The sequence below is a fragment of the Panicum virgatum genome, chromosome 7N, assembly GCF_016808335.1.
Source record: "Panicum virgatum strain AP13 chromosome 7N, P.virgatum_v5, whole genome shotgun sequence".
Classification (NCBI taxonomy): domain Eukaryota; kingdom Viridiplantae; phylum Streptophyta; class Magnoliopsida; order Poales; family Poaceae; genus Panicum; species Panicum virgatum.
The window spans coordinates 24,756,116-24,828,204 of record NC_053151.1 but is presented as its reverse complement, the minus strand read 5'-3'; the positions used below and the strand labels follow the sequence as shown (position 1 = coordinate 24,828,204).

The following is a 72,089-nucleotide window of genomic DNA, read 5'->3' as shown; positions in this document are numbered from 1 at the left end:
TTAATTTATAGTACCTAACGGTCTAAGTTTATTCGAAGAGTTCATTGAATATGATTAATATATACTTTAACTTGAACATAAAAAATAAAAAGTAATATTCTACATGATTTTAACCGGCTTCTCCTCCCTCCAGGAGCTCAAATGTACTTTCAGAATTCACATAATATTATTAGGAAGCTGCATTGCCAAATATTTATCGGATGGTGTCGACATCTCAAAAACATCTGATGTAGTCCACATTGAAGCATCCACTAGGATATGCTCTGTTCAGCACATCTAGGTAGCACCAACCTTTTCCACTTGGCTGGAATTTTTCTTTGTCACAAAGGCAATGGGCCTTCAAGTCCTCGTTCTCAGTCTAGTCGCTATTCTACGCCGAGTCCATGAATCTGTTAGCAAGTCATAGAGGCTCCCAGGGTGAAGCTAAGTTATAGCTCGCGGGTGCTGATGCACCCACAGAGAAAATGCAAAAACAGTGACAAAATCTGTTTTTTTACATATATGTGTTATTCACAGCTCAACTCGATGCACCCGCAAGATAAGTGCACTCCATTCGATTTACTCTAACTTCGTCACTGGAGGCTCCAATGCGTGGTACCGGACTGCTAGCCATACTAACATTACAAAGATGCATATAAAGAATTGGAATCTCGTTTTCTGATAAATACCTAGCCGGCCTCTGGTAAACTGATCATCCGTGATCGCCCCCCTCTTGCGCCATCAGCCATTGAATTGGAAGAGCATCTAGCCGAGGAATTAAGAACCGTATGAATCCAAGCTCGAAGCTTCCTTTCCGCGCCGCGGCGACGCCAAGTCGCCATCGCCCCCCATCCGAATGCACGCAAGGACACGAGAGCCCACCCAGGCACTGCGCGGGGTTCCTGAATGCTGATCGAGTAGGCAGGTCTCGCTCTTTCCTCGGCAGTTGCCGGCCGGCACACGTTAGCGTCGGCCCCCAATGCGAAGGGGATCCGATCGGTTTCGGGGCGCATCGGCTGGGGACGACGATGCGCTAGCAGTCGATGATGGCGGTTGTGTGTGGGTAGGGATTCCTTCGAAGAACCATGACAAGGTGGAAATCTCGACATCGATCGTCGCCGGCAAAGATCTTGGCATGGCACGAGCAAGCAAGCGAATTGGAGAGCTGAGACATGAGGCTATCTCCAACCATTCCCCCCATCCAACTCCCCCCAAACGTACTATTTACTATATTTTACTACATCCCTCCAAAAGATTCCTCCCCCTATAACTCCTTCTCTCCAACCATTCCCCTCATATCTATTCCCCCTATATACTATCACTCATTAACTAACTATTTATTTAACGTTTTTGAATTTAAAAAAAATCATACAATATTTGTACTGTCATAATACGCATTATCATCGTGTTACGGGGCTCAAACAGAATTAATATCGTGAAGAAATGATGTAATTAGAGATATAGGGGGAGTTAAAACTCACCCTATACATGGGGGGAGTTTCAACTCCCCCCGTATATAGGGGGAGCTGTGGGGGGAGCCGTTGGAGGGCTCGCTCCCCCCAAAGCCCCCCTACGTAGCGTGGGGGAGGGATACGGGGTGCCCTTGGAGCTAGCCTGAGAGGCGAGATGGTTGGAATCAATCTTGGTATGCAAATATATATATTGATCAAATCGATAAATCTACTGTACTACAAACTATGTATACTCCGTATGTTACAAAATTTTTCTTCAAATTTTTTCCAAGAAACAAGCCGACGTCGTGGTTCCTCTGTCTGCCCCGGCAGGTCGCCGCAGAGTACAGAGCCTTCATCCACGATCCGGGAGCCCGGGTCGAGGAGAGGCCAGGAGGCGCGGACGCGTCGCCGTCTCGTCTCATCGGGCAGCCCTGGCGGTCGGGGCCGCGCGCGCGGAGGTGGCGACCCGCACGGGCGCGCGCCGCCCGTTCCCGGACCCGCCGCAGCTCCGGCAGGGCGCCCGCCGCGTCCCCGCGCACGCGCCGCACCCGGACCGGCGGCTCCCCCTGGCCCCGGCGTCGGACCAGCGCTCGCACAGGCGGCACTCCTCCTTGCCGGACCCGCCGCACGCCTCGCACCGCGGCGCGCCGCCGCCGCCGCCCCACCGCAGCGCGGCCGGGCCGGGCGCCCACGGCGCGGCGCCCTGCGAGGACGAGGGCGCCCGGCTGGCCATCGCGACGCCCGCCAGCATCCCCAGCCCCGCCGAGGCCACCGCGATCGCCGCCACCATCTCCGCCGCCGTCCTGCTGCTGCTGACCGGAGCGAGCCCGGGATCGAGAACGAGAAGAGGATCGAGCGCGCTCGCGTCCTTCTTGGCCTCTGGCGCTGCGGTGGAGGCGGTGGTGGTTAGGTACTTAGGTCAGGTCAGCTGGGGGGCGAGCAGGTGGGGGCAGGTTTTATAGCTGGCGCGCGGGGGCGAGGCGAGCCGCGCCGTCCCGGGCGGCCGGTCGGCCTGCCGACGACCCGTCAAGGCGAGGCTGCTGGCGGTCGCGGGCGGGTGGGTGGGTTTTGGCGATTAGCGGGGAGTGATTAGAGGGAGAGATGGTGGTGGCATGGCCCGGTGGGGGAGGTCACTGTCGGCGGCGTCGCTTTCCCAGTTGCCCGCCATGGTCGCCCACCCTCCCGTCCCCGGCGTGGTGGCGGTGGCCCCACCCGGAGGGCAAGGTCTGCTCTGGCCGACCGGCGTTTCACCGGCTTCTCCCCTCCCCTGCCCATCACCGCCGCATCACGCCGGGCAAACAAAAGCTGCTGGGACCAATTCGTGTCAAGTTACCGTTTCCGTCCGTGCAGTAGTACACCGCAGTGGAGCACGTGCGAATTGATCATGCGCTTGTGTGCTTCCGTCCAAGCGGAGTGAGCAGCTGCGTTGAGATGGATGCTCGGACTCAGACGGAAGAGCGACAGCGCCCCCAGCTGGATGCAAAGCTGCATGATCTTCCGGGGGGGCCATGTAATTAAACTTGGAGGAAGCTTCCTAGGGCTTTAAAAAAACACCGAAAATGATTAAGGCGGTTGTTTAATTAAGCCCAACTTGGCAGAACAGGGTTGGTGCAGCATGCATCCAGAAGAAATCTGGTTTTTTTTTTTTGCCCCCGACGCAAGCAAAGCAGGTTCGATCGATCACACGAGGTTAACGGATGGGAACTGAGGTTAAGACGAGTCGTGGAAATCTAGAAGGAAAGGCAGCTAGGGTTAGAATCTCGCTAGCTAGCTAGCTGGGACTCTGATGGTGCGGTCAAGCCTAGGGATGGCAATGGGTACCCGAAACCCGAGTATCCGATGGGTTTTACCCGATAAGAAGGCGGGTATGGAATGATTTTTCTACCCGTGGGTACATTATTGGACAAAATCCTATACCCATCGGGTATGGCGGGTACGGGTGCGGGTTTATACTACCCATACCCGCCTACCCGTGGGTAAGAAATACCCGCAGGAAAAACAAATGAGCCTAAGTATCTAACTCATTTTAGCCCATATGACCTATGAATTTAGCTCAAATCCAATTAAACCCTCTTAGTATATATATTGTTGAACCCTCTCTAACTCATCTTAACCCATATGAGCCATTAACTTGTTGAAATGAAGCTTGTAATGATTTATTTGTCATGTGAATGTCTAATATTTATATGTAATACTCGGGTATGATTTCGGGTGTGGGTTACCCGACGGGTAAAAATTACCCGTGCGGGTACGGGTATGGAATCATTTTCTTACCCGTATGCGGGTACGGGTAACTCGACGGGTAAAATTTAATCCTAACGGGTACGAGTATGGGTGGCCACTACCCGACGGGTATATACCCGTTGCCATTCCTAGTCAAGCCTGCTCTGGAGGAGGGTGCGGTGCGGCCTGCCGTGGCGACTCAACCACCAGGACCGGTCAGCCGCCGGAGTGAGCGAGGGAGAGTGAGCAAGGCCAGGGCACGGATAGCTGCACGGGCGCTGTGCGCACCCGCCAGTTGAAAGTTCAACGGCTGGGCTGCTTGCTGGCTTGGAAGTTGGAACCTTTCTCCGCTTTCTCCGGCAGTCCTCGGTCAGACCGGAAATCCGCATCGATCAGGTAGATCGACCGCATCATCAGATTTTATCTTATTTATTTATTTATTTATATAGTTTAATATCTACCTTTTTGACCGAGTGTTTTAATTTATTACGATGTGCTGATTCTGTCACGACGGATCCTTGCTGCCCTTCCGGTCAGCACGACGCTCCGCTCTGCGAGCGCGCGACTGAACTGAGGTGTGCCAGCCGCCAGCCGCTCCTGGTACTCCGGCAGCGGCGCTTGCTTCTCGCCGCCGGCAGATCGGGCGGCGTCGATCCATCCATTCATTCCCCCGGAAGCACGCAGGTCGGCCAAAAGCGTTGCTGGATTTGGGCACGCGCGCCGGGCGTCCACTTGACGAGCTCCCCCGGCGGCGGGCCACCGCTGGCAGCTCGCTGTCGCTGTCGGAATGAATGAATAAACCGGTCGGGCTCAGGCGCGGTGGCCGACTAGCCGCCGCGCCGGGTCCGGCAGGCACGAGGTGGCAGGTGCAGGTGGTGGCAACCGCTGCCATGGCGAGCATGCCATTGCCAGCCAGGATAGATTGTTTTACTTTTACTTGGCCATGGCGAGCTGTAGCTAGAAGGATAATAAATATATAATTATATATTGAGGTTGTCTATTTGAACTTTTCTTTACTTAATTTATAGTAAAGCCCAAAGCTGCTTTTGCGGTTAACCGCACGCAGCGCTCGTCACGGTCGACCGCACGTGGGTGGGCCGCACAGGCCTAATAATTCGCCACCTCCTTCTTCCCGCTACGCAGATTCAGTCGCTCCCGTTCTCCTGCCTTTTTTCCCTCTTATGTTTCTTCCTCCCGTTCCCGTTCTCCTTCCCATTCCTCTCTTTAGTTTTCTTCGAGTAGATCCACAACAGCAGCAGGGGGGTTTCAGACCGGCGCAGTGCAGCACATGAGAGCAAGCCAGGGTGTCGTCTCCGGTCAGGGAGTGGTGGAGCTCCGCGTGCTTCGGCTTCCACGTGGAACGGAGGCTGCTGCAGCAAATAAGCGTCTCCAGCTTCCGGCGAGCCTGGCCACATAGGCTCGATGGCGAGCGGGCGCTCCATTTTTTCTTTCCTTTTTCTTTTTCTTTTCCTTTTTTTCTTGTTTCAAGCAAACAAATCTGTAATTTTTTGTACTCATAATTTTTCTATCAATTTTGTCACACGTCGATTTTTCTACACAACTTTTTTAGTAGCTCAAATATAATTCTAGAAAGTTTGTACTATAAAAAAAATTTCACAGACATTTGTTTAGCTTTTTTCAAATTGTTGAAATTTTTTTTGCTTAACATATTGAAAAAATTACTTCATTTTTTCTATCGAAAAGTTTTCTGTGAAAATTTTCTTTTGAGGATTTTTTTTGCTGCACAAAATTTTTCGATACCTAAAGCATAATTTTGCAATATAAATTTTTTTATATAAAAGTCTTTTTAATAAATTTTTCCACCCTTACACAATAAATATATCGAATAGCGCTGGTAGCTGGTTTCTGAAAATATAATGTATGGGAACTGTGGATTAGCCAAAGTGGAAAAGCGGGGTTGTCGGAATCAACCATATGAACATAAAAAGACGGGCGACCGCAAATCAGAAAAACCCATAGTAAAGTTAGATATTTAAACGACTTTTCAAAATGGCAACGTATGGTATGCAAATCACCTTCGTATGCAAACTATGAAAACTCCAATTTGGACCATCGGATCAACATCCAAGAGGCATGGGGGTGGAATAATTTTACAATCTGGACCCACCCTTGGATTGGGAAATCACACTTTTGCAAATTCCCCCTTCTACATCCATGCGCCCCTCCCCTTGGATGTTGATCCGATGGTCCAGATTGGAGTTTTTATATTTTGCATACGAAGGTGATTTACATAGCATACATTGCCTTTCAAAATAGTCCAAAAACAGACGCGCACATATAAGCTCTAGATCTGAGCTCTGGAAGCTCGGAGTTCTTCCATTATCAGTACACCTAACATTACCTTGTATGATGCCACATCCTACGTGCATCATATCACCAAACCAAAATACTAATTGCACAGTAGTAGTTAGTAAGCCCACTAGTGTGTGTACTCAAACAAAAGAAGAAACAGAGAATGGCTGTGTGAATGCAAGCATGTTTGCCCGTCCAAGCTGGGATAGTGGGGTGAATTGACGTGACGCGGTCAAGAGGGAACCGGGCGTGTTGGGTTGGTCTCCGTCACATGGGTCCGATGGGGACCGTCCCCCTTTCCCGACGGTGGCGTCGTTCTCTCCGTTAGCGAAAGGACGAGCACCCGAGTGGAGCAGAGGCAGGCCGGGGGGAGCTAGACCAGGCAACGTTACCCGTCTCAAAAAGGAGATGAGGAGTATTTTCAAAAAAAAAAGGAGAGAAAATGGACTGCCACTGGCAGGCAGGCAGGCCGGCCGGCCGGTTGTAAATCATGCGCGAAGACCTTTTTTCTTTGCCCCTCTTCCATTCCATGGCCCATGGGACTCGTTCGATCGATCTTGCTAGCCTTGGATTTTTCTTCCTTTTTCTTTGCAGAAGAAGAAAAAGGTAGTGCTTGATCTTGCTAGTGACCTTTTCTAGAAGGATCAATACTGGAAAGTAAAGACTCTTTTGGTCCTGCCGTGGACTTTTCTTGAAGGTTCCAGCGCAGAGTTCTCTAGAAGGATCCGCCGCGTAGTGGTTGGTGGTATAGATTGGGAACAACTTCACTCCTACTTTGCCGGAGATCCAAAAGGATCGCCACTGGGTTCGTGCAGCTTTGGGATGCAGTCAGCTGGGCTCCAAATTTTAGTCTAGACAGAAATATTCCAAACTTCCAAATGCGAGGGGCATCTAAAATTTTGGATCCAAACAAGAGGTGCATTTAACAATTTTTGTTGAAACTGTCTAGAATTTTGGATCAACCAAACACTTATCGTCTAAAATTCTAGACTGGGTATCCACAGTTTTGGATCCAAAATTTTGGAACCCAGTAACCAAACAGGCCCAGAGCATAGAGGAGCGAAGCCATCTTGCGAAGAACAAACTCTTCGCATGGTTGTTGTAGCCGAGTCAGAATTTCTAGTAGTAATAGCAGGCAAATTTGTACATAGAAATTAGTAGTGTAACCCAACTTGCCCCTTCTGCGACCATGTGCCCGGAAACGGCAGCACAAATTTGCCTTCGCCGTCGTTTTAGAAATCAGAGACGGCGTGTTCGACAACCAGATTTATAGGAACATAAGAGCATCTCAAATAGTGCCTAATATTTGTACTCCAAATACTTGAGATTAGGACTTCTCCAAAAGAATTTAGGCTTAAAAAATATTTGTTTGACTGGCTGGAGCCAGCCGCCAGCACTGGCTGGAACAACTTGTTCGCAACAAGAGCAGAGGCGAGCCGAGTTAGCAGGCCACACATGCACACTATCCTGCGCTAGCGGTTGGCTCAGCCCTCCGAACAGGCTGAGTAGCCTTTTTTTTTTGCCCAAAAGCCTTATAACCTGCATATATATCATCCCAAGTGGGACCTCCTTTTTCCCTGGAAGTGCGCCGTCTTTTCTTCAAGTATGGCAGACGCAAGATCATAACACTGAATTCTGCTGGACCAGCAATCCTTTTCTTTTGCCACGTTACAGTTCTATGAGCTAGTAGTATAGCACTACTTAGTAGAAATCCTATCCACTTAAGTCAGTGAGACATCAAGTCGTGCAAATCAAAATATGATAAAGTCCAAATTACTCTTCTCAAATATGGCCAAAGTCTGGATAACCCCCTTAACTATCTCTTGATTCATTTTGACCCCTAAACTATGACTTCTAGTTTAATTTACCGTCTAATACACTTTATTTTTTTTATTTCTCTCCATACAAGTGGAATCTTAATTAAAATTTTGCAGGATTGTAGTGGGCACCATAATGCATGTCAAAAGAAATTCGTAGGCTTCAAAAGGGAGGTCACCACGGCATGGACGAAGGGAACTATGCCGCAAACTTGATACAGAGGAGGACACAAATGAGGGGAGGACACAGCGGCCTGTTTGGAGGGTAGTGCCGACGCCTAATGCATGCTGTCGGCCGCGGTGTGTAGGGGCATTTTGGCAAAACATTCATTTTGGTCCTTCAACTTTGTTTCGAGGGTCAAATTGGTCTCTCAACTTTCAAAAAGATCAATATGGTCCATCAACTTTTGTTTTTAGGTCAAATTTATCCTTATATTGATTGAATGCTCCATAATACCATGAACTAATGATAAAAAGTCATATTTACCCTTGGCTATTTTCTCTCCTTCACAATTTGCATGTTTAGCAGTGGTGCAACAAGTTAATCAAACATGTGCATGATATTCTTATATGATGTAGACTAAATTAAATACGAAAGGACATTTCAATAAATACAAGAGATATCAAACAAACGAACATAACAATAGATCTATTGTGACCTATTATTGATTAATTACAACTATACAATAATGAAAATTGAGTATGAGAAGGAGCTAAGGGTAAAAATGACTTTTCGCATCTATCTCATGGTATTATGGAGTATCACAACAGCATAGAATTTAACCTACAAACAAAAGTTGAGGGATCAAATTGGTCTTTTGAAAGTTGAGTGATCAAATTGATCCTTGGAGCAAAATTGAAGGACCAAAGTGGCTATTTTGCCATCAATTTTCAACCTTCATGGAGAAGAAATAGAGAAAAAGAAGAAATAGAGAAGAAGAAGAAAAAAAAAAAGAGTCCAAGAAGATTTTGGTGAGGATACCCACAAACATCGGGATTGGGCGTGCAGACCAAAATCTAGGACACGATGGACGAAATTGTTATGAAATGGTGTCTCTCAAGAGACACCTCTTCGACCACAAACAGATGCCTGTTCACGGAGCGATCTCATCCATCAAGTACAAGATTAGTGGATAGGATTAGACAGTTAGTTTACTCCCAAAGGGCATGTCCTTTGGGAACAGTCGTGTCCCTTCGTGACACCCCTTCACTTGTATAAATACGTTTCAGAGATCAATGAAAGCAATAGTTGTTCCAAATCACTTGTTCATTTACATTCACTTCTAACACGTTATCAGCCACTTTGCTCTGCGCTGAGTTCGGCAAGATTGGATGTGGGCAACGCAGCACTGACGGCGTAAGAACAAGCAGGCGGAACTGGGTCCTGCCGGTCACCGGCGCCACGTTCGATCCAAGAACAGAAGGCACGCAGGCCTTGATCGATCCAAGATGCATCAGGCCCTAAGGAATAGATAATTCCTAGTGGAAACTCGTGGCCAGTAAGAAATCATTTTTTTCCTTTTCATTGATGATTTTCTTACCAGTGAGGCACTCGATCTACGTGATTGTCTTCTTCCCCCGATCGGTGCCCTGCCTACAAGCCAGGATTGTGGCACGCTTGCATCCGCCATGATTCCACAGTTCGAGGGCATTGGACGCGGCACCGGTATCTGCATGCCGTCCCGGCAGCCATGACCGGCACCGGTCCCGGACTCGCTTCCTCGACTCGGACCATGTAGCAGCCCCCCTTTCCGGCAGGTACCTGGCGACTCCACGGCCGGTGGCCTCCACGCCGTGACCTCGCGTCGCGGGCTGGAGATAGTTCCCCCACGCGGCTTGGTCACTACTAGAAAACACACCAAAAGTCCTGGCCAAAAGTAACAGCTGCTTTTGCAACTGGTACTAATACGTGGCCATCGGCGATCAAAAGTATGGGATTTGGTACCGGGTCAAAGCATTACCCGGTACCAAAACCCCAGTATAGGCACCAGTTAGTGCCACCAACCGGTACCAAAAGAACAAGGAGAAATATGCTTTCGGTACCAAAAGAACAAGGAGGAATAGGTTTTTGGTACCGGTTGGTGGCACCAACCGGTGGCTAAAGGGCGGACAATGGCACCGGGTTTTGCCATGACCCGGTGCCGCCACGTGCCCACAACAAAGGCACCGGTTGGTAATTTCAACCGGTGCCTATGCCTATTGTTTGGCACCGGTTGTTGAGCACCAACCGGTGTCTTTGAGCCACGCCTATAAATACCCCAACCCCTCCCCCCTCCAAGCTGCCGTGAACTCACTGTTCATGGCAGCTGAGTGAGGGGAGGGGAGGCGAATTTTTGTTTTTTTCAAAAAAGATTAGTTATTTTTCTCCATAACTTAGTAATTGGTTTTTAGAAGCAGTTATCACTTAATTTAGTTTATACATGTGATAATTATTTTTAGTTGTAGTATTTTATTGTAGTTATATGCGTTATCAATTTATTTGATATGTCAATACTATCAAATTATTGTATTTATATGTTTTATCAATTTATTTGATAAGTGAATAGTATCTATTTATTATAGTTATATGCATTATCAATTATATATTTGAATTCAAATTTTGTATGTAAATATTATAAATTACATATGCAAGGGTGCTTTATTTAGTTCCCTTCAAAATTCCAAAACTTTACAAGATTCCACATTCGAGATGCATGCTGCACCAATTCGAGACCCGCAGCTCAGCTTGGCCAGAAGGCCACATGCGTCGTTTCTTGTACAAAAATATAAAGTTCCATATAGAAAATAAAATTTTCACACAGTCATGCAGTCATAAGGTCATATGCATCGCTATAATTTTGTAGTTCAGTTTTATTAATAGCGTATTCAATATTAGTTATAAATTGGTAGTATGAATGAACTATTTGTACACTACAATGATGTATATAAATATATTGTGGACCCAGATGAGTCGGCAATGGATGTACATGGCCGACCGGCATTCAAAGGAGTTCATTGATGGCGTGCATGAATTCATAGAAGCGGCCGAGAAACACAAGTATGACGATTTCGTTCGTTGTCCATGTAAATTCTGTAAGAATGAGAAGGATTACTCATCATCAAGAACCATCCACATTCACTTGTTCAATAGTGGTTTCATGCCGAACTACTATTTTTGGACCAAGCATGGCGAAAGATGAATTATGCTGGATAATAATGTAGAAGAAGAGGACAGGATTCCTGACTTTGCAGCCAATTATAATGCCTTTTTCAATGACACTGCAATGGGTGAGCCTGAATAAGATACAGAAGGATACGTTGTAGAAGATGATTTTGGTCAGATGCTGCGCGAAACTGAGGAAGGTTGCGAAACAGAAAAGGAATCGAGAGATCTGAAGCATATGTTGGAGGACTACAGAACATTGTTGTACCTTGATTGCAAACAAGACCAAAAGAAGTTGGGTACGACATTGGAATTGTTGCAATGGAAGGCATCAAATGTTTTGTCTGACAAGGGATTCGAGGAGTTGCTAAAACTTATAAAAAACTTACTCCCTGAGGGTAACACCTTGCCGGCGACAACATACGAGGCAAAAAAAGTTTTTTGTCCTTTAGGGTTAGAGGCACAGAAGATACATGCTTGTCCTAATGACTGCATCTTATATCAAGGTGAGTATGAAAATTTGGATTCATGCCCTGTATGCAACGCATGCCGGTATAAGATTCCTCGAGATGATCCAGGCGACATTGTGGGGATGCGTGTCAAGAAGAGGGTGCCTGCCAAGGTGATGTGGTATTTCCCTCTAATACCACGTCTGAAATGTTTATTCATGAACAAAATGAATGCGAAATTGATGCGATGACACAAAGAAAAACGTAAGCAAGACAATATGTTGAGACACCCCGCTGATGGGTCGTAGTAGAGAAAAGTGGACAGAACATTCCCAACATTTGCAAATGATGCGAGGAATATAAGGTTCGGCTTAAGTATGGATGGCATGAATCCTTTCGGTGAGCAGTGCAGTGGCCATAGTACCTGGCCTGTGACACTCTGTATATACAACCTTCCTCCCTAGTTGTGTATGAAGCGGAAATTCATTATAATGCCGGTGCTTATCCCCGGCCCAAAGCAACCCGGTAATGATATAGATGTGTATCTGAAACCACTGATTGAAGATCTTCTATTGTTGTGGAAAGAGGAGGGTGTTCGTATGTGGGATGCGCACGCAGAGGATTATTTTAACCTTCGTGCATTGCTTTTCGTAACCACCAACGATTGGCCAACACTAAGTAACCTCTCCGGACAATCCAATAAGGGTTATAGGGCATGCACCAATTGTTTAGAAGCGACAGCACGTACCTCAAGCACTGTAGGAAGATCGTGTATATGGGTCATCGTCGATTTCTTCCGATCAAGCACCCATTAGGAGGAGGCATGCTCACTACGATGGAAAGGCAGATCATCGTACCAAGCCTAGGTACCGTTGTGGGAAAATGATGTTTGAAATGGTCAAAGATATAAAAGTAGTATTTGGAAAAGGACCTGGCAGCAGATCAGTGCAGAGTGATGACGGACGTGCACCTATGTGGAAGAAGAAGAGTATTTTTTGGGAGTTACCTTATTGGAAAGTCTTAGACGTCCGCCAAACAATTGATGTGATGCACCTAACAAAAAATCTTTGTGTGAACCTTCTAGGCTTCCTTGGTGTCTACGGTAAGCCAAAGGATACATTGGAAGCGCGGCAAGATCTTCAACGTATGAAACAACGGGCCGCCCTACATCCAGAAAAAAGGGATAAAGGACGTCATTATCTAGGTCCTGCGTGCTACACTCTTAGTAAGGAAGAGAAGCAAAGTATGTTCGACTGTTTGAATAGTATCAAGGTCCCATCAGACTATTCTTCGAATATAAAGAGGCTACTGAACTTGAAAGAGAAGAAATTTGCACACGTAAAGTCCCATGACTGTCACGTGTTGATGACGCAATTGATTCTAGTTGCACTTAGAGGTATTCTACCAGCTATTGTTCGAGCAACAATTATAAAGCTATGCGCCTTTTTCAGCATAATTTCTCAGAAGGCAATCGATCCATCGAGTTTAAGCAGGCTACAAGTGGATGTTGTCCAAAATTTAGTCAGGCTTAAAATGATATTTCCTCCATCATTCTTCAATATTATGACGCATCTTATAGTTCACCAGGTCAAAGAGATTGGTATTCTCGGTCCTGTTTTCCTTCATAATATGTTCCCTTTTGAACGATACTTTGCAGTCCTAAATAAATACGTTCGTAATCGGGCTCGTCCAGAAGGAAGCATTGTGAAGGGTTACGTCACAGAGGAGGTCATTGAGTTTTGTGTTGACTATGTGGAATAACTCTGCCCAATTGGGATTCCAGTATCACGTCATGAGGGGCGGCTGATTGGAAAGGGCATACTTGGAAGAAAATTAGTAAATGCCACAGATCATGCCACGTTGAGCAAAGCACATCTCACAGTTCTGCAACAATCAGCCTTGGTGGCTCCATACATGGAGGAGCACATGCAAATTGTGCGAAGCATATACCCTTTGAAGTCTGAGACATGGATTACAAAATATCATAACGATACATTCGCCACTTGGTTGCAGAAGGAAGTCATGGCCAACGATCAAATTAATGAGCAGCTTGCTTGGCTGGCCAAGGGTCCGGCAAATTCAATCCTGATATACAAAGGATATGAAATTAATAGTTACACATTTTATACAAGAGCCCAAGATAACAAGAGCACCAATCAAAATAGTGGTGTCCGTATAGATGCCACCGACTCTAGTGGCCAAACGAACTCATATTTTGGTTACATTGAAGAGATCTGGGAACTCGACTATGGGACATTGAAGATACCTCTATTTCGTTGTCAATGGGTTAAACTCACAGGAAAAGGTGTCGATATCGACGAGTACGGAATGACAACGGTAGACCTCAAAGAGCTTGGCTATCGAGACGAACCATTCGTCCTAGCTAAAGATGTCACTCAAGTTTTCTATGTGCAGGACATGTCTAGCAAACTGAGAAAGGACAAGTCCATGAATAAATCAAGTTTTGTAGGTGCCGGAGATGAGCCAAAGCGCCATATTGTTCTGTCAGGAAAAAGGAAAATTGTGGGAGTCGACGATGTCACAGATGAAGAAGAATACAATAAGGTTGAAGATATGACTCCGTTCGCAGTGGAGGTTGACACAAGTATTCTTTTAGCCGAAGAGTAGGCTCTGTACGCACGTCATGATCATAATGAAGGGAAGATTGTAAAGCGAACCATCGTTAATATTCTCTTAGTTGAATGATTATATCTTGTAATATTTTCTGTGAACATTATCAGATTTCTTATGCAATGAATTGATTTATTAGGCAATTAAATGATTTATTATGCAATTATTTGATTTATTATGATTTATTATGCAATGAAAATGATTAGTTATGCACCTAAATGATTTATCATGTAGTAATTAGAATTATTATGCATTTAAATGATTTATTATGCAATTATTTGATTTATTATGCAATTAAAATAATTAGTTATGCACCTAAATAATTTATTATGTAGTAATTAAAATTATTGTGCATTTAAATGATTTATTATGCAATTATTTGATATATTATGATTTATTATACAATTAAAATAATTAGTTATGCACCTAAATGATTTGTTAGGCAATTATAAGAGAAAAAGAAAGACGAAAAGAAAAGAGAACCATTGGTACAGGTTGGAAAATCCAACCGGTACCTTAGCGGCCTATTTGGGTAAAAAAAGTGGGGCGTCACGCGGGAGTCGAACTGTGGCCGCGGAGCCCAAATTACATCGCGTTACCATTGAGATACTGAAGAATTCCATTAAAATCCGGTCAAAGTAGACAGAAAAGTTAACTTCAAAAGGTCTAAGGTATCGGTTCCAGAAGTCCACCCGGTACCATAGGTGATTTTCATTTCCCGCCCGTTGGGGCCTAAGGCACCGGATGTGCCCAGAACCGGTACCTTAGGCTTGCCAAGGGTACCGGTTGTGTTTTTTACCCGGTACCTTTGGCCTGGGGTATAAATCCGTCTCCTCTGCTTCTTCCTCCCAATTCTCCACTGCTCATCGCCTCCTCCAGTGGACCGCCGCCGCGCGCCCTCGCATCGTCGCCGCCGGTGCCACTCTGGCCACGCTGACCGCCCCCTCGGCTTCGCAGGAGCCTCATGCGTCGACCCGTGGAGTCCAGGAGCCCGGAGGTGTACTCCTGCAGCCCCGTCCACGAGCACCGCACCGCCCTCGCTGCCGGACATCACCGTCGACCCCTCTGCACCGCGCCATCTTCTGTGTTGAGCCTCGGTGAGCCTCGCCTCCCTCTCCTCTCCCTTTTAGGCCAGCTTTCGTAGCTTGTTGCAAGCCCCAGGGGCTGGAACACCGGACGCCGGTGCCTCACCGCCGCACCCACCGCGGATCCGCCGTGGCGGACCTCACTACAGCACAGCACAGCCACGCGCGGCCCTTGTTTTGGCCTGCGCTAACCTTTGCGCATGCTTACTGACCCGGTTACGCCCAGACCCGAGCACTGGCGTCGCCCAACCGCTTGCGTCGGCGAGATCCGCCACCGCAGCGCCGCCTCCGCTGCAGCGCACCACGCTCCGACCCCTGCAGAACCCCGCTGTTGCCCTAGGAGGGTTACGCATGTCACGTACACCACCCCTGACCAGAACTCGGGTCGAATTGGACCCCTGAGCATCGGATTTAGCCAAGTCCGGCGAAGTTCGCCCAGCGCCTCCGTGGGATAACTCGTCGGCGTCGTATCGCCGCCGCCCCACACGCCCAACCAACCCTGGCCTCTCGATCCGGGACACGCGGCCCAGATTAGATCCCGCGTACCCCTTCGCTCGGGATCGCACGATCGCGATCCAACGGCCCAGAGCCGTTTGACCCGGCCGCGTACCGATCAGCCCAGGCAGTTTTGCTAAAGAGCCCCTTTGTTTATTAGAAATCAACCCGCAGTCCAGCGTAGTTCAAAAATAATTCCAGATCAGCCCAGTTTTTATTGTTTAGGCCCCTAACCTTTTTAAAAATAGGACCCGCCATCCAGCCCCTGTCTTTTTACACATTAGACCCTTGATCTAAGGTTTAATTATGTTTTAGTCCCTGGTTTTTGCGCAGAAGCCCCTGGAACCTTAGTTTTTCTCACAGTTTAGTCCCTAGACCTAGTTTTAGCTCTAGTTTTCATGTTCTAGCTACGTTTTAGGTGTTCTTTTTGTCCACGCGATCGTTGTAACGCGTAGAATAGCTTTAGCTCAGTTTTGGTTGCCTCCTCTACTCTTTTCCTCTTGTTCACTTTGGGGATACTCTACTGCTGCTCAGTTCCCGGCGACGCGGAGGAGTTCACCCAGTGCTACCAGGAGTACGAGGACTTCTAGGCGGTCGTCTCCCAGTCGACATCCCTATGGCGCCCAGCTTCAAAGTTTCGTACATGTTTTACGCTTCCACATACTCTGTATCAGACATTTGTCATTTATGTAATAAATAACATTCGTACTCGCTTTATTATATCTTTTACGTGATATGTACTGTGATATACTGTTCATTCTGTTGTATATACGTGTGACTTGATCCTGGCATGTATATGATTGCGGCTAAGCATATAAAACTCACACATTCGCCGTCCCTCGACTCTCGACCTCGACCCTCGACCCCGACTCTCAACCCCGACCCTCGACTCTCGACCTCGACCCTCAACCCTAGACCTCGACCCTCAACCCTCAACCCCGTTCCTCGGCCCAGTTCCTCGACCCCGTTCCACGACACACACACACACACACTCCCACTATCACACACACAGACACACACATACACACACACACACACACTGTCTAATACACTCTAACACACACACACACTCACACTCTAACACAATTGTATAAAGTATCGACCCTCGACACACACACACACACACTCACACTAACACACACACTCTAACACACACACACAAACAAACCCTAACACACTCTAACACAATTATATAAAGTATCGACCCTCGACCCTTGACACACACACACACACACTCCCTCACACACACACACACACTAACTCTCTCTCTCTTTCTCTATCCCACTAACACACAGACACACACACCCACACACACACTGACTCACACACACACACACACACTAACTCTCTCTCTCTTTCTCCATCCCACTAACACACAAACACACAGACACACACACCCACACACACACTCACAACTCTCTCTCTCTCTTTCTCTACACCTCTAACATACACACACACACTCTCTCTCTCTCAAACACGCATATTCATTCAAAGAATTGAATTCTCCTACTTCATTTAAGGATGGACACATACTCTAACACATTTTTACGGTTTCAGTTAAGGATGGACCCCTTCGGTGATGACGAGGTCGCCAAGCAATACATGTTGGACGCAATAAACGAAGATACGAGGGCCAACACCACCCAGCCAATCGCTGAAGAAGATGCTCGGACAGCTGATTCATTCCTGAATATGTCTGGAGATGCCGATGAAGAAGATGATGACTTTGCGCCGCCGCCCAATCAATAGCAGCATGTTCTAGTACGAATCTTAAAACTATATGCATGGTGACTTCGGTAGATTAGTTTTGCGATTAACATATCTTTTCTGTAATTTAGACGACCTCTGCATCGACTTCGTTGAGCCAGTCAAAAGGGAGACGCCGGCCAACCAAGAAAATGGAGGGAAGACAAGTCGTCACAGAAGTGGACGCAAAGGGCTGTCCAAGTGCTCCAGAGGCTGCTAGCACAAAATTTGTCAACCAATGTGGGGTTATTGTTCGGGCAAGAATTCTGATCACCACAAGACTATGGAAAACGAGCAAACCCAAAGAACAGCAACACGCCGTGCCTGCACATCAGAAGGAAATGCTATGGGCAGAACTCAAGGATATGTTCACTCTTCCTGAAGGAGTTGACCAAGAACTTGTGAAGAAATATGCCTTGAAAAAGATGGCCCTTGCCTTTGCAACTTTCAAGAAGAAGTTGTACATCAATTACATAAAGAAGGAAGCCCATGAAAAATCTGAACAGGCCAAGGTGAATGCAGCAAATAAGAAGTATAGCCACCACCTTGGGGCTGCCGGGTACAAGAAGTCAGTTAAAAAATGGCAGAAGATGGAGCAGGACCTTATGGATAGAGGCATTAGGCCGACGACTTGGGATTGGCCGGATAGATCCAAGTGGTGGTTATTTGCTAATGGCGTGACATTAAACCAGTTGGATGGAAGTTTGGTCGTGCCCGAGCATATGCAAGAAGTGTCCCGCGATCTAGTCGCTGCAATAGATGAGACCCAACAAGGAACATTCCAGCCTCAAAGGGAGAATGATGAGCTGACAAGGGCATCAAAGAATCCGGAACACCCTAGATGAGCCCGCGGCATCGGCGTGTTCCCATGGAAAGTTGCTTGGGCCGGAGATTCCTCTTACAAGACTCACCGAAAGAGCAAAGTCGAACAGGAAGAGAAATTCCGGGCCATACAAGAAGAGATGAACAGGAAGTATGCGTCCTTGGAATCTCATATGGACACCAGGGTCAATGAGGCAGTGCAGCTAGCTCTGAGCCAAAGGGCCACTACTGGGTCACACCCGGATGTTGCGATAAGCCCGGCCTCTCAGCGACGCAGCAGCTGTGCATCCACGGCGGCACCCAACGTACAAGCGGAACAGCAACCCCAGATTGAGCCAACGGCGGTAGATGACCAGAGGTATCCAGTGGATGATGTCACCATGCCGACACCGTGCGAGCTTCATGTACGAGCAAGAAATATATCCATTCATGTCGCATACGGGTCAGCCCTGCCCCTGAATCCTTCTACTACAATTCATGGAAGGCCGATACCCCCTGGCTACACCTCCGTCACAGTCGAGCAGATAGTTGGAAACAATGAGGATCTTGACCTTGACTTCGTTGGAGGGGATGGAGAGAAGACATTGGGAGATGCACTGCACGGGGTCGTTCTGTGGCGCGAGGCCGACATCAAACTTACTGCAAGCACCAGGTGTTTAATTAGCTAAACCAGGGTCATTAGCACCAAATCATGCATCCTTAAGCAAGAAACATTGAAATAGATGTGTATGTATGTGTGTCTATGTGTATACGTGCATAGGTCAGAAACCTTAAATAATTTTTAACCCAATGTAAGTATGCATATGAAATTGAATAGGCATCTCACTAATGTCAGGACAAACCAAAGTTTAGTTGAAGTCAAAAGGAGAAAATGAATTTTTGCACATGAAATGACAAGTCTTTCAAACCACAGTTTTCAAACATTTAAACTGTCCTTCAAACTTTAAACAAATATGCTTTAAAAATAATTTCTAAAATATAGCTCAAATGAACTTTTTCCTAAAACCAAAATTGCAGGGTTTTAAATGATGAACGACGTTTGTGTTCAAAGTTTTTCAAGTTACTATACAATCATTGAAGAAAATTTGAATTCAAACTTGAATAGGGCAATAATGTACATTCCTCAAGAATTTAAATTTAACTCATTAAATAGGCTTCAAATGAGTTTGTGCCTGAAATGAAAGTTATAGGATTTTGAATTTTGAACAACTTTCGTATTCAAACGTTTTCGAGCTTCCATTGAAAAATAGGAGAAAAATCAAAGTCAACTCTCTCCCTCCTTTCTTCCTCCTCTGCTCTCCTTCCCTGCTTCCCGAGAGCAGAGCCGAGCACGCCGCGGCCAGCACGCCCAGCACGCAGCCTGCTCGCTGCCTCCGCCATGATAGCACCACCTTGCTGCGCCCCTGCCTGCACCGCTACTGAGCCTCTGCTCCTCCGCACGCCACCACCCAACGAGCGCTCGGCGAAAACGCCGTGGCGACGCCGCTGGCCATCAATGACGCTCCCAGTGCCGCGTCCCTCCCCTTCACCTGCCCTAGCCGCTGCCCGGCGCCTGCCCGAGCTGCCCGGTCTCCCTGCCCACGGCCATCCCCTCCTCCTTCCCCATGCTGCCAATAAAAGCCAAGGCAGGCCTCTGCTCGCGCGCCCGCGAGCTACAGCCGCCACCATTGCCGCCGTCGAGCGCCCCTCGACCCCCGCTCCCCCTGCAGAACCCATTCGCTCCCCATTTGCGTCACGAGGAAGCGCCCTCACCTTCCCTCTCCACTCTCCTCTCCTCGTCAAGCTCGACCGCCGCTCCCCTGCAAAGAACGCCTCTCGCCGCCCGCCATTGCCGCCGCCGTGCCCGACCTCGCAGTGGAGCCCCCATCTCCGGCATCCCTCCGCCCCAACGGAGCCCGGGAATGGGATCTCCACTCCCCACTGGTGCTCGCCGATCCCTTACCCGTCCCTCACGGCCGCCGGAGCGCCGCCACCGCTGGTCAGACCCGCCGCCGCCCGCTGTTCCTCGCCGGCGCGCCTGCTCCAGCCGCCCCAGCTCGCCCCGAGGCAACTACAAGGTCCCTCTCGGTCCGCTCTTGCTGCCCCACCCCGATCCCCTCGCCGCCGGCGATCTCCTCACCGGGATTCCGGCCGGCGCCGCCTCCTCTGTTCCTGGCTCCGGCCAGGGGCAGATTTAAAATCGCCCAAATCTTTCTAGGGGCCTAGGTGCAAGATCTCATTTTCTTTTCTTTTTCTTTTCAAAAACAGCAAACTTATAAAATTGATATAAATTCATAGAAAAATTGGAAAAATGCAAACTCAATTGTTCTGAGTTCCTTGTTACTAGATCTACAACTTTCATTACATGCACTTTTTCTTTTGCTCACTGGTTTTTGTTCTAGATTAAATACAAATTATTAGTCCTTTATTTAGATCTCAAGTTCTAGCCATGATCTGTAGGTTATTTTTGGACAGATAGTTTTATTTATCCAAGTTGTTATGATATGATTCATGGGTTCAAACTTTTACAATGCTTTTAGTTTGGTTCCCAGATTCTACACAAAAAGTTTGAGAATTTTTAGTTAAACCCAACTGGACCAAATGATTTTTGGTAAGGAGAAATACATTAAATCAAGGAAAATAGTTTCTATGCCTGGAAAAACATGATATTTTGACCATAGGTCTATTATGTTTACATAATAACTCTGTAAAAATTTGAGGCTCAGTATCTTAGTACAATGGTCTGTATAAATTAATCTTGATCTATGCCACCATACATTGCTTTATTTTTCATGCCTTGTATGTTTCTCTTGTAAAGCTGAAAAATTTATAGTAGGTTCATCATCAGATCCTCAACACTTAGTTAAAGTTTTGTTACTAGTACTCGCATGGTTTCGCCTGTACAATTTGATCTTAATTCTAGTAGTAGCAGTTTACGCTCTTTTTAGTGATTAATCTGCTTGACGAAAATGTCTGAAATTTTTGACAGTAGGTTTGTGTTTCAGTGAAGTGCTCTGCATAAAAATCTCAACATTGGAAACTATCTTTAACAACAGTTAGGAATAATTCGTGTTTGTTTATGAAAATAGCTTTTATAAAAAGGCAAAACCCTCACTTACTTAATGTGAAGTAGTTAATCTAGATAATACTCTATAAACGATTACCCAAGTAGATGTAAATGAAATATGTTACAACTTTATAGTGAAGTAAATAATAAATTGTTACAGTCAGACAACTCATGCTTGTGCATTTCATATAGATACGCCTACTCTCGCCGACGGTACGTACAAGCTGGTGCCGGAGTCCGAGAGTGAGCAGCGTGAAGCCCAAGCTAATCTAACTGAAGCCGCCGAAGACCCAAGCCAAAGTTCGGAAGAGCCCAAGGCTAACTTTGCTTAGCAAGGCAAGCCCCGGAGCATGTTCTACCTATTTTAAAATTTATGCAACTTATTATTATTCTTATCTACTTGCGCATTTAAGTTTACAGGAGTTGCTTGGAACCTTAGCTGCATGATCCTAGGTACCTATGCTTGAACACTAGAATGTGTAGGTCGCTAGTTGGTAAGGCTAATGATTCGGTAGAAGTCAAGTGATTTCCTGTCACTCGCGAGAATTATAGGAGTTGAATGTCTACTACATACTGCAACTATAAGGTTCACGGGCGGGGCTGTGGTACTTGTGATGCCCCGTCTGTTTAGTGAAAATGGATAAGGCCGCAGTGTGTGGTAGTGGTGGTTAAGCGTTTGAACGTACTAACCACATGCCGAGAAATATGGTAATCGGTAAGCTTAAGTATCTGATCGGCCCGGCGAGTGGACTTTACTTTCACCCTCTTTGAACTGGGTTCACATGCAGCCACATGCGGGTACAAGAATGCACACGCCGGGCGTGGATTCTTGTAGTTGAGGTGGGTGACCCTGATCCACAACCAGAAAGAAAGGGGAAATTTTGCACGTGTGACTCTGGGAGTAACCACGTGACATGTGGTTAGGTCTGCCTTGCAAGGTTAACAAATTCGATTCGAATCGTTCGCCTCTCACGGATATTGGGACTGCTTAACCCTTTTGCCACATAGAGTAAGAAGTGGAACAATAAGGATGATGAATATGGTTGAATGATGAAAAATAATTGTTTTCCACCATGTATGCTATTGGATAGATGCTCACTTAGAATGGTCAATTGAACTAGAATTTTTAAAGCTAAAATTTGAAATTAAGGATTTACTCTTAGTTGCTTTTCGGCGAAACAAACCCCTCCAGCCAAAAAGCCTTACATGTCTAGGTAGTGGGCTAAGTATACCCATAGTCGGGTAAGCCTTGCTGAGTATTAGTATACTCAGCCTTGCTTGTGGCTCAATTTTGTTTTCAGGTGATACGTTTGAAGATCAGATAGCTAGCTTGACTTGGCCATGTACTTACCTCCTGGTTGGTCGGTGGAGTGGGATACAACTCTGGCCAACGATGACAATGCCGAGTGATGTCATGTACGGGCTTCATCATGACATCTCATATCGTCGTTTAGAACTCGCTTTATTTCTGCTGCAGTTAAACTCTGAACTACTTTCAATTTGAATTTCAAGTACCTTTCTGAGATTTCGAACTTGGTTTGTAATAATTAAGTTAAGACTTGGTAATGTAATATATTTGTGAAATGTTTTACTCTCGGGACTCACCTTCGTGTGAGTTGCCACAGCCGCGTCCCCACAACCACCTCCTTCACCACCGTCTCCGCTGGCGCAAAGGGCCACGAGTAGTAGGAAAGAAAGAAAAAGCATCCCTCCCAGCGGCTGGACCCTCAAAGAAGAAGCAGAAAACGGTCGAAAGAAAATTAACCTACAAGAAAACCGCTAAGGAGTTGGAAGAGGAGACTGCTCGATATATAAAAGAACAATTGAAGCCTAAAGTCCCCCAGTCGAGCGAAAAGGTACCACTAGAACTAGGGAAAAAGCTTCTCGCAAACCTAGACAACCCACCAAAACCGAAAAGCTTACCCTCGGACTATGATCGTACTCTGACAAAGGCACACAAGGTGAGAAATCTGAAGAATAAATGTGGCAAGACCATTCCTCAGCTTGTCACACAACAAAAAGAACTCGAGCCCCTCCGGGTGCCAGGGTTGGCACTCCTACACCCGACGGACGTACAACTCCAGGCGGACCTACATGCCGCGATATTTCTTTCTGAAACTGGATTAATACTAGAGGAGGCAACGGGGCAAGTGGAGGCGGAAATCCCTGTCGCTCCCGTTCTTACTCCATACCAGCATGGAAAACTTTTTGTCACTGAGGAAGAGGAGAAAAGTCTAGGCACGCAGATGTTCAATTTGCATAGATGGTACCTGCGAATGTCGAATGACGAAAGGAAAATGTTTGGAGTCAATTATCGTGACCATGATTTCTTCCGCGGGGAGGACGACTTCTGGGTGTACTTCGAAAATTTATATCACATTTACCATCGACAAGCCCTCGACACCTCTATCATCACCATTTGGGTTTTGTAAGTATCACTTACCTCTACATTAATATTTTTTGTTAACAAGAACATAATTATATATATGCATTATAAAATTTCTATTGTATCGTTTAGACAGGAGACCCAAAGAAGCCGAAAACATGGATGGCACCATCAGATCGGCTTCATGTCTCCTTTACTAGTCAATCAGAAAGTGGTCAACGAAAATTACAAGAAAACGTGCCAAAACATGTACGATTCGTTGACTAGGCAAAATTACAAATCCTATATATTCATACCATACAACTTTGGGTAAGCCTTGGTCGACTCAATCCTCTGTTATATTACTAAATAAATACTAAGTCATCTAATGCATGTATGTATATATCCTATCTATATCTGCAGTTATCATTGGATTTTACTCATACTTTCCGTAGAGACCGGCAATCTTATAATCTTTGACTCAATGAGAAATCCAAAGTCCTCAATCCAACATATCCTAGACCCCTTGAACAGGTAAGTTCAGTTTGCACAATCAAATCCTTTTTCTGTTAATAACAATTACTGAATATCAAACTTAACTTTGAGCGCAGGGTTTGGAAAAAAATTGTGAAAAATAACAAATGACGTGGTCAATGGAGGCCCGAACTGAACGTTAACATGGATTATCCGGTATGTTGATTCATAAAGATTTGTCTAGTTAAGTATATAATCCCAAATTATTCTAAATTGAGTAATTTATTTGTTTCTCCTTAAGTGGGCGAGACAACAACAAGAAACTGATTGGTGCGGGTACTAAGTATGCGACTACTTGCACATCTTGACTCCATGCGGGAATGCTACTCATGAAGACATAAGAGTACGTCAAAAACCGTTCACTAGTATATTTTCATAATTATACTAACCCACATGATGTTAATCCTTTTTTCCTAAATGATAGATGTCTCAAATGGGAGATGAATGTTACTCTACTGATCGGATCAACGCCGTGTGCGAGCAGCTCGCCGGATTCATTTTGAACGAGATCTTGGATCCTAGAGGCGAGTTGTACCACGACGGTCACATCCATAGAGGACTTCCATCGACTTCATGAGGGGATCAGTAGTTGGACTACAAACAAGACTTGTACATTTGTAAATATTTCTAAACGTGATGTCTTGATGTTTGTATATTTGTAAATATATTAGTTCATCTAATTAGCTTAATTATATGCTCGCATTTCACTTTTAGTTAGTTTCAGATATTCTTTGAAAATGAACACATACGTACGACCAATGAACATATACTAGTGTAGAGCTCGAGTGCGTTTAGCAATTATAAAAGAATAAATAGTAATAAATAAAACAAACAAAGCTGGAATATAGAAAAAAAAGGTCATTGGCACCAGTTGGAAAGACCAACCGGTACCAAAGGGGCTGCCACCTTGCGTCAAGGTGGCAGCCCCTTTGGTACCGGCTAGTCTTTACAACCGGTTTCAATGGAAGCCTAAGACACCGGGTTAAACACCCGGGGTCTTAGGGAGACGCCATTGGTCTCAGTTTAGGGGAACCGGTTGGAAAACCGGTGCCGAAGGGTGTTTCCAACCGGTTCCCATGGTGTGTTTTCTAGTAGTGGGTGCTCGAGTCCAGTCTCCAGCCTGCCCCTGCGGCAGGCCCCACGCCCGCGGCTAGGGGTGGTAATGGGCCATGGCCCTAATGGCCTCTTCACAGCCCAATAAAACCCTTAAAATTTTTAGTTCAAAAATACATATGTTTAGAGCCCGGCCCTTTTAGAGCCCGATCCTTAAATTTTCTAGTTCAAAATGTTGGGCCCTTTACCACCCCTACCCGCGGCTGGCTGCTCCCGGCGACCGGAGTCCGCAGCCAGGTCTTCCCGGAGGCCACGCGGCTGCCTTCACGCCCATGGCTCGCCAGCAGCCATGCGCTCGCGATCGCCTCCGTCTACCGCTGGCTGCACTCCGGCGGCCGGTGCCTGCGGTCAGGTCCTCCTCGACGAATCTTCCGCGACCGCGACCACGCCGCAGCCGGCTGCCCACCGCTCGGTGACTGCTCCGCCCCCAATGGTCGGCCAGCCTAAGCCGGCGGCAGCAGCTCCCCTGCGGCCTCGCGCCCACAGCCTGTGCGCCGCGCCTCGCCGCAGTCGTCGCAGTGACTGGCTCGGGGCCGCGGCCCCGTGCGCCGCTCCTCGCTGCGCCCCTGCGGCGGTCGGCTGGTGCCCAGTAGTGGCTTGCGGACAAAGGCTGCAGCGGCAATGGCCTCACAGAATATTCCAGGAACCGAAGGCGGCGGTTGGCGAAAGGCCGAAAGGCCGAGTAACTTTTCCACCCGTGAGAACCATCCGTGAGTGGATGGATAATGTTGTGCTTTGCACAAATGCCCTCATTTTCTGTGAATTACACAATAGTCTAAATTGATTATTAATTATATTCCAGATTTCTGTTTTAACCCTCAGGTTTTAATGGAATTACAGTGTACTATATTTACCTCATGTAAATATTTATGAATTATAATGCAAAATATTTACCTCATGTAAATAAATATTTTTGAGACCTATGTGTCTACAAAAATTGCATCATAATATGTATTGTCATAGATGAGTTTACCACAATAAATTCATACGTTGGAGTTCCTATTTTTCTAGGAAATTTTGTTAGTGTTCAAAGAGTTGGTCCAATGACATTCCAAATAACACATACAGCCCTATTTACATTGTTCAAAGTGTTTGCCCATGGAAATTCCCAATAACTTGTGACCAAGGTGTTGAATATATTGTTCAAAGCGTTGTCCTATGACTTTTCCAATAACAATATATTCCACTCTATTTTATATGCAATTTATTTTGTATTTTTTAATTAAGACCATTAGTTTATATCCTAAGCTCAAAGTGCTTAATTCATTCACATACAAATATTTTATCTGATTATCTCATCATTTGTGTATAATGTTCTGAATTTTGCATACTGGCCAACCATAAGGTAGTATCATAGTACTATTGTGAGATCTACACTATGTCATACATAGTGATTATCTCCAAACGTGCATATCCAATATCAAATTTAAATTTTAGAGCAAATGACCTTCACCTTCACGGTGACAACTTTTGTTCATTTTTCAAAATTGGCCATACACAAGGTGTACCACAATACTCCCATGAGATTTCATCCTCAATATGCATACCCAATTTTTGAATATGAACTACAAAAGGGTCTACACCTACAGATATTTGCCATAATTCATCTTTTAGATTGGTCATACACAAGCTAGTATCCCAATACTTCTGCAGGATCTACACTATGTCCATTACATAGTGACTATCTGTATGTGCTTATCCAATCTAAATACGAAATGCATAAGGTTTACATCATCTGGATGTTTACTTTCAAAGCAATAGTCTCAAATTTTGATGTCTACACCGTGTTTCTACAAACATAGTGACTACCTCCGAGTTCAATCACCCAATAAGGTCGATGTCATGTTTGTAACATATGACCACCTTCAAAGTGTGATCAACTCATACTATTAGCATAAACACAAAGTAATGGGATGACATCTACTGCACATACATATATTTGCAGATTATGCTCCTCTACTACAAGGTCACCATTTTGGTTTGCACCTTTGTGTGTTAAATTGCTAATATCTAATTGAGACTATATCTTGGCAAATATTATTGGACACTATGATGATAGCCTCCTCTACTACAAGTAGTGATATTATTGTACACTACATGTGATTCGAGATTCATCTTGACATCACAATATTTTGCATATGCCAATTCAAGACTCATCTTGAATTTGAAGTTATTTAAGTAAACCTTTGCTTAAATAAATATCAATCTAAAGTGCATAATTTGGGGACTACTTTCTATCACATAGAGAGACTGTTTTGGTGAAGATTTTACATCATCTATTCCCACAGGAATGGATCCCAAAACACTAGCAACGACTTTTGTCGCCTGTTCTATGTAGAATAGAGAGTCTATAATCAAGCATCAGCTTGAATTCCCAAAGTTTTGCCTTTATGCTATATAATTTACTCTCCAAGTAAATTCATACATGATAAATTCATGTAGGACTTGGCTAATATTTCCAACTTGAAATATTTCCAAACTCGCATTGGATGGAATTTATTTTCCTAACATGAGCATTAAGATATCAACATATCATATTGGGGGCATATGTCATCACTGCTATTGTTGCTCAACCCCAACCAAACGCTCAATCCATTCTGGATATTGTCACACTTGTAATTATTTGCATTTTATGCAACTCCAACACTTGGATTTCTACAAATTCATGTTCGGCTACCCCTGGCCGAACCAATGAATTGTCGATATACACACCACCTCGCACTACTGCTGCGGCAGGTGGATCACGAGGATCTGGACCTAACCAACGACCGATCCCAACTTCTTCACAGACGATGACACATGGAAATCCTAATGCACATCGTCAATTTTTTGAATTTTATACTAGCCAGCACTATCAAGCCGATCTCCTTAAGTTCAAAGAGGATATGGCTAATGCGATTAAGAGTAAGCTTGGGGTGGATATGGGTACTACGCGTTTTATATAAAAAACCTTATCCCACTGAGTATAATTTTGTTTCTTTTCCTGCTGGTTGGCGTATTCCTGAATTTACTAAATTTAATGGTGATGATTCTCGTACAACTTGGGAACATGTTGTTGGGGGAATGGCTCAGCCCATGTTGTAAATGGGCCTTGAGTGGCGGCCCAAAGACCTAATTGTAAATCTTGTATTCGCCAGGAGATCGGGAGAAAATTACCACCTCCCTCCCCTCCTATATATATATATATATATATATATATATATATATAGAGAGAGAGAGAGAGAGACAGAGGTGACCCTAGGGGTCAAGGGGGCTATCTCTCCCCATGAGCATTTTCACTCTCTTGAGTTGAGCTCTAGTTCGGTGCCTTCTCCTTCTCTGCTTGGCGGAGTCTTCTCCCCAACAGTTTGGCGCGCCCACCACGTGTTTGGCACGAAAATTCCCCTCCTATATATATATAGGTGACCCTAGAGGTCAAGGGGGCTCTCTCTCTCCCCATGAGCCCTAGGGGTCAAGGGGGCTCTCTCTCCCCATGAGCATTTTCACTCTCTTGAGTTGAGCTCTAGTTCGGTGCCTTCTCCTTCTCTGCTTGGTGGAGTCTTCTCCCCCAACAGTTTGGCGCGCCCACCACGTGTTTGGCACGAAAATTCCCCTCCTATATATATAGGTGACCCTAGAGGTCAAGGGCTCTCTCTCTCTCCCATGAACATTTTCACTCTCTTGAGTTGAGCTCTAGTTCAAGGGGGCTCTCTCTCTCCCCATGAGCATTTTCACTCTCTTGAGTTGAGCTCTAGTTCGGTGCCTTCTCCTTCTCTGCTTGGCGGACTCTTCTCCCCTAGAGGTCAAGGGGGCTCTCTCTCTCCCCATGAGCATTTTCACTCTCTTGAGTTGAGCTCTAGTTCAAGGGGGCTCTCTCTCTCCCCCATGAGCATTTTCACTCTCTTGAGTTGAGCTCTAGTTCAAGGGGGCTCTCTCTCCCCATGAGCATTTTCACTCTCTTGAGTTGAGCTCTAGTTCGGTGCCTTCTCCTTCTCTACTTGGCGGAGTCTAGTTGGCGGAGTCTAGTTTGGCACGCCCACCACGTGTTTGGCACGAAAACTCCCCTCCTATATATATAGGTGACCCTAGAGGTCAAGGGGGCTCTCTCTCCCCATGAGCATTTTCAAGGGGGCTCTCTCTCTCCCCATGCTCTAGTTCGGTGCCTTCTCCTTCTCTACTTGGTGGAGTCTTCTCCCCAACAGCCCATGCTCTAGTTCGGTGCCTTCTCCTTCTCTACGCCCACCACGTGTGTACTTGGCGGGGCTCTCTCTCTCCCCATGAGTCCCCAACAGTTTGGCGCGCCCACCCCATGAGTCCCCAACAGTTTGGCGCGCCCACCACATGTGTACTTGGCGGGGCTCTCTCTCCCCCCATAAGCATTTTCACTCTCTCTCCCCATGAGCATTTTCACTCTCTCTCCCCATGAGCATTTTCACTCTCTTGAGTGGGGGCTCTCTCTCCCCATGAGCATTTTCACTCTCTCTTGAGTTGAGCTCTAGTTCAGTGCCTTCTCCGGGCCCTCTCCCCATGAGCATTTTCACTCTCTTGAGTTGAGCTCTAGTTCAGTGCCTTCTCCTCTCTCTCTCCCCATGAGCATTTTCACTCTCTTGAGTGGGGGCTCTCTCTCCCCATGAGCATTTTCACTCTCTCTTGAGTTGAGCTCTAGTTCAGTGAGTTGAGCTCTAGTTCAGTGCCTTCTCCGGGCCCTCTCCCATGAGCATTTTCACTCTCTTGAGTTGAGTTCTAGTTCAGTGCCTTCTCCTTCTCTACTTCTCTCCCCATGAGCATTTTCACTCTCTTGAGTTGAGCTCTACTTCTCTCCCCATGAGCATTTTCACTATCTTGAGTTGAGCTCTAGTTCAGTGCCTTCTCCTTCTCTACTTAGCGGAGTGCGCCCACCACGTGTGTACTTGGCGTCCTTCTCTACTTGGCGGAGTTTCACTCTCTTGAGTTGAGCTCTAGTTCAGTGCCTTCTCCGGACTATCTCCCCATGAGTCTTCTCCCCAACAGTTTGGCGCGGCCACCACGTGTGTACTTGGCGTCCTTCTCTACTTAGCCTTCTCTACTTGGCGGAGTCTTCTCCGCAAACCAGTTTGGCGCTCCACCACGTGTGTACTTGGCGGAGTTTGGCGTTGTCTTCTCCGCAAACCAGTTTGGCGCCCCACCTTGGCGTCCTTCTCTACTTGGCCTTCTCTACTTGGCGGAGTCTTCTCCGCAAACCAGTTTGGCGCCCCACCACGTGTGTACTTGGCGGAGTTTGGCGAAGTCTTCTCCGCAAACCAGTTTGGCGCCCCACCACGTGTGTACTTGGCGGAGTTTGGCGGAGTCTTCTCCCCAACAGTTTGGCGCGCCCACCACGTGTGTACTTGGCGGAGTTTGGCGGAGTCTTCTCCCCAACAGTTTGGCGCACCCACCACGTGTGTACTTGGCGGAGTACTGGAGACATATCCTGTGCAATCAAGCTTATGGTGCAATCACCGTGCAATCCAACTAAAAAAAGTCTCAAAAAATTCTGAAAAAAATCTTGAATGTGCATCTCAACCTACTTCATCTATATATAAAATTTCAGGGTCAAATTCGTCCTCCTCTGGAAGTTACAAAAAAGACAAATTTAGGTTGCATTTGAACTGGCGCCCCACCACGTGTGTACTTGGCAGAGTCTTCTCCGCAAACCAATTTGGCGCCCCGAATCTTCTCCCCAACAATTTGGTTGTGGCTCTTCGACATCAGTTTTGGCTTGACTTCGGCTCGCCCAGCTTCGGCTCTGGCCCCTTGGCTTCGCTGTGCAGCTCACGAAGACCTAGGCTTCGACGTCAGCTTCGGTTTCGATGTGCTGCAGGCCTCGGTAGGCAGCTTCGGCCCACTTGGTTCAGCGACCATCTCCAGCCCAGCAAAGTTCGCACGACTCAACGGGCTGCGGGCCTCGGCTCACAACAAGTGCCTTCGCGCGCCTGATTTTTGCAAAAAGGTGCGCGACGTAGGAATCGAACCCAGGTCCTTTCACCTTCGGAGGTAACACGGTAACCACCTCGACCACTTCGTTTTCTCGTTTATGCATGATGTTTTTTAATAATTAACTTTCCTAGATCGAATCCGTGGTGCGAGTCTTGCACTATTGCTCCTTCGGAGGCAACCACTTCGATTACTTTGTTTTCTTGAGTCATGCATACTGCAAAATATTAAATCTTTTCTTCTGCACATCAATTTTGCTAAGCTTCGGCACTCGATAATATATGTGTTCTTACCCATAAGCAATATATGTTTGCACTAACAAGTTTTGCGGATAAATTTCGGCTGCTATACTGCAAATTAGCTTCGGCTATACCAAAGAGAGAAAATCCTACCCCGAAGTGTCTCTTGACTCCGGTCCAACTATTATTTAATTGAACTCCGGCAAGTAACTTGGTCTCCGTTCTAAATATCAAAAGCGGCAGATAGGCTTCAGCAGCTGTGGGGCGGTCTTGTCACCACCATCAATATTAGAGCTTCGGCTATAAATCTTTATTATATACAAAAACTACTTGGAGTAACCATGCAGAGGAAAACTTTTGGTTTTGTCTTCGCTGATTATGGACTTCGGCATCTCCCGGATTATTGGGTTTCTTTGCCTTCATTGAATATCGGGCTGTGACATTTCCACGGCCGCAGCAGCAGGATAGTTTTGGGGCTTCGCAACAACAAATAATTATTGGATTTATATATTATATTTTCAGAGAAATATTCCAAGAAAGTAGCTTCGGTCAACAATTACTGGGCTTTGCTTCTTATAGCCTCCCAGGGGCCTTCGATTTGTGTTATCGGTATTTTTTATGCTGAAAGCTACTTACAGCCGACGACCTTCACCAGTTCGTGTACATGCAATTACATACACGAGTTAAACAACGTTCACGCAGCAACAAGTTAGCGAAGTCCCTTCCGTCGACTCGGTCCAGAGACGCGCGCCAATAGCTTCGGCCCGCGCGACCGCGACTATCTTCGGTGGAATCCCATCGTCGGGCCGCGGCAAGCATCGGCCACCTCCGGCCCATACGAAGATGGCCACCTCGGCCCACTCAAAGGCCAGCGTTGGTCCAGCTTCAGCCCGCCTAATCAAGGCCGGGTAGTGCAAAAATGTGCAGCGAAGCAAAGGGAGGGAATCGAGCCCTCACCTCCTACCTTCGCAGGTAAGGCTTCAAGCCAACCCAGCTGGTCATCGCTTTGGTACATGATGCTTTCCATATTTTCTAAGAAACAATATAAAAGGCTTCGGTCACGTTTGTTGGATCCAATCTTTAATATGTACGGAACTCTGGTCATCATTGGAAGGCTTCGGTCCCATTCCAGCATTACGCCTATAATTTTTGGGCCTCGGCTTTTAGTATCTTCGGTCATATATTCCTTTTTTTCAATTATAAACATGCTTCGGTTGGTTATATGCACAGCATTAAATTGTGACTACTAGCACCAATTAAAAGTCATATATTTACCCATCGCTCGAGGACTTCTATCTCTTCGCAAAATTATCAATTTTCAAAAAGGAGTGGCCCTCGGTATACATATATACATATAACTTCAATTTGCTTAGATTTCCAACGCCACCAGAACTGTGTTTATATCGAAAATCTTCTCTCCATCGACAGCTGACGCGAAGGGGTGTACCTTCAAAGGGGTGTAAGATATGCAATATCCATCATACATCTTGATTAATTAAAAAAGGTACTTAATTCATTACAGAACTTAACAAAGGAGTACTATACATGAAACTTAAAAATTCGGTCAACAACACATAGATTTTCAACCGTCAACAAAATTATAAATTCTTACCATTACAATGCAAAAATTATTTACTATTACAATTACAATGATCAGATTAATAACTCTTGCAAATAACAATAAAATCATATAAAAAAAGACAAAATGTATCATTAATCCTCAAGAAATCTCTAATTAATTAAAAGAAATCTCTATAACTTCTAATTACTTTGATACCCTTCAGTTCCTGGAGTACACTCTTTTCAATATCCAGAAACCCACCAGAAGAAAAATAAACCTTTATTTCTGAAAATGTATATGTCAGTAACCTCAACCCTGCGGTGATGACACTGCCTTTCAGGGGGGACACGGTGCGGTACAAGGATGTCACCAAATCGGTCAGTCGCAGCACCAACATTTACGATTAATAGGCACAGCACTTGGCACAGGTAGCATGCTCGTTGATATACTCTCAGTACAACAACAGCTATGCTGACTGCGTCAAATGCTGTCTTCTTATCAATCGGAAGTGCTAGTGATGCGACCAACCGATTCGCGACGTGCTTATAGCGCATCGTGTATTCCCGAAAGGTAGTGCCATCACCGTTGGATGGAGATTAACGACGTATACTTGTTTCGAAATAAAGATTTTTTTAGCTTCTAGATGTTTTCAATGTGAACCTGAATAAATACATCACTAGAGTGTCAGAATAATCCATTCATAATACAAAAAATTCTAATATACTCATTCAATTAATTCATTCATGAATACAAAAATCAACTATCCACAATATGGTCATGTATACAAGTACATCACATGAAGTGTCTACACTCATTCTAAAAATTTCTACTATCCACATACTCATCTAAATCTAAAAGAAAATCACACCTACATATGCAATCTAGCTAAATGTCCAAGAAATGAGCTAGCTACACATTTTCTCTATTTCTAAAGCATGAAATGAACTATACAATCCAAGGAAAAAGAGAAAAATAAGCCCCAAACTTTTAGCGCCGATGGATGGACAGGGAATCAAAGATCTTCACAAATGTGGTGAAGAAATGAGCAAGAACTCCTCTCTCCCGAGCCGAGAATAGCAAGAAAAAAGTGAGCTGAATGGCTCGGGCGGGGGAGAGGGAAGGGAATAAGAGGGCCAAGGCCTTTTGTCCCGGTTGGTGGTTCCAACCGGGACAAAAGGGTACGCGGGCCTTTTGTCCCGGTTGGATCCACCAACCGGGACAAAAGGCCCCCCTTTTGTCCCGGTTGGTGTCTCCAACTGAGACAAAAGCCACCTGTCCCCCGCTGGCCTGGCTAGCCGTTGGACCCGGGACAAAAGCCACCTATTATCCCGGGCCCAAAGACTGCCGGAACAAATGGCCTGGAACAAAAATATATTCTGTAGTAGTGAGCTGACGTGAAGGGGTGTACCTTCAAAGGCTAAAATTTCTTCTTTACTATAACTTTGACGATCGCAGCCGACCACTTCGCAAAGAAGTTGGTGGACGTGAAAAAAAATATAATAAAAAATAAAAATAAAAAAAATCAACACTTCGGCGAACTATCTTCGCTTCACAGGCGTGGCGTGCGTTTTTTAGGTTCCAGCACACCACCGCATTGTGGGGCTTCGCTGCTCCGTTCTAGTACCTTCGTGAGCAGCTTCGTTTCCTCCGTTTTTCATGACCCATGTGCACTTCGGGTTTTTCAAGGCATCAATCTAGCATCTTCGCATTAAATAATTAGGGGCTTCGGAGGCAGGTCATGGGTCTTCGGCAAAACAAAAAATATATATTATTGGCTTCGGTAGGACCATTATTCGGCATCAGTGCGAAGGCACCTCCTGGCTTCTTAATTAGTTTATCTTTTGAGAAATTCTCAAAAATAAGCTTCGACATGGCGTTTTGCAGCGTCTCCATAATTGGAGTTCGGACCAGGCTTCGGTCATTTTTACAATGGGTTGAATAATTCAGCCTCCAGAAAAATAAATTTGCCAAAATGTCATTGTTCAAAAGGGCTTCGGCATTTTTAATAATTGGGCTTCGGCAGCCGCAAAGGGGCCTTCGGTCTTAGATGTTACACTGCTGTTTGGTGCACAACTATTATTTTAAGTGCTTTAATATGTTGCTTATTTTAAGCCAGTTTCAAAGATGCTTTGCGCGTGTGTGTTTGTTTTCAAAGATGCTTTCCCCAACACATGTGGAGTCAGTATATCTTGCAGTTGGGGGGATTCAGTTTCAAAGATGCTTTGCGTGTCTTTGTTTTCAAAGATGCTTTCCCCAACACATGTGGGCGCGGAGTTCCTTCCGTGACCGCACCTGCACGCACGGCGAACGAACGACCCCCGGCCGACTGGTGGACCCGACGGGCGGGACGTGGCTTGTCGGTCCCAGTGCCAGTGACAGTCGACGAGCTCGTGTCCGTGGGAGCAGGTCCCCGTGCGCTTTCTGTGACGCGCGGTCCATGCGCTCGGCGCTCGGCGTTCAGACGGAGACGACGGGGCATCTCTGGTCACTGCGGTCGAGGTTAATTAATAGCGATTGTGGGGACTGGGGAGGCAGCCACTCGGTCGTAGATGCTCTTTCGATCCCAGCGCAATCCAAACCCACAGATCTGAGCTTCTGACTTGCGAGCACGGCGAGCTCGCGCTAGCCGGCGAGATGGAGGCGACGGCGGTGAGCATCGGGAAGGCCGTGCTGAATGGCGCGCTGGGCTACGCCAAGTCCAAGGCCGCGGAGGAGATGGCGCTGCAGCTCGGCGTCGAGGACGACGTCAGCTTCATCACCGACGAGCTGGAGATGATGCAGTCCTTCCTGATGGCGGCCGACGAGGAGAGGGCCCAGACCAAGGTGCTCACCACCTGGGTGAAGCATGTCCGGGACGTGAGCTACAACGTCGAGGACAACCTTGTGGATTTTGAGATCCACGCGGGGCGAGAGAAGCCTCCTATTCTGGGCTGTGTTCCACGGAACATGCGCCACCGTCGCCGCATTGCCAAGGAGGTGAAGAAGCTCAAGGCCAAGGTGGAGGACGTCAGCAACAGGAACCTGCGCTACCGACTCATCAAGGATGGCGCTGGAGGCTCCAAGCCCAGTAGCGTCGGGGTCGAGCAGGGCGGCACTGCTGGGGATGTGACGTCTATGTTTGGCATTGATGAAGCATGGCGTCAGGCCCTGGAGCCAAAGATGGACCTTAGCCAACTGATCACCAGTGCAGAGGTGGACCTTCGAGTGATTGCGGTGTGGGGAACAAATTCTGATCTCGGGAAGACATCTGAAATCTCAAAGGTCTTTGATGACCCAGATGTAAAGAAAAAGTTTGGATGCACTGCTTGGTTGAGATTGATGCGCCCTTTTGATCAAAAGGGATTCCTCCATAGCATTGTGAGGCAGTTCTATGTAAATTCTTCTCAAGTGCAGCAACCTGGTATTGCTCAAGAAGAAACAGTTGTTGGAGCAGATGTTCTAATGAAGATGGAGAAGATGGAGCAGATTGATCTGGTCCGTGAATTTTGTGCACATGTGAGCAGTAACAACTACCTGATTGTGATTGATGACCTTTCGACAATAGACGAGTGGCATTGTATCAAAACCTATTTCCCTGACAAGAAGAACCGAAGCAGAATTGTTGTTGCCACGCAAAAAATTGAAATTGCCAGCTTGTGTACGGAGCAACCATATCAAGCGTCTGAACTAAAGCAGTTATCATCGGATCAGATTCTTTATGTGTTCCACAAGAAGGTAAAATTAATCATTGTATTATAGCATCCACTCCTTTGGCTAACGCCTAAGTGATGTCTTTATTTATCATTTTGCGGAACTATCCGTTGAAAACTAATACTTGTCGTGTGATACTTTAGGGATTCTATGTTTGGGTCACCTTGGTGAAATTGTTGAGGGGGATTCTTTATTGGATTAAGTGCAATTCAATTGTAGGTTACAATATAGTTCAAAATTGCACAAAACTTTATACATCCCAAGAAAATATCACTGGCCTAAACACACTAAATTTTTTTAAATTGTTGATTAGTGAATGAAGCTTTGTTAGAGAGTTTTCTGGTGAGGAACACTAAAAAATTATTGCCAAGTCCTCCAGAATTTTTTAGCTAGTCCTTAAGAAATTGTTTGAGTTTTTTAAATTTTGTTAAAATTAGTTCCACAAATTCTTGCCTATTTTTTTCTAATATTACTATGTTACATAAATTGTTGGCATGTTATAAAAACTTTTTATGTAGGTTTTAGAAATTACTTAACTACTTTCTTAAATGACTATGGCTCAATGAGTGTTTTCTACACAGTTATTAAAAAAAATGGCTCCCTGGATAACTGTATAGCAAATGTTCGCTGGAATCTGAATAGAGCCCTCCCTTTTTTAGGAAACCAAACATTCTTGACATGGGTGCCCAAGATTATTGATTTGTGATGACAGCCCAATACGATCGAAAGCTAATACAAAACCCATGAGGCCACTGAACCAAATCTGCCGTATTTTAGCTAAAAAAAGCTGAAAGAAACTTAGTCCTCTTTAGCGGAACTTACAAGTTATTTGCCATCGTAGAACACTCAAACCTGGCAAATAAAATGATAGTGTTGCAACTCATCAGTACAACGTGGCTTTCAGTTAATGATTGATATGATCATCCTAAAAGTTCATTGTGCAAGTTTTAATAGGGCAAATTTCTTTAATATTTTACGCAAACATGTTTATTTTTCTATCCAAACAAATGTATGTATGTTATCTTGCAGTAATCTTCGTACCTGTAATTTTGTACATGTTTTCAATTCAAATTAGAAGTGTCAATGCATAAAAATTTAAAACAACTATTTCTCATGCATGCATGTTCAGTTTGAGAAGTCTGAAATGGATTCTAGTGAGCCCATCTCTGTGTCAACAGCTGCGACTACTGTAGGAAGCTCATTGATGTCCACCAATGAGAATGAGAATGTGAATGAGATACAGGAGGAAGGGGGGCAACAACCACAGGGTATGGGTAGCGGAAATGCTTTGTCCACCACCTCAGCAGTTGAAAAAATGAAGCTTGATCGCAGCAACACGATAGTCATCCCTGAAGACGTTATTGTTGGGCGATCGACAGAAAAACAAAAGGTCATCAATTCAGTTGGTCAACCAAACGACAACACTAGTAGCTTGAAGGTGATCTCTGTTTGGGGAATGGGTGGTATTGGAAAAACTACTCTTGTGAGGACTGTCTACCGAAGCCAACAGCTTGGCGGATGGAAACGTGCTTGGGCTACTGCACTGCGTCCTTTTAGTCCTGATGCACTTCTTCGAAATCTTTGTTTGCAGCTCCTAATAGGTATCCAAGAAGATTCAATGGCTGGTGGAGATACACAAAAGAAGAAGAATGTTGGAACAATGGGTTTCCAAGACATGATTATTGAATTATCACAACTTCTTGAGAAGCAAAAGTGCCTGATTGTTCTGGATGATCTATCTTCCAATCAGGAATGGGATTCCATTAAAGATTACTTGGCAAAAGCTAGAAGAGTCATACTCACCACGAGGGAAAAAACTGTCGCCAAACATTGTTCCGGTGATGATGGGAATATGCACTGCCTTAATGGCCTTGAAGATGATGCAGCATTTGAGCTGTTCAAAAAGAAGGTACTTCAGAATCTACTGTTTTTTATTCCCTGTTCACTCCAAATTTTATTATAATCTTTCAAAAAATTGAAAGCATGATTATTTTCTTTATAACTTTTTAAGGAAGCAGAATAAAAAGTGCAGTCACTTTTCTTTTATGCACCATATTAACGTTAAACTTTATATAGTTGGCCATTAATATTTTGTACTTATAAAAAGTGCAACTTCAGCTAGTAATGAGATGGAAATTGATTTTTTTTACTATCGTTTTGTGTTTGTTCTAACATGTTTTATTTTATTGAATGTAAGGGTGCCTCGTACTTTTTTTATAAAAAATGAGGATCCTTAAGCAAAGAATAAAAAACTAGTTGCATACATGCATTCATTTGCGTGTCTCACCCGCTGTTAGCTATTCCGCTGCATGCATAGGCAATGTTGAATTGATGCTCTCGTGATTTTTAACATGTGTAACGATTATGAGCCATCATGCGCATTATATTATACAATAGTCACCTACATGTATACATTTTATGATTTTTAAGATATGCTAAATAACAAAGACCGGTATATCTCTCTTCTTTCCATTGGCATGTACATGGTTTGCCTATATGTATATTTTTAAAATTGGGTGCCTATATGTATATTTTTAAAATTGGAATAATGGATGCATACATGCCATCCTAATATGTATATTCCATTGGCACAAAAATTAAATAAATGTTGCATTGATACACACATATCAATTAGTGTCGGTATCAAGGTCGATTTGAGTTTGTATCCTACTGAGCTAAATCAATCCAACTGTCTCGCATACATCTTTGATCTAACAAATTAATTTGGTGCCACCTGATGCCACGATAGCTAGTCGCATTAACTCTGCTGCGTGTTCCAGAGAGAGAGAGAAAAAAAGGCTTGCCTCAGAAACGGTAGGCATCAATAAGCGTGTATGTATGCGTAGAGATATGGGGTTGTTTAATTTATTACTTTATAGATTTATCTCCAACTAATTCTCTCTGTTGCTTTAAGAATCACAAAATATTTGAGGTGTACGGAGCACTTCTGGTAATTTAAGAATATAACATTCTAATTTATGGTAGCAGCTTATAAGGTGATTGCACATATGTATTGCAAGTAACACTTCTGGTTTTCGAAATTGACCACATGCCATCGAAATTCATTTTTTTACCATCTGGCACAATTAATTATTTGCTAATGTACTAAGTTGATTTTTGCTCGATGCCATTGAAAGCCAAATTTTTTTCTCATACCACTCGGTCACATGCCCTCTGTTTAGCCTCTGAAACAAACCGCTCCATGCTATAGCCCACTACACAAAGGGAGCAGCCGGTGGAGCTGGAAAAGATGTCTCCTCCAGCTCCGTGCTCACACTAAGTTTAAAATAGGCTCATGAAAAGAATTATTGATCGGAAGTTGTAGAGTATCTTTTTTGCTAACATAGCTTAAAAGTAATGTTTTATAATATTTTCAAAAGTAACATATTTGCATTGGAAGTGATTATTGATTTTGTGTTTGCTTTAGATAACTTTTAAAGGCATAGTTGAAAGTAATTTTCTAAGAGCTTAGTAACAATAATCCAACCATTAGGAGAAATTAATGTGGAAAAATTGCAAAAGCACCCTGCAAGTCACTGGGGTTTTCAAATCCTTACAGTCTCTCGCCCGTAAGTCCTGTTTGTTTTGGTTCCCCCTGTGCTCATTGACTCAATGATACAGAGATGTTGTGTGCCCTCTATTGTGGCTTACATTGACTTGCATATCATTAGAAGGTGGTAGAGAGGCTTTAGGCTGAAGGCACTATATCAAAGCTCACCTAGATGTAGAAATCACAAAAGACAACGGTGGTAGTTGAATTTACAAAAGATGGGCATATCGCAACCGTGGCCATCTAATACTCCCAGAAAACTCCTAAGTGAGCTTGTCATAGTGATTCAAGGATGGAGAGAGAGGCTGTAGAGACCATGATGGATGGTCAATCGGATTTGAGATGCACGTGGGTTTTGGCAAAAAAAAAAAAAAAAAACTTTGACTTGTAGGTTTTTCCTTTTTACAATTTTCCCTAAAAATATCAAATTTAGGTACCCTTTTGTCTCAAATACTTATAATCATCACAAATTATTACATGGAAATGTATCATATATATCCATATGAAAGTGTACTATTATTTAAATAAGTTCCATATGTTGATGTTTATGGTCTCACTACTAACAGAACCTTTTCTTTTTAAAGAAAAAAAAGCCTCCTTATTCATCCGTATTAAAATTTATGACATTCCAACGACGTCGACTTCCATGTTTGTGTTTGGGAAATAACTTCCTATTTTGTAAAAATCTAAACATGTTTTGGATTTTATGCTACGCAAAATTGAAGTGAAGTTCTTTACTGGAGAACATCTTTTGGGGACGATTTATTGGGGAACAAGTTGGGCTTAAACTGTGTTTTTTTTCTCAAAAATGTAGGAGAGCTGCGTTTCATTGTATTAAGAAGACTGTGTAATTAGCACAATTAAATCTCACATGATTAATTGTATTAACTTCACCTTCAAGAGGTGAACTCAAATAATATACTCCCTCCGCCCCGCAAAGAGTATCACTCTAGGATTTTTTAAGGAGGAGGGAAATAACTTGTAACCCCTATTTATTGTGTGCTACTTGTATGTAAAATTGGTGCACGCAGCATGTAATTGTGTGGTGTATAGCACCATGCAACTTGTTTTGCCATGCAATTGGCCATCTTGCACCAAAATACGTCATCATAATGATTTTTTTGTCTTGGGAATGTATGCATTTTTAATTGGCTTGTCCATCTCAAATGGTCGAATCCCTAGAGTGAAACTCATTGTGGGGAAAAAAAAATTAGAATCCCAAAATGACACTCTTTGCAGGACAGGAGTAACAAACAACACTAATGTAGCATTCATTGTTCTTTAATGTGAGTTCCTAACCACCTTGATTTACATGAATTGTTTAGGTATTTAAGGATGCTAGAAGTTTTGATTTGCACCCTGGTATGCTGGATCAAGCTAACCTTATCCTAAAGAAATGTGATGGACTCCCCCTTGCAATATCGACTATAGGTGGCTATCTAGCAAATAAGCCTAAAACTGCAATGGAGTGGAGAAAGTTAAATGAAGGCTTAAGCGCCGAGCTGGAGATAAATCCTGAGTTAAAGATGATAAAAACAGTCCTTATGCGGAGCTATGATGGCCTGCCATATGGTCTAAAATCTAGTTTCTTGTACTTGTCTATTTTCCCAGAAGACCATATAATCCAGCGTAAACGTGTGGTGAGGAGATGGATTGCCGAAGGTTATTCAAGAGAGATGCAACACATGGCAGCCGAGCAAGTAGCAGGCAAGCAGTTTGATGAGCTTCTTGACCGGAGTATGATCCTACCTTTGGAAGCAAGAACTCCTGGAAGCATTGACTCTTGCCAGCTCCATGACCTCATCCGTGAAATCTGCGTGTCAAAGGCAAGGGAGGACAATCTTGTTTTTACACTAGAGGAAGGATGTAGCTTGGGCGGTGTACAAGGAGCAATACGCCACCTTGCCATAAGTAGCAACTGGAAGAGAGACAAAGAGGTGATGCAGAGGATGCTGGACTTGTCACATATACGGTCATTAACTGTGTTTGGTGAGTGGAGATCATTTTTCATATGCAGTAAGATGAGGTTCGTGCGAGTGCTGGATTTGGAGGACACCGTAGGACTCAGAGATCATCACCTTGGTCGAATTGGGGAGCTCCTTCACCTAAGGTATCTTTCTCTGCGTGGATGTAGGAGTATCTTTGAATTACCAGATTCGTTCGCAAATTTGAGGCAGCTGCAGACGCTCGACATCAGAGGTACACTCATATGGAGATTGCCAGTAGGTGTCACCAAGCTTCAGAAGCTACAATACCTTCATGCATCTGGTTGCTCATATTTAGGGCTATTTAGGGATGACAAATTTGGGGATGACATATTTAGGGATGACATATTTTCGACGTACAGACATTTCATACCCGTGGAGTACGATATGAGGTACAGACGTCTCATACTCCAAGCAAGGGAGATGTACAGATCGCAGTGGCTAGAGCATCACACGCCTTGTGTTTGTTGTGTATATGCTCTTTCCGCATGCAATCTACTCCGCGCAATGGGCCATCTTGTCTGGAGACCGCAGCGGCTAGAGCATCACATGGAAAGGACCAGAACACATGTTTTGGAGGAGGCTGTGAGTAGGCATGACATATGCAACTTACACTGCTACTTTACGACGTATGATGCAGAATCTCACAAGCTATATGGCATTAAAGTCCCGAGAGGGATTTCCAAATTGAAGGCCTTGCACACACTACGTGACATCAATGTTGCATGGGGAAATGCTGCGATTCAAGAGCTCGGAGAGCTCACTCAGCTGCGTAAGCTTGGAGTGGTTGGAGTCATCAGGACGAACAACGGCAAGTTTTGGCCTGCAATTGCTGAACACAATCAACTTCGGTCTCTATCTGTAGATTTTGAAGGTAGCAGTTCTCCTTATGTTGAGTCATTAGATGATTGCTTGGGCGGAAATTTGATGCCACCAAAATGCCTTGAGAGCCTCAAGATGCGCGGTATGTTAATCAAGGTAACAGAATGGGTCCATTGGCTTCAGAACCTATCAAAGCTTCAGCTTCAGTATACACAACTGAATCAAGAAGCCTTAGAAGCCATTGGGAAGCTACCAAATCTTGTGGTTCTGCGTCTGAGCTGGAGGTCAATCTTGCGGTCTAAGCTGTGCTTCCCAGGCCCATCTTTCCCGAGTATCTTGGTGCTGGAGCTTAGTTATATCCTCGAATTGTTGGAATTTGAGCGAAACGCAACGCCTAACCTCGAGGTGCTAGTGCTACAGGGAACTGTGTGGTGCAACAGTCGTTTGAGGGAAGTTTCTGGGCTAGAGTTTCTCACAAGCCTCAAGGAGATTCGGCTGGATAGTGATCGTGCCAAGGAATTAGTGCAGAGCAAACTTGCAGAGTACTCAAACAATGTTACCATCAAGATGCTGTAACCGAGATGTTGGAGTTCACATCGACCTCAAGCTGTCACGCGGCAACCTCTTACATTGCTGTACTGCCCCTTATATTTTCCTTTGTTTTCGTGCATATCAATATCATACTGTACGCTGAGTTGGTCATCTAACAAAACCGATTGTATTGCACGATCAGATAAACACATTCATTTGTCGATCTGAAGATAGACACATTCGTGCATGCTACAAATATTTGGTTACTGATTCTTCATCTCACGATTAATTAAGTAAAAGGCCCTGTTGCTGCGCACGTGTCTGTACACTGATATGCCGTTTCGCTGCTGCATGAATGCGTCATCAAACTATAACTTGCTATTGAGCAGCGAGTAGTACTATATTTGTCTGCGCAATAGTAGTACACAGTGCACATGCGTCACTCCAAATAAGAATTCTACCAACTGTTATGCTGCGACAAATACCGAGAGTGTCACCTCTATTAAGCGGAAAATGTACCAAACTGGTACGAGCCTCCGTGTTTCCAAGCTGCTGCTCTTCTCACATGAACACGAGGCCACACAACAATCAGCAACGGAAGCAAACAGAGCCAGCTACGCAGAAACAGAGCAGAGGGCGAGATGAGTAGAGGACGCGGCCACAGGGCCATGGCTCCATCCATTGGAGGCCAAGCACATACGAGGAGTGCGTGGCGTGCCACAGCCACGGCGAACGGCTTCTGGTGCCGCGACATCGCCCGTGGCCAGGCGCAGCGCGTGTCCGGGCCGTCGCCCGAGGCCGCCGTCGCCCGCGTGACCCCGCTGATCGGGTACACCCAGGCGGACCAGCGCCTGCGCCACGCCGACGAGGGACGACCGCGCCAGCGACGCGCTCGGCTGCGTCCGCCAAGTCTTCGCCACGGAGGAGGACGCAGACACCCGCGTGGGAGACGTGAATGCCACTAGTGTGTGTACTGAAACAAAAGACGAAACAAAGAATCGCTGTGTGAATGCTAGTATGTTTGCCCGTCCAAGCTGGGTTAGATAGTGGGGTGAGCTGACGTGACGCGGTCAAGAGGGAACCGGACAGGTTGGCCTCCGTCCCGTGGGTCCGTCCGTCTTTCCCGACGGTCGCGTCCTTCTCTCCGTTAGCGAAAGGACGAGCACCCGAGGGGAGCAGGCACGCAGAGTCCAAAGCAGCGGGACCTGGACCACCACCACCGGGCACCGGTAGCGTGAGTGACCCGTCTCAAAAGAAGGCCGGCCGGTTGCAAATCATGCGCCAAGACCTTTTGTTTCTTTGCCACTCTTCCATTCCATGGTCCATGGGACTCGATCGATCGATCTTGCTAACTTTAGATTTTTTCTTTGCAGAAGAAGATAAAAGCCTTGTTTGTTTCCTTCCATTCTATTCCATTTTACAAAAGAATCTCGCATGCATGATATACTAAATGAATTCTATTTGTAAAACCTTTTCAGAGATGGGTGTTACTTTTCGCGACGAATCTAATGACGGTAATTAATCGATGATTTGCTACAGTGATGCTACAGTACCATCCTCTAATCGCGCGGTTGAAGGCCTCATTAGATTCTTCAGGGTCACTAGCGCTGGGGTTCTGAAGTTGGTTTTGTAAACTGGCTTTATTTGACAATGTAATTAGCGGTTAAAATGTCAATATTCACTAACACAGCACAAACCAAACGGGACCAAAGATAGTGCTTGATCTTGCTAGTCACCTTTTCTAGAAGAATCGATACTGCAAAGTAGAGACTCTTTCGGTCCCGCCGCGGACTTTTTCTAGAAGGTTCCAGCGCTGGGTTCTCTAGAAGATCCGCAGTGTAGTGGTTCGGGCTATAGATTGTCAAAGGAGATGCGTTGCGTGTGGGGTAACTCCAAAGGATCACCACTGGGTTCATGCAGCTTTGGGATGCGGTGGAGAGCTTAGAGCAACAATGGCATCTTGCGAAGAACAAACTCTTCACATGGTTGATGTACTCGAGTCAGAAATTGTAGTAGTAACAGCAGGCAAACTTGTACATAGAAATTAGCAGCGTAACCCAACCTGTCCCTTCTGCGACTATGTGCTCGGAAAACGGCAGCATAAATTTGCCTTCACCGTCGTTTTAGAAATCAGAGACATAAAGAGCATTTCGAATAGTGCCTAATATTTCTACTCCAAACACTTTAGATTAGGACTTCTCCAAAAAAAATTAGGTTTAAAAAATAGTCTTTCCTCCAATAGTAGCCTTTTTTTTTTGCCCCAAAAGCCTTATAACCTGCCATATTATAAAGTCCAAATTACTCTTCTCAAGTATTGCCAAAGTCTGGATAACCCCTTTTAACTATCTTTTGATTTATTTTGACCCCTAAACTATGACATCTAGTTCAATTTACCGTCTAATACAATTTATCTTTTTTATTTCTCCCAATATAAATGGAATCTTAATTAAGATTTTGTAGGGTTGTAGTAGGCACCATAATGTATGTCAAAAAAAATTCATAGGTTTCAAAAGGGAGGTCACCACGGCATGGACGAAGGGAACTATGCCGCAAACTTGAGGGAGAGGTGGGCATAACTATGGGAAGGACACAACGGCTTGTTTGGAGGGTAGTGGCGACGCCTAATGCGTGGCGTCCACGGTGTGCAGGGGTGAATAGTATGGGGGGGCCTCCTCCCCCAAACCCTCCTAACAATTTTCAACCTTCGTAAAGAAGAAATAGAGGAAGAAGAAAAAAAGTGAGGGAGGAAGAAGAGGAAAATGATCCTGTAGATTCACATCCTACGTCCGCCGCTGGCTCGTGTGTTTAAACAACCGCCAGCAGCGAGGAAGCGAACAACGCCACCTTGTGAACAGCTGCGGCCTAGGAAGCGAACAACGCCACCTCTGCTTAGGAACACCTGTCCAAGAAGATTTTGGTGAGGATACCCACAAACATCGGGATTGGGCGTGCCAAAAGCTGGCCAAAATGTAGGACACTATGGACGAAATTTTGGATGCGCAGGAATTTTGGGAAGATATTTAAGCAATTGTTGGAGCACGAAATTTCACCCCGAATATCCAAAAGTTAATTTTGGGAGCTAGTGTAGGACACTCTTAGAGATACTCTTTCTTTTTTTATTGCAACTTGCTCCTTCTCTATTCAACAGTACTGGGATCGACACAATAGCGATCCAAGGCTGATCCGGGTCCCTTTGTAGAACAGACTGAGCTAGTTCATGGGCACACTTATCCACGGGTGACATGTGCTATATTCACAGAAGCAAAATGCAGAGACAAAAGGACACTCTTAGATATACTCGAGTCAAGCGGCAAGGATTGATATGTTTTGAGTTCTCTTCAACTTCAAATCATGTAATAACAATCTACGTAAACCATCCATGCTTCTAAAACAAGAATAGCAGTACTCCTGCTGGTTATTCAGCAGGGGAAAAAACCTTCATCTTTTTTTTTTTTGAAAGGGAAAAAACCTTCAACTTTACACCGTAACATCTCCAAGAGTGCCCAATATATTAGCTCCTAATAATTCTAGATTGGGACTTTGCAAACGAAGTTTAGGCACAGAAAACACCGCTTGCTCCAACAGTGGTCCTATATTTGGCTTCCAAAAAATTAAAATATATCATGTCAACTAGTAAACTAATTCCGTTAATTTTTTGTCTGCGATCTTTAGTCCCGACACGGGTGTTGTGAGGTTTAGGCCGCTGCATTGTCACCATGAGCAGGGAATCATTCAGTCGCATCACTCGGTTGCCTCTAGCCTGACTCATCCATACGCCATTGTCATGGCTTGTGACATCCCCGGCCTAGGGTTTAATAAGATTGATAGAATATTCATATCAACAAATTGTAATTTTTTTTCCAGAAGCTGATCTCCAAAGAACTCCAAAGTTAAGCGTGCTTGGCCTGGAGCAATTTCGTGATGGGTGACCGACCGAGAACTTCTTCCCGGGTGCACATGAGTGAGGACAAAGTGTGCAGAAAAAATTTGTGTTGGTCTGTGAAGGTAGTCTATGTCCTAGAAAGCTACCAGATGTAAACGGGCCCGGCCTCGGGGAGGCGGGACATTACATAATGATATCAGAGCCAACTCTCGCGGTTTTCCCGTGCATGTATGGGCGTAAGTGCACGGGCATGTGGGCCGGCGCGTGGCGGGTCAGTGCGCGGGCATCTGGGATGCGCCGTTGGCACTGGACGCATAGACGTCGCACAAGGACCATTGGCACTGAACGCGCTGCCAGATGTAAGCGGGCCCGGCCTCGGGGAGGCGGGACGTTACATAATGATATCAGAGCCAACTCTCGCGGTTTTCCCGTGCATGTACGGGCGTAAGTGCACGGGCATGTGGACAGGCGCGTAGGGGCGCAGATGCCACCGGCATGTGGGCCGGCGCGTGGCGGGTCAGTGCGCGGGCATCTGGGATGCGCCGTTAGCACTGGACGCAAGGACGTCGCATAGGGACCGTTGGCACTGAACGCACGGACATCGCACATGGGCCGTTGGCACTGGACGTACGGGACTTGGCCAAGAGAGAACGTTCCTAGCTTGGGATTGACCGACGAGGACGTCGGTCTCTTAAAGGGGTGAGTATGTGACATCCCCGACCCAGGACTTAATAGAATTGATAGAATACTCATATCAACAAGTTGCAACTTCTTTTCCGAAAGCTGATTTCGAAAGAACTCCAAAGTTAAGCGTACCAATTTCGTGCTGGGTGACCGACCGGGAACTTCTTCCCGGGTGCGCATGAGTGAGGACAAAGTGAGCAAAAAAGACTTGTATTGATCTATAAGAGTAGTCTATATCCTAGAAAGCTGCCAGATGTAAGCGGGCCCGGCCTTGGGGAGGCGGGACGTGACACTTGTTCTTATCCATTCATCCTTCTAACTTCGCTCAAGCTCTTGCGGTCCCTCTCCCATGCTTTCTACTCTACTCTCTCCACCATCTCTCCTACTCCACGAGCTCTCTTCCTCCTTGCTGCTCAATCTCTACGAGCTCTCTCCCTCCATCGAAGGAAAGTGAGCTAACGGGCATAATCTGGAGACTGTAGGTGTGTGTCGCTCGCGCCATCACTGGCATGGAACCTCACGCGCCGTCGCCGGCTTGGGGCACTTGTGGTCGACAGCATGCGCGGCGGCGTGTGGCTGCGCATTTCAGCGCGTACAGCGGCGTCACGCGCCCAGGATACAAAGGTGAAGGCGTGGGCCCAGCAGAGTGCATGGAAAAATTGGGAGCAGACTATGGACGTGTTTGGATCCAAGGGCTAGAGCTATTTTGAGTCTAAAATAGTCCAAAATCTCCAAACATGAGGGCTAATTTTGGCTATTTGCAAATAGCTTACCTCAAAAAACTATCCCACCCAAAATGTGATTATTTGGGCTATTTGAGTGGGTCCCACTAGAAAATTGATTTTTCTCCTCCTCATGTTGCCGCATTCAATCGGGCCTTCCTGTGGCCGCACCTCACCTCCATCCCGTTCCCGCCGCGTTCGGTGCATGTGCCGGTGACGCACTCCCCGGAAAAGCAGGCACGGCAACCGACGGCCTCGTCGGTGCCAAGGCCGACCAAGCGCAACCGGACAAGCCGCGAAGCAAAGCGAGGGAGGGGGGAGGATCGGGATGGTGGTCGCGAGGGCCAAGGCGAAGGCGCCATCCGCGGCCGCCGCCGGCGCGGCACGGCGCGGCGGCGTCAGGGTGGGTCTGCGAGGCTCGAGGGCCTCCCCGCGGCGTGGCCGGCGGGCGCGGCCGCCGTCAAGGTCAAGTGACCTGCGCTCGGGGGCGCGCTCGCGCACATGCTCACGGGGCGGTGGGCGCGCGTGGTCACGACCGTCGAGCCCGTCGCCGCCGGCGGCACAGTGCGCTGGGTTTTCAGTTCCCTGATAAAGCATGCAGTCTACGCGTTAAGTGCTACACGGAAGGCCACGGTGTAGCAAGGCAGGGTAGGATCCGGCAGTAAGAGTATTCAAATGATTAGATGGTACAAATAGTTCTAAATAGCTATTGGATCCAATCATATCAAGAGCTATTTATTTGGGCTAAATAGCTCTAACCCAAATTGCTCTAGCATTTGGATCAAAACACAGCCTATATCGGTGGAAATATAGCTCCACAAGTCGCTGGTTTTGGGTGTGCGGGAAAATTGGGAGCTCAGTTGGCCATCTGTTGGAGCTACAATTTTCAAGTTAAGACCCAAAATAAGATTTTTGGATTATGTATTGGGCACTCTTGGAGATGCTCGCCCATAGAAAGTTACAAACGCTGCTATAAGGTGATCAATTGTCTAAAAATGTTGTTGCTATGTATACTTGCGAAACAAGACAAGTCATGTGAAAACTCCATTCCCCTGCATTTATACAGTTCCATCATTGCAGTGTCAAAAGCATGGGAACCCAAATCAGGGTCAAGAAAAAAAGTGTAGCACCGATAAATCCATGGGATAGATTTTGCATTTTGATGAGCGTCGTTCTGAGGAATTCATGGAATAATCCATTTTCAGAGGTATTGCTCAGACGAGGCTTCGCTTCACTGCCGTTGCATGGCATAACGAGCTTCAGGTCGTTATCACGAGGAAGAAAGTACGTGCAAATTGCTTAACAACCTCTAGGTGGCAGAGACATTATCGCCCAGGTGACTTATTCAGCATTTCCCTTTTCAACTTTCAACTAATATTAGCGCTCATGTTGGTGATATGCCTAAGATCCCATCATCACAATACGGTTTAAAAGCCCAAGAGGATATTGATCCAAGAGGGATTAGGGTTACTAATGGGCCTATGAGATAGAAGCCCATTAGTACGCCCTATATATACGAGGGAGGGGCTAGGGAGGCGACAACCCTGAGAGCCGCGCCACCTCCTAGCCGCCGCCCCTCCCTCTCTCTCTCGGCCGCCGCCCTTGCCGTGCTTGCGGTGCTAGCACACCGACGCCCGGCGTTTCATCCCCGTACGTGTGGACTCCGTGGAGGCGCTGCTACGACTGCTGCGCTGATCGGCTGTTGGGATCAAATACGAGGAGCTCGGTTCGTGGGACGTGATCGACTACTTCCTCTACATCGACGCGCGACTTCTTCCGCTGCGCTGCGCGTCTAGTGGTAACGATCTATGATCTTCTACTCGCAAGTATCTTGGGTATATGCGGTAGTGATGCTAGCGTAGCCTACCCTGTTTCCCTACAGTGGTACCAGAGCCATCTTGCATAGTTTTTGGTCTGGATCATTTGCATATAGGTGATATGTTGTTGTAGTAGATTGGATCTATTACTTTTGCACGGTTTGATTAGATCAATTGGTCATAAGGGGTTAAAATTGGAGCGAGTTGATTGCGCGGCATGTGACAAAAGATTAGTTTGTGTTCTTTCTCTGTTATGCATACGACATGTCCCTACCGGCTGGAATCACCATCGGGACTAACTGTGTGCATAAGTCAGCAGATTGGACCAACAGATCGAGGTCATGTGTAGATGCAGTCTTCTCAAGTGCAAAGTTTGCACGGTCAATGTGATTGACCTAGTGAAAATTGAGGCATTATGAATGGCTCGGATTTGAGGTGATGCGATCACTCTGATGAGATTTTCATAGGGATTCCATAGATGCGATCTGTGTAATTCTGTGAGGTTTTCAGGGCGCTGCCCTAAGACCCGCGGGGGGCGGCTCCCCCCGCCCGCTGACCGGCCAGCGGGACCGCCGTTGCTTTCTCGCTGTAGCGGCTTCCTAAGCGCTACTTTGGTAGAACACATCGTACGCCTAACTTGTTTTTGCAGGGTGTGATGTGAATGGTATGGGCTCAATGTCATGTGATGATGTATGTGATGATTTGTGCGGCCTGCGTGTCGCAAGTTAACACAACCGGGTTGAGGTTGCACCATTATTGTATAACGACCTGTGTGTCGACTTGTGATGTTTGAATCCTCATGTAATTATTTCACTAGCTATTAGATGTAGTAGCTTAGTATCTTTTCATGGAGGCTTCAATCATGATGGCGATGATGATCACCACAAGACAGGACGGATGGCAATGGAGGTCACCTTGGAGCCATGGCGATGGAGCCCATTGTGATGCAAGAGGCCATACTATTCACAATATAATATGATTATATGCATGTGATGTTTATTTTCCTGTCATACTATTCTTTCATGCTTTTACATATGGTGGATGCTTTAATCATGATAGAATAGCATCCCTCAGAAAAGGTTGAGTTTTTTATGCCTTTTACCAATAGCTGCACCTATAAATTTTGATCGTTGTGTGGTAGGTTTACCAAAGTAGAGTACCCTCAGCTATCACTTTTGTATAGGGTGGATTTCGGACATTCACAAGCATAGTATTGGTTTACTCAGCAAAGCTATCAAAACAGTTTTGGGCTTTAAGGCATAGGGTTGGGGCCGGGGCATTGAATGCCACCCAACAAATAAGAGTCGCATAGAGATGTGATTAGTAATTTGTTACTTACCTGTATCACTACTTTTCTAGCCGTGATGCTAAAGCTCACTAGAATTTTAGTGATTATGAATCTTGAACCACTATATGTCATTAGAGGGAAGATGACTTTGATATAGTAGGTTGTCTTTTGTTAAATCAGTTAATGAAAGTCTTTACATAAACTTAGTGCTGAAATCTTGCTTTACTTTAATGTTGTAGATCATGTCTGCCAGTAACAATTCCGCTTTCAATTTGCGTTCTGTTCTTGAGAAAGAAAAGTTGAATGGAACAAACTTTATTGATTGGTACCGCAACCTGAGAATTGTTCTCAGACAAGAGAAAAAGGAGTATGTTCTTGAGCAGCCATATCCTGATGATCTCCCTGACAATGCAACTGCTGCTGATCGCAGAGCTTATGAGAAGCACTGCAATGACTCACTTGATGTCAGCTGTCTGATGCTCGCCACCATGTCCCCTGATCTGCAGAAGCAGTATGAGCATGCGGATGCTGACACCATGATCGAGGGGCTGCGTGGGATGTTTCAGAACCAAGCCAGGACTGAGAGGTTCAATATCTCAAAGTCCTTGTTTGCGTGCAAGCTGCAAGAAGGTAGCCCGGTCAGTCCTCATGTGATCAAAATGATTGGTTACATTGAGACTTTGGATAGACTTGGTTCTGAACTTCACCAAGACTTGGCTACTGATGTTATTCTCCAGTCGCTCCCGGCGAGCTATGAGCCTTTTATCATGAACTTTCAGATGAATGACTTGGATAAAACATTGAGTGAGTTGCATGGGATGCTAAAGACAGCAGAGGAGAGCATTAAGAAGAATCCCAATCATGTGATGATGATTCAGAAGGGGAATAAAAAGAGAAAGCGTTGGACGCCTCCTAATCCCAAAGATAAAGGCAAGGAAAAGAGTTCCGGTGCTGAGTCCTCGGGCTCTAAGCTAAAGCCAGCACCTAAGGCCAAATCTGGCCCTACTTCTGAAGATGAATGCTTCCACTGTCATGAAAAGGGACATTGGTCTAGGAACTGCAAGAAGTACTTGGAAGAAAAGAAGAAGAAGGGAAGTGAGACTTCCACTTCAGGTATAAATGTTATAGAAATAAATATTGCATTATCTTCTAGTGAATCATGGGTATTTGATACTGGATCGATGATTCACACTTGCAAATCATTGCAGGGTCTAAGTGAGACTAAAAGATTTGCAAGAGGCGAGTTGGACGTTCGTGTCGGCAATGGCGCAAAAGTTGCGGTGTTGGCGGTCGGCACCTACCACTTGTCTCTACCCTCCGGATTAGTTTTGGAATTAAATAATTGTTATTGCATTCCTGCTTTGAGCAAGAATATTATTTCTTCTTCATGTTTGGAAGAAGTTGATGATTTTAAGATTGTAATAGAGAACAAACGTTGTTCTATTTTTTGCAATGGTATTTTTTATACTCATTGTCCATTGGTGAATGGATTATACGTTCTTGATCTTGAGGATAAATCTGTCTGTAATATTAATACTAAGAGGCTTAGACCAAATGATTTGAATCCCACTTTTATTTGGCATTGTCGCTTAGGTCATATAAATGAGAAGCGCATTGAACAACTCCATAAAGATGGATTGTTAAGCTCATTTGATTTTAAATCATTTGACACATGTGAGTCTTGTTTGTTTGGAAAGATGACCAAAGCGCCTTTCACTGGTCATAGTGAGAGGGCGAGTGACTTATTGGGACTTGTACATACCGATGTATGTGGACCAATGAGCTTAATAGCTAGAGGTGGTTTTCAGTACTTCATTACTTTCACTGATGACTTTAGTAGATATGGCTATATCTACTTAATGAGGCACAAGTCTGAATCGTTTGAAAAGTTCAAAGAATTTCAGAATGAAGTACAAAATCAATTAGGCAAGACAATTAAATTTCTGCGATCTGATCGTGGAGGAGAATATTTGAGCCTTGAATTTGGTGATCATTTGAAGCAATGTGGAATTATTCCGCAGCTAACTCCGCCCGGAACACCTCACTGGAATGGGGTATCTGAACGGAGGAACCGAACCTTGTTGGACATGGTTAGGTCCATGATGAGCCAAGCTGATCTTCCATTGTCATTTTGGGGTTACGCTCTTGAAACTGCTGCGTTCACACTGAATAGGGTTCCAAGTAAGTCTGTTGAGAAGACACCATATGAGATATGGACTGGGAAGTGTCCCGGATTGTCTTTTCTCAAAGTTTGGGGATGTGAGACTTATGTCAAACGTTTGATGTCAGATAAGCTCACTCCAAAGTCAGACAAATGCTTCTTTGTGGGGTATCCTAGGAAAACCAAAGGATATTATTTTTACAATAAGGCGGAAGGCAAAGTGTTTGTCGCTCGCAATGGTGTTTTCTTAGAAAAGGAGTTTCTCTCAAAAGGATTTAGTGGGAGCAAGGTGCAACTTGAAGAAATTCAAGAAACACCCGAAACTGTTTCAGCACCCACTGAAGAGCCACGGGATGTGCAAGATGTTGCACAACCCGTAGTTGAGGCACCAGCCCCACGAAGGTCTATAAGGGCACGTCGCGCTACTGACAAGCTCAACCTCCTTATTACGGAGGAGCGCCACGTATTATTGATGGAAAATGATGAGCCCTTGACCTACAAAGAAGCAATGATGGGACCCGACTCCGACAAATGGCTTGAAGCCATGGAATCCGAGTTAAAATCCATGCATGATAATCAAGTTTGGAACTTGGTCGATCAGATTGACAGTGTAAGACATGTCGACTGTAAGTGGATTTTTAAGAAAAAATTAGACATGGATGGAAATGTTCACATCTATAAGGCACGATTGCTGGCGAAAGGTTTCCGACAAATTCAAGGTGTTGACTATGAGGAAACCTTTTCGTCCGTCGCAATGCTAAAGTCTGTTCGGATTCTCCTAGCAATTGCCGCATATTATGACTATGAAATATGGCAAATAGATGTCAAAACCGCTTTCCTTAATGGACATCTAAGTGAGGATGTGTATATGACACAGCCTGAAGGTTTTGTCGATCCTAAAAATGCTGGGAAAATATGTAAGCTTCAGAGGTCCATCTATGGATTGAAGCAAGCATCTCGGAGTTGGAATATTCGTTTTGATGAAGTAGTCAAAGAGTTTGGTTTCATCAAGAATGAAGATGAACCTTGTGTTTACAAAAAGGCTAGTGGGAGCGCACTTGTGTTTCTGGTCCTATATGTGGATGACATATTATTGATCAGAAATGATATTCCAATACTTGAAGCCGTTAAAACCTCATCGAAAAAGAGTTTTTCGATGAAGGATTTAGGAGAGGCGGCTTACATTTTGGGTATTAGGATCTATAGAGATAGTGTGCTACAACACCTGGCATTGCTCTAAGCAAGAGTCAGTGTGCTACGACACCTGATGAGCAAAAGAGGATGAGTACGATTCCTTATGCTTCAGCCATAGGGTCGATCATGTATGCTATGCTTTGCACGCGCCCAGATGTTTCCTTTGCTCTAAGTGTTACGAGCAGGTATCAGTCTGATTTCGGTGAAGCTCACTGGACAATTGTAAAGAGTATCCTTAAGTACTTAAGAAGAACTAAGGATATGTTTCTAATATTTGGAGGCGAAGATGAGCTCCTTGTAAAGGGTTACACCGATGCTAGTTTTCAAACAGACAAAGATGACTCCAAATCGCAATCCGGTTTTGTTTTCTGCCTCAATGGTGGGGCAGTGAGCTGGAAGAGTTCCAAGCAAGATACGGTGGCTGATTCGACGACAGAGGCCGAGTATATTGCAGCTTCCGAAGCTGCAAAAGAAGCTGTTTGGATTAGAAAGTTTGTTTCTGTCTTGGGTGTTGTTCCTAGTGCGTCCAGTCCAGTGGACCTCTATTGTGATAATAGTGGTGCCGTTGCATTAGCAAAGGAGCCTAGAACAACTAAGAAGTCCAGACATATACTATGGAAGTATCACCTTATCCGTAACTTTGTTGAGAGAGGTGATGTGAAGGTTTGCAAGGTGCACACGGATTCAAACGTTGCTGATCCGTTGACGAAGCCTCTCCCACAACCAAAGCATGAGGCTTACATGAGATCTATGGGTATTAGATACTTACATCAGTGATTCTAGTGTGCGTGGGAGATTTTTGTGTCATGAGTATGTTTATGTGATGATAAATAATTGTTATTTGTTCCATGGATGATTATTTTTTTCATTGATGATCAAGTATGTGACTTGTTCGTGAAACTCTTTGTTGACAATGATATGATTCTAAATTATCCCTAGTTTATGTCATTGTGTGGGACAACAACGACGTTGAGACTAGCACATGCATTAATTGATGATCATGTTTCACGAATCATGGATATGGAGATATCGGATTAATGATGTGGACACATGTTGGTGAACATGGTGTTGGATTGACCCACTCCAAGACAATGTTGGGATTGTTATTTTGTATGTGCCATCAGTTGTTCTTGAGTGTTATACCTACTGGATCCTTAGACCTGAGATCGCCATTGTTTCTCACTGTGTGTAGTGGTGCATCTTGGGGCTGCTAAACGCTACTCCGTGACTGGGTAGTTACAAAAGTAGCTTACAGGTGTGTCATGAAACATGGAATGGGATGTGAGCGGATCAAGATGGAATTTGCCCCTTCTAGATAACGGGAGAGATATCTCTGGGCCCCTCGAGATAGTTGGATTTGAAAGTGCATGGCCATGCCAAAGTGATTAAAAAGTTAATCATGATGACTAAAGGTTAGTTATGAATAGAATCCACTATTAGATCGAGAGAATGGTCGAGCTATCACAAAGGTGGCACGCATCTCGCTTTGAGCTTGACTGGTATCGTGTGGCAAAGGGATCGGTGTATGAGTATATCTAAGGTTCGGCTGATATGATCTTTATGTGTATTTGTGAGTCACTATGTCCTGCTAGGTGCCGCTATTGACTTGTGATTCGGAAATAATTTCCGATCACGACCACCTACACATGAACCTAACGGGTCACACACTTAAGGGGTTTGGAATGTTGGAAAGCTTGCATGTATGATTGTCTCTAGTGCAAGTGGGAGATTGTTGGTGATATGCCCAAGAGCCCATCATCACAATACAGTTTAAAGGCCCAAGAGGATATTGATCCAAGAGGGATTAGGGTTACTAATGGGCCTATGAGATAGAAGCCCATTAGTACGCCCTATATATACGAGGGAGGGGCTAGGGAGGCGACAACCCTGAGAGCCGCGCCACCTCCTAGCCGCCGCCCCTCCCTCTCTCTCTCGGCCGCCGCCCTTGCCGTGCGTGCGGTGCTAACACACCGACGCCCGGCGTTTCATCCCCGTACGTGTGGACTCTGTGGAGGCGCTGCTGCGACTGCTGCGCTGATCGGCTGTTGGGATCAAGTACGAGGAGCTCGGTTTGTGGGACGTGATCGACTACTTTCTCTACATCGACGCGCGACTTCTTCCGCTGCGCTGCGCGTCTAGTGGTAACGATCTATGATCTTCTACTCGCAAATATCTTGGGTATATGCGGTAGTGATGCTAGCGTAGCCTACCCCGTTTCCCTACAGCTCACTGGTACAACAGCCATACAAAATAATAATACATGTTTCCACAAGCAAATGATAGTCGCACAGCAAGCATACACTCCCGACAGACCTGCTAAATTAACTGCTCGCTAATGATACGCCCAATCAGAAACTAAACCAAACAAGAGAGAACTAATAAATTAAACCAAAAATAAAATAACACTAATACAGTGATGCCGCAGGTCAAACAGACATGCACAAGACATCTCATCTGCCACATCAGAGTGCTGTCTTTAAGTATGGCAGATTGGCAGTCCATCATGCATTCATGCCTGAGATCCTGGCTAGCAATCTAGATGCATAAATTGATCAATGCCAAGTAGAATACACAAATCAAAATCTGTCTCAGGCCTGAGGATCATTAGCACCATATACATACAAAAATGGTGAAACTAAACAATGCACATGCAACAAAACAATCTACAATGATTCTCCTCAGTTCCAAGCATCACATATAAAACACCAAGAGCAAAAGAACAATCCACATACACGCCTAGATCGATTCCTTACTGCTAAGCAAAACCTTTCCATATTGAAAATAGTGGGGGCATTCACATATTGTTAAAGAAAGAAATCAGATGCCACAACACTACAATAGTTCCATTTTATTTTGAGTTAACTATCAGTTTTTAACAGCTACAAACTGAAACTGTTCAAAAGAATCCTAGTATGAACTAACAGGTGCAGTTCATGTTCCACTTGCAATTGCAAATAATAGATGAAAGCCTAAATAAAAATTTTAGAACAAATTGAGGTGGCTAATGCGTAATGCCCAGATTCAAGATCACATCAAAATGCATATGCAGTCAATATCTACAGTACTGTCGGAGCAATAACTGTGAGGTTGTGTCCCAGCTGACACAACAACCTTGAAGAAACATCCATCACAAAAAATTTTATAAAAAAATAACCACCACTCACAGTAAAATCACCATCTAAAACTAGGTAGGCTAACCTTAAATGGTCAAAGAACGTAGCAAATAGAAAATAAAAAACTCTACCATTAATCCTTACATCTTTCCATCTATAGCACACTGGGAAAAAGAAAAAGCTTTGAAAAGACAGGGGAAATCAGAGCAGATAACACCTACAAAACTATGGAGCAATGCCACCTAGATGGCATAACTGCAACGTGATATTGGTAGCTAACGCTAATTGTGATGACTGACTATCACATCCTTTGACTACGATAAGAATATAATATCCTACTTTCCTTCCAAAACATCACAAAAAACCAAATCTCAGCTAACTACCTTCCAAACCTTCAGATGGCAATATGCATCTTGAGCATAGACTCCAGACTAAATCCTGCATGCCGGCAAGTCCTACTTGAACCACAAACAAAAATTCCAACAGTGTTAAGAATATTAGCAATATAAAATATATATCTGTAAGTTCTGCGCTGAAGATTTCCAGCGTGGTATGTAATGCTTTGATACCCTAATGCACACATCAACTACCAACAGCAAGAAACCAAATTGTAAGCGTTAGGTTCCACGGAACAATTCACACCATCTCCATTATACCTGATATTCATCAAGCACTAAAAACTCAGGCTGCCTGTGCCAATCTGTCATGAAAACTGCCAAACAACTTAGGCAAAGACGTAAGATAGAAAGCTTGATAGAATCATCAAATGCCAAACATGCATTTCAAAGTCATATACCAACCAGCAACGGGGCTCCTGATGTTGAGGATTACTAGCACTTACCAAATAAAGGGAGAGAACAAAATATATGAACAATAGAGTGAGAGTAACACTTATAAGGCACTACTAGAAAACAGGCCAAAGATCCAGGCCAAAGGAACCACTTGTTGCTTGAACCGGTACTAATGTGAGACATCAGCACCGACTGCATCAATAACAGGTACTCTTGGCCTGCGCCAAGCGCTGGCAAGGTGCGCCACAGCACAAACTGGTGTCAATGCACTGACAAAGACACCGGTTAAATCCATCAGCCGTTACCAAATTGGCCATGAATCAATGGCACCGGGTGGTGGCATGAACCGGTGCCTATGGAGCAGACATTAGCACCGGTGGAAGAAACCACCCGGTACCAATGCCTCTCGTGTCTCTGGATATTTGTAAGTGCTGGGCGCGCGTCCTCTCTCTCTTGTTCCGTCTCATTTCTCTAGCTCTCATCTACTCTACCCCCCCTCTCTCTCTCTCTCTCGCTCCATCTCTCCCTCACCCCGGGCGAACGCCGCGCGTGCGCCGCGCCGCCGCGTGCGGGCAAGCGAGCGCCGCACCGCCGCCTCGGCTCTCCACGTGCACCGCGCCACCGCGCGCGGGCGGGCATGCGCCGCCGCCTCGGCTCTCCCCATGTGCCACGCCGCCGCCTCGGCTCTCCGGCCCGAGGTCCTCCCCTGCTCGAGCGACGGACAGCCTGGCTTCTCCCTCGCGGGGCGCGGCGGCCCGGCTCGAGCTCTGCGCAGGGCCTGCGGCGGCGGCGGTGGGCGCGTGCGGCGAGAGGGGCCTCCAACGCCAGCCAGCGGAGCTCGCACGGGCGGTCTCGAGCTCCGCGGCGGAGTCCACGGCGGCAGCCCCTCCCTCCTCCCTCCGGCCGGGTGCTCGCCCTCCTCCTCCATGGCAGACCTCAAGCTCGGCGGTGGCCCTCCCCGGCGGTGGCCTTCAGCTCCCTCGGCATGGCGACGTTGGGCGGCGAGGCGAGCAGGGGCCGCCGGCGGGTCGGATCCCGGCGGCCACGCCACCCCTTCCCCTGCTCCCTCCCTTGCCGGCCTCCTCCGTCTGCGCAGCGGCATCTGCACCGGAAATTTGCAGGCGAGCAACTCTCGGCCGGCGAGGGTCTCCGCGGCGGCGAGCGGCTCCACCCAGCCGTTGGTGATTTTTTTTCTTTTGTTTTCTTATTTTTATGAAATAGAGATGGGTGTTGATTGTATTATCCTGTGATTGATTCTTTGAATGATAAATCTATATATGGATTTTGTATATGTCGATCCAATATTTTGTGGTTGATCGATTCTTAAATGATTGGTGGAAGGTGAGAAGAGAACGGAAGAGGATACGAGGGAACGGGAGAGGATGCGATGGAACGGGGTGACCATCTTTGGTACCGGTTGTTATTTTCAACCGGTGCCAAAGAATACTTTAGGCACCGGTTGATTTACCCGGTGACGAAGAGGGAGGCCATTGGTCGCGGTTTCGGGGTACCGGTTCAAAAACCGGTACCTATGCCTCTTTTCAACCGGTGCCTACGGCTGTTTTTCTAGTAGTGAGGGTTGTCAAACAATAGAGCATTAAGTATCATCACAAGATAATCTCAAATAATGACAAGAAACATCATAACAAAAACATTAGTAAAAGGTTCATTAAAACAGTTCCAGAAGGAGATAGCAAATATTCCGATGCCTGCTGAGCCAGTAATGCTTCATGCTTTCTTAAGCATGCAACCTCTGCAATGGTCACAACAGCACATAGCAAGGTTAAGATGTGAGTCCCAAACGTCCAACAAGAAATAAATCAGGTTGGTATATGCTCCATGAAAGATCAAGCCTGTCAAAAAAGTTGAGACAACAAAGAAAAGGTGATGTCAAGTTTAAATCATTGCACATAGAAACAAAGGGTAGAAGCATAAAGCAAACATCTAATCTATTAAAAATTCTTTATATACTAAAGTAAGAAAGTGCACTATATCATATCGTACAAAAATATCCAGGTTGAGTTCCTTTCTAGATTAAAAAAATCTAAGAATACCATATCCTATCAAAACTGGATGTTGTCTTGCAAAGAGTTTTACTGACTAACTAACCATCCTAGAGACAAGCAGTGAACATGTTAGTCCTAGCCTAAACATCAGGGGCAATATGTTTTAGTAAAAACCAACATTTTTTGCAATACGGTTTATTAAAAACCAACATCTTAGTAATCATCCTCAGTTCCTCACTAAACAAAAAAGAGTAGAAATCTTGCATGGCTCTGCTGTGCAAATTCGTCGAGTCGATCCAAACATTGGATAACATATAACTATATTGCCTGTTACTATTAGTCTCAATAGCATAATAGCCAAATGTATTATAATAGTATAATGAAAACATGAAATAACTGAAACACGATCATCCTGGTGAAATAAATAGCAAATCATACCACATGTACCTCTTGTCCAATTAATAGAAAAAAGGATCATGTTAAGTTACCTTTTGCCCTTTGTTGGAAGAAGAATCACCCAAGCTTGGCTCATATCACTTCATCTCCGACATAAACTTGTCATACTCTGCATCAGCACCTTAGGAAGCTGGCTGGTCGGTGGTGGTGGCGGCGGCACAGCATTGTGGGTAGCCCAAGGTGCAGTTGCAATACTCTGAGAGGGATCGATGCTAGCTGGTGGTGGTGGTGGAGGTGGTGGCTGATATGTAGGATAGTATGGGGAATAACTATATGATGGTGGAGGGTACATTGGTGGTGCATTTGGTGCGCCGGAGGATGCATATACTAGAGTTGGGGCAGGGTGAGTGGGTGCACCAGAACTTGGTGGTGTTACGCCAGGGGGGTAATTTTGTGCTCCATCACTTGATGGAGCAGTGCCTGGTGGAGGGATAGGAGCTGCTGGGGGTGGTGGTGGTGGAGGATACTGCACACCATATGGAGGTGGGGCTGTCTGACCTGGTGCAGGGGGTGTAGGATTGTAGACGCTCGAGCCTGGTGGCGGCGGAGGATATGAAGCATATGGTGGTGGGTTCCCCCATGGTACTGGAGCATAACTTCCTGGTGGAGGAGGAGGTGGTGCTCCCATGTAGGATTGGGAGGAATAGCCACCAGAAGCAGGATCAATAGGAGGATATGACGGTGGTGCTGACACTGGCGGTGCTGGCTGCGGAGGCTTGCCTGCAACTCTAACTGCAATAACTCTGCCTTCCAGATGGTGACCATTCATTGTAGCAATCGCTGCATTAGCCTGTGAGACGTCTGAATACTTGACAAATCCAAATCCTTTGCTATGCCCAGTATTTCGATCCTTGATCACCTTAGCCATAACAATATCCCCAAATTGTGAAAATAGACTGATCAGTCCTGCATCATCCATTGTAGGTGGTAAATACCCAATATACAAATTTGTCTCGTCGTAGTCTTTCTTGATACAATTGGCCCCAGTTGCAGTTACACTTGCACCACCACCAGCAGACCAAGGCGGGTTACTCCCACTACCAGCAGAAGCGCCACCGCTACCTCCACTTCTGTAAGAGCCAACATCGGGCCACCAGAATTTTTCATGGACTCAGGTGCACTCCCACCACCAAGCTCAGCCAGGAAGTTCTGGTATTCATCATCCATCTTCTTCCCAGACGTGCCCTTGACCGGACAATCAATTGTCGGGTGCCCACCATCACCACAGATCTTGCACTGCACATCACTCTTAAACGTGGTCATCTTATTGGGGCAAGCATACTGCCGGTGACCAGGCTCCCCACATGTCCTGCAAAACTCATCATCCCTAATTGTCCCATTGAGCGCCGCGAGCTCCCGGAGCTGCTGCCGCTTGTGCTCGTTCAGCACCTCATCCACTGGTGTCAGCAGCTTCTCCACCATTCCAGCAGCTGCATCCAACGCCTCCTGAGTCTCTGCCTCAACAAGCACATGGAGGTCCTCATTCTCGCTGGGATCCGGCTTGAGGTCCCTCTTCTGCAACAGCTTCCCTTCCTTGACACTACCCTTCCCCCCTGATGACGATCTTGGCACCAGTCTCCTTCTCCATCCGCTTCTGCGTGTTGCCGCGCGGGCCGATGATGAGCCCGATGAAATTGTACCCCGGGTACTCTTTCATGGGGATGTAGAGCTTCTTCTGGAGCTTGGGCGGGCGGTAGTCGGAGGGTGGCTTGAAGGCGGGGTTGCGGCGGATGAGCTGGGAGATGATCTCCTGCCTCTCGCGGTTGAGGCGCTCCCGGGCGCGGTACTCGCGGGTGTTGATGCGGATGCTGAGGTTGTCGTAGACGGGCTCGGGCGACGGCGAGCGCGCGCCCTCGGGGCGGTCGTCGAGCGGGAGGCCCGACTGCAGCAGGCGCGAGATCTCGAGGAGGCGCGCGTTGAGGGCGTGCACCTCGGGGTCCATCTCGGCGGCGAAGTCCTTCATGAAGTCCGGGAGCGCGATGGCCGGGCGCGGCTCCTCGTCGGCCCAGCGCGTCTTGCGCTTCCGCCCCCCGGCCCCGCCCTCGCCGCCGGAGTTGTTGGCGGCGGAGTCGTCGTTGGACTGCTCCCAGCGTCTGCGGCGGCGGCGGCGGGAGGAGGAGTCCCCGGCGCCCGCGCCGGAGCCATCGCCGTTGCCGTGGGGCTCTGAGGAGGGGTCCCGCTGGAGCTCCGATGAGGCGTCGTGGGGCGGGTCGGAGGAGGGGGAGCGTGCTAGGGTTTCGGCGGACGCCATGGATGCTGCGGTGGCTGCGGAGGAGAAGAGAGGCTGACTTGCTCTCGTTTAGAGGAGCTTTTTGCCAATTTACCAGTACAAACAACTGGCTTCGCTCATTTGCCACTGCAAAGAATGCATTCGCCAATTTACCCCTGCAAACAATATCACTTTGATTAACCAAGCACTGTGTCCATTTTACCCCTGGCCCTACCCGTCAGATCCTTCTTCTCCAATCTTCCTCCGCGAGCCCGTGAGCAGGAGGGCGACCTCGTCCCAGGAACAGGCACAGGAAACTCTTGTACACCCGCTGCTACAACAAATAGGACGGGCTGCCTCTCCTCTCTCCATCACCTCTTGTCATCCCCAATCCCGACGCGGGCGGCGCGGCATGAGCGCGAGCTCATGCAGGAGATGGGCACGAGCTGAGCTGCACGAAGGGAGCAGACGGGGTGGGCATTCCACGCAGTCACGGGCTCACGGCCATGGCTGACTTAGCATAGCGGCGCGGCCACAAGGGAGAAGAAGGGGAACGACGGAGAAGGAAGAGGATCGCGGGTGTGGTTGAGGTCGAGCGTCGCCGGCGAGCTGCTCAGTCGAGGGCAAGCTCATGGGTACGGTTGAGGGTGAGGTCGGGTAGGGCGCGTGAGAGCTCGGGCGTTGCTGGCGAGCTGCGCGGCCGGCGGCACCTCCTCGTCGCGCTTGCCATCAGAGACGTGGTGGCTACCTTTTGACGCCGGCTAGCTTTCATCCTGCACGGATGAAGAGGGATACGAAGATGGATATAGACGAGAGGGAAGAGACGATGCGGAGGAAGATAGGAGAAGAAGCATCTGACGGGTGGGGCCAGGGGTAAAATGGACACAATGCATGGATAATCAAAGTGACATTGTTTGCAGGGGTAAACTGGCGAATGCATTCTTTACAGTGTCAAATGAGCGAAGCCAGTTGTTTGGACTGGTAAATTGGCAAAAAGCTCCGTTTAGAGGGGGGTGGGGTGGGGATTGAATCGATGAAGAGTTGGACTATCGATTCGATGAAGAGTTGGACTATCGATTCGATTGGGCCTAATGAGCGGGTTGACAATTTCGTAGGCCGGCAAAAAGCGGTTTTTTTATTTTTATATTTTCATTTTCGTTTTTTATAAAAATATATTTTCATTTTCGAAATTTACAGAAATAGACCGGGCGGTCGGCACCTAGTCGCCCCGCTGCCGAGCAGCAGGGACTTATCTGTAAAAATTTTCGTAAAAAAATTACGTTCCGGTCCCTGAAGGACCGGTCGCCCGGTAGCGGGCGGCCGGCCCCCCAGGCCGCCCGGCAGCTGGGCGGCCGGTCCAGGCCAGCTCTTCAATATTTTCAGAGGACGGGAAGATCTCGTATTTCATCTGCCTGCTGGTCTGATTGTGACAGGCTCACTGCTCTCTCTCCACCGAGCAAATCAGCACCTGCTCTCCTTTTTCCACACCAAGCACAGCAGAGCAATCAATTAGCAGCAGTAGCTCTCTCTCTCTTCTCTCTCATGCATGCATGCACACTCACGCACTGGCACATAGCACAAGCAGCAGCCAAAGCTCCTCTTTAATGCCCCCAGTTATTTCTTTTTCTCCAACCACACCACCGCCAGCAGCCTGGGCTCCTGCTCCTCACGCCATGTGTCTCCTCTCAAGCCGCCGCCACCTATGTTCCTCACTGTCACGATCAGACCAGCAGGCAGATGAAACACGAGCTCTTCCTGGACAGGAGAGAAGAGAGAGTGTGCATGAGTGTGCATGAGTGAGAGAGAAGAGAGAGCTTTTGCTAGTGCGTGAGTGTGCATGCATGAGAGAGAAGAGAGAGAGCTACTGCTAATTGATTGCTCTGTTGTGCTTGGCGTGGAAAAAGGAGAGCAGGTGCTGATTTGTTCAGTGAAGAGAGAGCAGTTAGCCTGTCACGATCAAACCAACAGGCAGATGAAACACGAGCTCTTTCCGTCCTCTGAAAATATTGAAGAACCAGCTAGCCTGGACCGGCCGCCCAGCTGCCGACCGGCCTGAGGGGCCGGCCGCCCCGCTGCCGGGCGACCGGTCCTTCAGGGACCGGAACGCAATTTTTTTACAGATAAGCACCTGCCGCCCGGCAGCGGGGCGACCAGGTGCCGGCCGCCCGGCAGTTAGGCGGCCGGGATATATTCTTGTAAATTTCGAAAACGAAAATATATTTTTGTAAAAAATAAAAATATAAAAAATAAAAATATAAAAACCGCCGGCAAAAACCACTTTCTTCAGGCTATCGGCCCATATGAAAAGTTGCAGTCCACGAGACCACATAGGCTCCTCTCAAAAAAAAAAACAAGACCACATAGGCTGCAGTATTAGGGATGGCAACAGGTCTAAACCCATCGGGTTTTGCCGTCCCAAACCCAAACCCATGAAAAATATTTGAACCCATTAAAAAATCCATACCCATAACAAGTTTAGAATTTTACCCAAACCCAAACCCATCGGGTTAGCGGGTACCCACGGGTCACCCGTGGGTCTACATTTTACTATACAAATTATTCTCATAATCAATAAGTTTAATATGGTAAACATCATTGTAGCGTATTAAGAGAAATCTGTGTTCACTAAAAGTTACAAAAAGAAATCTATGTTCATTAAAAATTACAAAAGAAAATAAAAATATAAATAACAAGCTTTATGTTTAAATTATCATAACACCATACAAAATCACAAATACATCATATGCATACACAAACACGAGAACTGCAAAAATGACAACACTCATACCCACCACCAAAACATTAAGGGTTCACCAAAATAAGAATTCATGGAAAGAGATGTTAAATTTGTTATAAACTCACGAAATAAAATGACAATTGCTCTATGTTGAATCGGGTTTAAAAACCAATGGGTTCACGGGTTTGGGTATTGTAAGAACAAACCCGTACCCATAAACCCAACGGATATGACTTTGTGCCCATTAATAAACCCACGGGTCTAAAAGCTGACCCAAACCCGTACCCTAATAGAGTAAAAACTCATCGGGTTTCGGGTACCGATTGCCATCCCTACGCAGTATTGTCTCATTTTAAAAGCTGCGGACCACATAGCTGCTGGATATGTGATCCTGACTGACCTCAAAACCTCAGCTTAAGAATATCTATAAATGCCACTAAAAATATCTATAAATAGGCTAGTACAATAAGAAATTCTCTGTGTATGTATTATTTTTTTATGATAAGCTATATATAGTGATGGTAACGGATCATGGCTACCATAGTATTCTCTGTATAGGTATTATTTTTTTATGACAAGCTATATATAGTGGTGGTAACGAATCATGGCTACTATAGTGCTCTCTTCACAATCCAACTTAATTTTTATATATTTTATTATTTTTAGCTTAAAATGGTATAAGATATCCTTTTAGGACCTGACTCTTAGATTATTTAGGCTAAACTTTGAGACCCTTTATCACCCCTACCTATATATAATACCATGCATGCAATGAGTAATAATATATTGATACACCAGTGTCAGCAAAAGAAAAGCCCCAGAAAAGTCTAATCTATAGACACAATACTATACTATTATTACATGATTTATTAGTACTAAAGTAATCGTAAAGCACGGAACCACTAGTTAGTTTATCTTATGATAACATCAATTGCAAACGCCATGTAATATGTATATCATCTTACTCCCGAGATGCCGGATATTGTACCAGTGCTTGTCTTGGATTTTTAAAGAAAATGAGTGTTCCCGCTTTATTCCATAGAAACAAAGCACATAGTTCAAGTTGATCAGTTCAAAACAGCAGGAAAAGAAGTTCACTCTCTCGGAAAAAAACGCCAGCATAAGCGGCACAACTCTGAAACACATTAGAAACGGCAGCAGTAGGAGAAGGCAAGCGAACAGATGCTAAATTAGATTCCAACACCTCTTGTAAGCTGACATCGCTCCAAGCTGCCTGTCCTGTCCACTCTGCCGAATCTGATTGTGTCACCATTTGGGAGCTTGAGGGAGTTGTAATCGTTGGCCAAACCCAGGTTAAACGTAGAGGTTGATGCAGTCTTGTCGTGAGGTTCTCCACCACTTGGTCTAGTTCCTGCAAGTTTGCATCCTTGCACAGAGCCCGCTAGTTCTTCAAGGTTTTGATCAGTTTGAGCAGTAGATCCTTCTCGCTTCTCCATTTTTTCCCTGAAAACAAAGATCGTTACGCAGTTTCCAGGAGCACCACATCAATGCGGCACAACATGTGTTAAGAACAGTATTCTTTTTGTTACTAACCCACCACCTAGCAACAGATTCAAAGTTAGCTCCTAGGTTTTTATCAAAGATGTCAGAAAGGTGGCACCACATAGTTGTAGGCACACAACATTCAAAAAACAAATGATTAATCGTTTCAGGCTCAGCATAGAAAAGACAGATTAGGTTCTCCAGATTTTTCCTTTTGGCTAAGTTATCTCTTGTAAAGGTTTTATTATTAGCCATCAACCACAAGAAATATAGATTCTTGGGGGAACACTGATATGCCAAACAGTAGGGGTATAAACAACCTGGATACGTCTGAAATCGATAGTCTTGTGCATCCATTGTACAGAGAATTGGCCGTTTTCTTGGAAAGACAAGATGATAGCATCACGATCATTTTCATATTTGACCAATTTCACCAAAGAATATAATTCCTCCCACATCCTAATTAATCTGTGGTCTACTCTCTTGCTCAAGGAGATCATGAGCTCATTCCCATTCCAGACTGAGGCCAAACTCACATTCTTCTGATCACCTAGGATGTAGAGGTCCCAAAATTGGGTGGCAAGGCAACAATAACCTACCCAAACATCCTCTCAAAACCTAATGGTCCTACCATCTCCAACCTTCCATCTAACACCCATATGGGCTGCCTTACATGCCCAGAGAACCACCTTCCAAAAAGGAGAGGCATTTAGCTCTGGACAGCAAAAGATGTTAGGATTCTTACAGTTATACTTAGAGTCAACAATTTTCCTCCAGATCACATTATCACTCAAATGATATCTGTTAATCCAAGAAGCTAGGAGACAAAGCTAGGAGACAAAGGTTTAGATTACTCAGATCAGGGATCCCCCACCCTCCAAAATCTTTCTTCTGAGCCACACTTGGCCAATTTGAAAGATGATATTTGTGCTTCCCTTCATTATCATTCTAGAGAAAATTCCCCATTTGAGAGTTAATGTTTTCAATTGCCCACTTGGGGAATTTAATCACAGAGAGTAAGTAAATAGGGATATTGGCCAGACAAGATTTGAGGAGGGTGAGCTTCCCAGCACTGGACAATAATTTGCCCCTCCACCCAGCTATCCTCTTGATAAGTTTGTCTACCACTTGTTGGATATCTTCTCTTTTGAGCTTAGAAAAGTGGAGCGGAACTCCTAGGTATTTGATAGGGAAGGAGCCAATATTATAGCAGAAAAGTTTAGCATAATTGTTATTATCCTCCTCCTCTCCCAAATCTAGAGTTATTAGATCACTCTTGTTATAACTGATCTTCATGCCCGGGAGGTTCTCAAAACAAGTTAATAGCCATTTGAAGTTTTTTTTTGCTTGCTGGAGATCATTCTTTAGGAAGAGTATAGTTTTCCGTTATTATTGAGTCTAGTTGACGGTCAGAATTAGCACTTAACGACCGTCAACAACTCCCACAAGCTAGCCCTTTGCTTGTTCCGAGCAAAGTTTTAGACTTAGATTGTTGATCAGGAGTTGCTACAATGTCACATTCCTGACATATACCCAAGGCACAACCAAATGCTTCTTACTTTGATTTTGAATAAGTTGGCGGACCACGGCGCGCGGCGGAGTAGGAACGCCAGCAAGCAATTGCCGTCGCGAGAAGGCAAGGGAGAGAGGGGAAATGGGGGACGAGGCTTCCTCACCACGCTGCGTAGCTCCAGCGGTGGCTTGTCGTCGTGGAGTGGCGGCGGAGAGGGATATCGACGGCGCGTCGGCGTGGTCGAGCTCGGCGGTAAGTGGCGGCGCTGCACAGTGGGGCAGAGGAGGCGTGAAGCACGGGGAAAGGGATGAGGTGAGGATCGGGTACGCCATTTATAGGGCTAGGAAGGGGAAAGGGGAGGCCAGGAGGGCGGAGGGCTCGACGGCCGGCCATGAAGGCAGTAAAGGTGACGGTTACAAATCGAGGAAGGAGGAGAGGCGAGGAACGACTCCACTGAGCCTTGATGGCGAGGAAAGAGGGAGAGAGAAGGGAGGCGTGCAGCCGCGCGGGAAGGGGAGCAGACGGGTGGCGCTCGGGCACAGTGGAAGGAGGCGAGGCGGCGGGAGGTGGAAGAGGAGCTGACGGGCGGGGCTTGCTTGGCAGCATGAGCAGAGAGAGGAAGGCGAGTTGGGCTGGGGCAGGCGAGTTGGTCCAAACGGGCTGAATAGGAAAGGAAGAAAGGAGGGAGAGGGGAGTGGGCTGGGCTGGAAGGGAAAAAAGAGAAAGGGAGAAGAAAATTTTCTAAGTTTTTACACAAACATCATATGAATAAATTTTATTTTGAATTTCAAACAAAACTTAAATTTGGGTGTTACATCGACCACAAGGATTGGACAGGTGGTTCCCACTCAACTACCGGGGTGCGCTTGCTCCTTGCGGGTGATCGCGACGTGCCGACTTACGTATCAGCCTTCCGAGGTCTTGCCCGCGCACCGATCTCAAAGCACGACACGTGGTCTACCAGGCTGCTGCCCCCCGGGCGGGTCCCTCCACTAGTTGGAGCTGCAGAATAAACAAGAGGTTTCGTCGCATCATTCAGTAGTCTCCCAGGGATAAAAGATGTTTCATACAGTGGGCTACTATTTTCTGAATTTTCTGCTAATTTTGAGGACCGAGCTGGAGCTTGGTTTGTCCAGCTGGGGTTGAGGCAGCCCACCCGCGTTCGACGCCGGCCGGCGCCGGTGTCTCACCTTCTTCTTAAACGATGCGCTAGTGCTCCTAGCTGATTTCAAAAAAAAAGAAAAGAAAAGAAAAGAAATTCAGGGTTGTTACAGCACACCTGAATAATCCACAATTCCCCATGTCTAATTGAGCTGCTCTGAAAGATCAAGGGCAAAGATTTTTGGCCGGTGGCCGCAGAAGTAGACGGTGTCAGCTCTGATAGAAGGGGATACCCCACCACAAGAGAACAGCTTGTGCCAATCAAGCACATATGATTCAGACATTCAGTGATTCACGAATTTGATTATACCACATGGTTCACATCATGTTTTTTTTTGCTATAAAGGATGCTACTTATTCACGGATAAACTTGTGGACATACGATTCAGTGATTCACGAATTTAAGCATTTGGGACAGCCCCAGGACATATGTGGAACCGAGATCAAATTAAAAGGACAACAGCTACCATATTAGTGACCAATTGAAGTGCAAGAATCAGAACGGTAAGAGAAATTAAACTTGGTATTTGGATAAACAGGGTCTTCATTCAAATTTATTTTGACATTTCTCTTATTGATTGGTTGACATCAGGCTGAGCCACGACAATTGAAGTGCTGCAAGCTTTAGCTGTCAACACGGCAATCAAACCAGTGACTGTAAGTCTACGTATAGATGTCCAAATGGGCCGAGTCAGTTGGGCGGCACGGAAAACGGCACTAAAAAACACGACACAAACACAGAACAACACAATGGGTTTAGTATCAGTGCCAGCACGATACGGGCATAGTGTATTGCATGGGCCGTAACCCCAGCACGCAGTGCTGGCATGGGCACGACACGGATAATGGGCCGGCACGGACCTGGCACGGTACTTATTTGATAGTAGTCGTTAGACCTGATCTACTAGTCGTTAGACCTGATCTACTAGTCATTAGCCTTACAGGTTTACTGGACAGGGAGCCCACTTAAGACTTGTTACAGCGACCGGCGTATATATGCCACGAACGACGCCTCTCACGCTCACCTCTCGCCTCTCCCGCTCCGGCCGCCGATCTGCGCCGCCAGCCGCCGATGGTCGCTGTCCTGAGCCACTTAGTCTTGCTCTTGTGCTACACTGTCATCCTCCTGCTCAACTCCCCTTCTCTTCTCGTCCTCGGCTGTCAGATGTAGATCGAAGCCGCGGTCCGGCCGGTAAAGCTGCATTGCGCCTCCATCGTCGGTCCGGCCCGGCACTACCGCAGGACTTCTTCCCCTTCTAATCCCATCCTCCTCTCCCATCTCTGGTCTCCTCGAATCTGTCCCCAAACCCAAATTTTGAGTGTTTTGA

General features: G+C 45.9%; 3 protein-coding genes and 1 pseudogene across 3 annotated transcripts; 2 read left to right on the top strand and 2 right to left on the bottom strand.

The window, feature by feature from the left end:
- Positions 1-1,599: 1,599 nt before the first annotated feature.
- LOC120684016 lies at positions 1,600-2,478 on the bottom strand. The gene has a single exon (XM_039966101.1). The coding sequence runs from the start codon at positions 2,221-2,223 to the stop codon at positions 1,852-1,854; it is 372 nt and encodes a 123-aa protein (XP_039822035.1). The 5' UTR covers positions 2,224-2,478; the 3' UTR covers positions 1,600-1,851.
- Positions 2,479-35,484: 33,006 nt separating this feature from the next.
- Positions 35,485-43,793, top strand: LOC120682212 (disease resistance protein Pik-2-like). The gene is made up of 3 exons (XM_039964013.1): positions 35,485-36,659; positions 37,765-38,544; positions 41,511-43,793. The coding sequence occupies exons 1-3, from the start codon at positions 35,580-35,582 to the stop codon at positions 43,566-43,568; spliced, it is 3,918 nt and encodes a 1,305-aa protein (XP_039819947.1). The 5' UTR covers positions 35,485-35,579; the 3' UTR covers positions 43,569-43,793.
- Positions 43,794-61,459: 17,666 nt separating this feature from the next.
- Positions 61,460-63,919, bottom strand: LOC120683717 (annotated as a pseudogene).
- Positions 63,920-69,741: 5,822 nt separating this feature from the next.
- LOC120681063 lies at positions 69,742-70,182 on the top strand. Its single transcript, XM_039962609.1, has one exon. It carries the CDS (start codon positions 69,742-69,744, stop codon positions 70,180-70,182), a length of 441 nt encoding a protein of 146 aa, XP_039818543.1.
- Positions 70,183-72,089: the final 1,907 nt, after the last annotated feature.

What these genes read in the sequence shown, in the direction of transcription:
- LOC120682212 (XM_039964013.1), top strand. Translation starts at nt 35,580, where the DNA reads ATGGAGGCGACGGCGGTGAGCATCGGGAAGGCCGTGCTGAATGGCGCG. An exon ending in TTTATGTGTTCCACAAGAAG is followed by an intron (nt 36,660 to 37,764) that starts GTAAAATTAATC and finishes ATGCATGTTCAG; the next exon opens with TTTGAGAAGTCTGAAATGGA. An exon ending in TTGAGCTGTTCAAAAAGAAG is followed by an intron (nt 38,545 to 41,510) that starts GTACTTCAGAAT and finishes TGAATTGTTTAG; the next exon opens with GTATTTAAGGATGCTAGAAG.
- LOC120681063 (XM_039962609.1), top strand. Translation starts at nt 69,742, where the DNA reads ATGGGGGACGAGGCTTCCTCACCACGCTGCGTAGCTCCAGCGGTGGCT.
- LOC120684016 (XM_039966101.1), bottom strand. Translation starts at nt 2,223, where the DNA reads ATGGTGGCGGCGATCGCGGTGGCCTCGGCGGGGCTGGGGATGCTGGCG.